At 42.3% G+C, this 60,049-nt stretch overlaps 1 protein-coding gene and 2 non-coding genes across 3 annotated transcripts; 2 read left to right on the forward strand and 1 right to left on the reverse strand.

Moving 5' to 3' along the window:
• Positions 1 to 2,076: 2,076 nt before the first annotated feature.
• On the reverse strand, positions 2,077 to 32,662 carry LOC109870503 (serine/threonine-protein kinase BRSK2-like). The gene is made up of 19 exons (XM_031805199.1): positions 31,394 to 32,662; positions 30,231 to 30,325; positions 29,787 to 29,872; positions 29,064 to 29,204; positions 28,396 to 28,512; positions 28,264 to 28,297; positions 27,949 to 28,017; positions 27,448 to 27,594; positions 26,920 to 26,951; positions 26,592 to 26,756; positions 24,138 to 24,235; positions 18,836 to 18,989; positions 18,549 to 18,609; positions 17,041 to 17,308; positions 14,312 to 14,360; positions 14,036 to 14,159; positions 8,447 to 8,657; positions 8,116 to 8,199; positions 2,077 to 5,573 (listed from the first exon to the last, which is right to left on the reverse strand). The coding sequence occupies exons 1-19, from the start codon at positions 31,476 to 31,478 to the stop codon at positions 5,362 to 5,364; spliced, it is 2,232 nt and encodes a 743-aa protein (XP_031661059.1). The 5' UTR covers positions 31,479 to 32,662; the 3' UTR covers positions 2,077 to 5,361.
• A 10,337-nt stretch (positions 32,663 to 42,999) lies between these two features.
• LOC116357569 (U5 spliceosomal RNA) lies at positions 43,000 to 43,115 on the forward strand. Its single transcript, XR_004205570.1, has one exon. It is a non-coding gene; the product is annotated as a U5 spliceosomal RNA (small nuclear RNA).
• A 1,685-nt stretch (positions 43,116 to 44,800) lies between these two features.
• Positions 44,801 to 44,916, forward strand: LOC116357570 (U5 spliceosomal RNA). The gene has a single exon (XR_004205571.1). It is a non-coding gene; the product is annotated as a U5 spliceosomal RNA (small nuclear RNA).
• The last annotated feature ends 15,133 nt before the right edge of the window (positions 44,917 to 60,049 follow it).

Below are 60,049 nucleotides of genomic sequence, written 5' to 3' on the forward strand. Positions count from 1 at the left end.
GCCCTTGGCCTGTAGCCTGGTTACGCTAGTGTCCAATTGTTTTTATGTCAACTGACATTGGGGAGTGTTTGTGAGACAAGGGGGGGCCTTAACCTCTCTGGGATATATTCGGGACGGTAGCGTCCCACCCCGCCAACAGCCAGTGAAAGTGCAGGGCGCCAAATTCAAAACAACAAAAAACTCAGAATTAAAATTCCTCAAGCATACAAGTATTTTACACCATTTAAAGATACAATTCTCATTAATCCAGCCACAGTTTATTTATTTTATTTTACCTTTATTTAAACTAGGCAAGTCAGTTAAGAACAAATTCTTATTTTCAATGACGGCCTAGGAACAGTGGGTTAACTGCCTGTTCAGGGGCAGAACGACAGGTTTGTACCTTGTCAGCTCGGGGGTTTGAACAGTGTCTGATTTCAAAAAGGCTTTACAGCGAAAGCACCACAAACAATTATGTTAGGTCACCACCAAGTCACAAAAAAAGACAGACATTTTTCCAGCCAAAGAGAGGAGTCACAAAAAGCAGAAATATAAATAAAATGAATCACTAACCTTTGATGATCTTCATCAGATGACACTCATAGGACTTCATGTTACACAATACATGTATGTTTTGTTTGATAAAGTGCATATTTATATCAAAAAATCTCATTTTACATTGGCGTGTTATGTTCAGTAGTTCCAAAACATGCAGTGATTTTGCAGAGAGCCACATCAATTCACAGAAATACTCATAATAAACATTGATAAAAGATACAACTATTATACATGGAACTTCAGATAAACTTCTCCTAAATATAACCGCTGTGTCAGATTTTTTTTTTACTTTACGGAAAAATCACACCATGCAATAATCTGAGTACGGCGCTCAGAGACCAAAACAGCCAAAGAGATATCCACCATGTTGTGTCATCAACATTAGTCAGAACTAGCATTATAAATATTAACTTACCTTTGAAGATCTTCATCAGAATGCACTCCCAGGAATCCCAGTTCCATAGTAAATGTTTGATTTGTTTGATAATTTATTTGTTAGGGCGTTTGGACAAAAAGTCCAAAAAGTTCCGTTACAGTCGGTAGAAACATGTCAAACTAAGTATATAATCAATCTTTAGGTTGTTTTTAACATAAATCTTCAATAATGTTCCAACCGGAGAATTCCTTTGTCTGTAGAAAAGCAATGGAACGCGAGCTACGAGCTCAAAGCATTCTGCCAGACCTCTGACTCATTCCCCTCTCATTCGGCCCCACTTCACAGTAGAAGCATCAAACTAGGTTCTAACGACTGTTGACATCTAGTGAAAGCCTTAGGAAGTGCAACATTACCAATATCCCACTGTATCTACAATAGGGAATGAGTTGAAAAATGACCAACCTCAGATTTCCCACTTCCTGGTTGGATTTTTTCTCAGGTTTTCTCCTGCAATATGAGTTCTGTTATAGTCACATACATCATTCAAACAGTTTTAGAAAAGTCAGAGTGTTTTCTATCCAAATCGACTAATAATATGCATATATTAGCAACTGGGACTGAGTAGCAGGCAGTTTACTCTGGGCACCTTATTCATCCAAGCTACTCAATACTGCCCCCCAGTCACCAAGAAGTTAAAGGTCGAGGGGCTTCAACCTGCTGCAGCCTGGACGAAGGTGCGGCGAGGCACTGGGCTGTGTCTTCCTGGTCAGACCATTTTTTTCCTCACACCGTTTCTGCATCATCTCGACGGTGGGACCGTAAAGGCTTTTAGGGTCTACTGGAGCATCCAGGATCTTCAGCTTCTCACTATCAGACACCGTGGATAAGTTGAGCCATCGAGCCCTCTCCTGAGATATCATGAGCCCCATCGCTCTTCCTGCCCTCCTCTCTGCTCGCATCCAAGTACCTTTACTTCTGGGCTGCTGTGTAGACTGCGATGATATATATGTTAAAATGCAATTGGTTCGCTGTCAACTGTACTGTAGCCTCAGGACAGGCTTCAATAGGGAAAATGCCCCATTTCCCAATGGTTCAATGATGAGGATTTTGTAAATGATTTATGCTTTTCAATTTGGAACTACAAGAAACTCAAAGGACGCACACACCATTTGAGAGTTTATTATTATAATCATAACAAGGTGGATGTCTCTATTTTGACCATCAATTCAACCATAATTGTTACTTTTTTTTATCACAGGCAATAGTTATCATAGTGCACTTTGATATTGAAATTATGATAGACATTTCATTTTTAAAACACCTTATTCTACTGACCCTTAGGAATGGAGAATAGTTTACAATCTTAGCTAGATTAAGGATGATGAATATGATGATCGTGGTGATGAAGATGACAGTGAACAATCATAGGGTAAATACCGACAGTGACACCGACTTGTACAGCGGTATCAAGTGATCTGCACAATGTGATTGCTAGAAGTGGTGATGACTGACAGAGAGCAAATGGAGTCTGTCCGATCCATAGGTCAGGAATGCACTTTTTATTGAGTCACGGACAAACAGTGGTCCAATCCATGTAACTGGTTGCACATGTCTTTTAAAATATATTTTCATATTTCTCATCAAATCAAAAGTACTTTTCTTCAGAGCAAAAGGTTTCCATCGAATAAATCTTGGTTACATTGTATTTGACTCTGAGAAAAAAGAAAATACAAAAATATTCCCAAAGCACATCAATGGCAACTTCGTTCTGACCTTTTAAATTCCCATCGGCTTGGGTTCCACATTCAGATGCTGGAGCAGATACTGTATGTCCATCAATGGCAACTTCGTTCTGACCTTTTAAATTCCCATCGGCTTGGGTTCCACATTCAGATGCTGGAGCAGATACTGTATGTCCATCAATGGCAACTTCGTTCTGACCTTTTAAATTCCCATCGGCTTGGGTTCCACATTCAGATGCTGGAGCAGATACTGTATGTCCATCAATGGCAACTTCGTTCTGACCTTTTAAATTCCCATCGGCTTGGGTTCCACATTCAGATGCTGGAGCAGATACTGTATGTCCATCAATGGCAACTTCGTTCTGACCTTTTAAATTCCCATCGGCTTGGGTTCCACATTCAGATGCTGGAGCAGATACTGTATGTCCATCAATGGCAACTTCGTTCTGACCTTTTAAATTCCCATCGGCTTGGGTTCCACATTCAGATGCTGGAGCAGATACTGTATGTCCATCAATGGCAACTTCGTTCTGACCTTTTAAATTCCCATCGGCTTGGGTTCCACATTCAGATGCTGGAGCAGATACTGTATGTCCAAGATGTCAATTCTTCCCATTCTTCTCTCCTATATCTTCGCTGAGTGTCGACATCCCTGAAATCAATATATAAATCATCTTAACTAAACCTAAATAAAAAAATATCTTCACATTCAACTTAGCTTAATTTGTATTTCTTGACAACAGAAGACAAAGTTTACATACATTTTTTTCGAGGACATAATTTCTCACTTTTAAAGCAGGATCTTCAGGTGTTGTCAAACTCATTCACTGAATTGGCAGCAGGTTCTATCTTTTGGAATGGGTGGTCTGTGATAATAAGCAAGAGGGTTCTACATGTCTCCATCGTCTTTCATTGTCTTTTGAGTAAATGTATGTTCAATGTTGGGCACATCAAGGTATTCATCAGGTTTCCTTTGCTGCTGAGCGGTAAAGGTACAGGGGAGGGGGGAGTTCTGTATTTTTTGAGAACCATCACAAGATTATTCAAGGCGTTCTTATCTTTTGGCTTGAGTTATTGGTTTGGTCCTTTGTAGCTCAGTTGGTATAGTATGGCGTTTGTAACGCCAGGATAGTGGGTTCGATTTCCAGGACCATCCATGGTACGCTAGCAGATCTTATCATCTATATTGAAGTTGCACTATGCAGATATCACTCTGCCATTTCCTGGTTGCTAAAACACTAACAGTTTGCCAAATTTCAGTTTGTGACAAAATAAGTTAGTATCGTGTAGAGAATAATGTTACCATCTAAACAGCTGCTTGAAGCTGGTGTACAGTAAAGAAAACTAAAGTAAAATACACAAAAACAAAAAACTAAACTTAAGAACAGGAAGCATAGAAATTGCACACAGAACAGATCTACTGCTTCTTAGACTTGCTTCCAAGTAGAATGATAGATCCATTTCTATGTGAATTTGGTCAGGTCGTGCTAAAAGTTACATATTGCCACTTTTAAACATATTTTTGCACAATGACTTGCTAACTGCCATGCAAACTAGAGCTTCTGCAAAGTTCCTAGTTTGACCTTTGATGTGTCTAGCTCATCCATGAATCCCTTTTGACATTTAAAAAAAAGTTTTATTACTGGTCTGGATTGGATCCCTGCTTGATTCAGTGAATGAATGTAAATTTCAACACAGAAAAAATGACAGCTTGTGTTCAGGCTTAAAGCAACTTGTTGACACATCTTATGGGGGCAGAAGGGGAGATATATCATGGTTTGTGAGGGTGTGAGGTTTTGTTTGACAATTTGTCTGCTTTTTTCCCCCAATGGCGTTTGGACACCTGCTACCCGACTGGTCTCTCTCTCTCTCTCAGGGTTGGGAGTGTGTTCCGTTGGAGGACAGTAGCTGGGTCCTCTCCTTCCCAGAGCCTCTGCGTTGTAGGACCCCCTCACTGCCTCTCTCAAGGTTGGGAGTGTGTTCCGTTGGAGGACAGTAGCTGGGTCCTCTCCTTCCCAGAGCCTCTGCGTTGTAGGACCCCCCCACTGCCTCTCTCAGGGTTGGGACTGTGTTCCGTTGGAGGACAGTAGCTGGGTCCTCTCCTTACCAGAGCCTCTGCGTTGTAGGACCCCCCCACTGCCTCTCTCAGGGTTGGGACTGTGTTCCGTTGGAGGACAGTAGCTGGGTCCTCTCCTTTCCAGAGCCTCTGCGTTGTAGGACCCCCCCACTGCCTCTCTCAGGGTTGGGACTGTGTTCCGTTGGAGGACAGTAGCTGGGTCCTCTCCTTCCCAGAGCCTCTGCGTTGTAGGACCCCCCCCTGCCTCTCTCAGGGTTGGGAGTGTGTTCCGTTGGAGGGCAGTAGCTGGGTCCTCTCCTTACCAGAGCCTCTGCGTTGTAGGACCCCCCCACTGCCTCTCTCAGGGTTGGGACTGTGTTCCGTTGGAGGACAGTAGCTGGGTCCTCTCCTTTCCAGAGCCTCTGCGTTGTAGGACCCCCCCACTGCCTCTCTCAGGGTTGGGACTGTGTTCCGTTGGAGGACAGTAGCTGGGTCCTCTCCATTCCAGAGCCTCTGCGTTGTAGGACCCCCCCCCCCCCCCCCCCCCCCACTGACTCTCTCAGGGTTGGGAGTGTGTTCCGTTGGAGGACAGTAGCTGGGTCCTCTCCTTCCCAGAGCCTCTGCGTTGTAGGACCCCCCCACTGCCTCTCTCAAGGTTGGGACTGTGTTCCGTTGGAGGACAGTAGCTGGGTCCTCTCCTTCCCAGAGCCTCTGCGTTGTAGGACCCCCCCACTGCCTCCGATGCCTCCTCCGTCGCCTCTCTCGCCCCACTCACACCGATCACCTCCGCCCTCGGAGCGGCGGGAGTTCTGGCGAGTGGGGGTCCCGTGGGGCCGATTGTTCTTCTCGTCTGGGAAGGGGTCTGGAGAGAGAGAGAGAGAGAGAGAGAGAGAGAGAGTAGGGGGTCAAATAGATTCAGCCACCTGACAAAAGAATATATTGAGAGGATGGTCGGCATGCCGGAATATAATTAAAAATAATTTGTAGACTGCAAATTGACCGCAAGAAAGCCCAATATGACTAAAACATCATAATTTCAAACCTTGCTTACATTTGTATACGATCACGTTTCTCTCTATTATGAGCCAGAATACTTGGGAACAAATGTCTATAATTAAAATCTATATCACACACTACCATTCAAAAGTTTGGGGTCACTTACAAATGTCCTTGTTTTTAAAAGAAATTATTTTTTTGTCCATTCAAATAACATGAAATTGATCAGAAATACAGTGTAGACATTGTTAATGTTGTAAATTACTTTTGTAGCCGGAAATGGCATATTGTTCATGAAATATCTACGTAGGCATACAGAGGCCCATTATCAGCAACAATCACACCTGTGTTCCAATGGCACGTTGTGTTAGCTAATCCAAGTTTATCATTTTAAAAGGCTAATTGATCATTAGAAAACCCTTTTGCAATTATGTTAGCACATTTAAAAATAGCTGTCCTGATTAAAGGAGCAATAAAACTGGCCTTTAGACTAGTTGAGTATCTGGAGCATCAGCATTTGTAGGTTTGATTACTGGCTCAAAATGGCCAGAAACAAAGCACTTCTTCTGAAACTTGTCAGCCTATTCTTGTTCTGAGAAATGAAGGCTATTCCATGCGAGAAATTGACAAGAAACTGAAGATCTCGTACATCACTGTGCACTACTCCCTTCACAGAACAGCGCAAACTGTCTCTAACCAGAATAGAAAGAGGAGTGGGAGGCCCTGGTGCACATCTGAGCAAGAGGACAAGTACATTAGTGTCTAGTTTGACAGTTTCATTAAATAGTACCCGCAAAACACCAGTCTCAACCTCAACAGTGAAGAGGCGACTCCGGGATTGTCATGACTTCTACCGAAGGTAACTCCTTTCCCTGTTCAAGCGGCGCTCGGCGTTCGGCGTCGCCGGTTTACTAGCCTCCACGATCCCTTTTTCCTTTTCTGGTTGTTTTGTCTGTGTTCCTTTTCACACCTGGTTTCATTTGCATTTATTTCTGTGTGTATATAGGGCGCCTGTTGCCTGCCTTAGTTCGTGCGGGATTAAGCTTGTGTGTATTTGCGCTCGATTATCTTTGATGTTTATTGTTTTCACTATTTAGGCAAGTGTTTGTAAGTGTCGGAACTGTGGTTGTTCCTCCGTGTGTTGGCACGAGTTTCTGTATTGTTTTCACTATTTAGGCAAGTGTTTGTAAGTGTCGGAACTGTGGTTGTTCCTCCGTGTGTTGGCACGAGTTTCTGTATTGTTTTCACTATTTAGGCAAGTGTTTGTAAGTGTCGGAACTGTGGTTGTTCCTCCGTGTGTTGGCACGAGTTTCTGTATTGTTTTCACTATTTAGGCAAGTGTTTGTAAGTGTCGGAACTGTGGTTGTTCCTCCGTGTGTTGGCACGAGTTTCTGATCCTTCGAGAGCGTAGTTTTGGATTTTCGTCTGTGCCATTTTTGTATGTGGACTATATAAAGGTGGACTATATAAATATTAAACACGCTTCTCAGAAATCCCTGTTCTCCTGCACCTGACTCCTACACCTCTCACCGAGACGCGCCTTATCACAGGGATGCTGGCCTTCTAGGCAGAGTTGCAAAGAAAAAGCCATATCTCAGACTGGCCAATAAAAAATGTAATATCAAGATGGGCCATTTTGAGCCTGTAATAAAACCCACAATTGCTGATGCTCCAGATACTCAACTAGCCTAAAGAAGGCCAGTTTTATTGCTTCTTTAATCAGAACAACAGTTTTCAGCAGTGCTAACATAATTACAAAATTATGATCAATTCGCCTGTTAAAATGATAAACTTGGATTAGTTAACATAATGTGCCACTGGAACACAGGAGTGATGGTTGCTGATAATGTGCCTCTGTACACCTATGCAGATGTTCCGTTAAAATGATCTGCCGTTTCCAGCTACAATGGCCATTTACAACATTAACAATGTCTACACTGTATTTCTCATCAATTTGATGTTATTTTAAAGGACATTTCTAAGTGTCCCCAAACCTTTGAACAATAGTGTACATTTTTTTGTGCATTTTTTTTGTATATAGGCATTTTTCTGCTCAGAAAACTTGAGGTGTCAAATAAACCCCCCGTGGACCAAATTCAGTCCACAGGCCACCAGTTGGGGAACCCTGGAGGAAAGTGACTCCATTCATGTAGGTGAAACCAGTGTGATGTAAGAATGTGGAGAAATAATAATACATCATTTTCATGAATAATGAATACGTTATCAATACATAGTGTGCATACTATTCATAAATTAGCATTTCATTATTTGTAAACATATACAAACATTTATAACAATTACAATAATTTATAAAGCAAATGATAGATTATTAATTTCAGTTATTAGAAAGTGTAAACAAATGTGAGGAGGTTGGTGTGTGTGAGTAGAAGAGAATGTGTATGACTCACCAGAGACCCCCACGGGCTGATCATGGGAGCTGTGAAGCTGGGCCTGAATGGTCTCCACCACTCGTTTGAACCTGCGACTAGGACCTGCGAAAACACACACACACAAAGGGATTGAGAAGATGCAAGCTTTTTTTTTACCAGCACATGAGACACACACCTGCACCGCTCGCGTGCACACACACACACACCCTTCCACCATAACAAACCTGCCCTAATTTCTTTCATTAATTCGTGGAACTGTACCAATTCAAGCCATAACTAGATATTGTAAAATCACCAACGAACAGCACTAGAATGAACAGTTATACTTTCTATTCCAAGTTCCACTTGCCTGATATGAGGGTGAATGTCACACTGTAGATGCCTGTCTCTCTCTTGACATCCCTCTCGGTTTTCTCCCTATCCGGCTCTCTCTCTCCCTCGGAGAAGGCAATGTCCACCTGGAACTTAACAGGCTTCTGGAAGACGGAGGGGCCACAGGAAGTCTTGTACTCGGCCCTGAAGCTGGTCTGGCAGATGACGCTGTGGCTGAGGGAGGGGATCTGATGTGGGGGGTAGGGGGAGAGAGAGGATGCGTAGGGTAATGGAAAGAAAGAAAAGGAGAGACGGGTAGAGAAAGTAAGAGACCAAGGGGAAGATTGTGTGAGGGGGAGAGACAGAAACAGAGTCCGTGTGAGATGGGGTAGTAGAGAGCAAGAAATGCTTGTCATTAAAACGGATTGCAATGAAAATATAAAGGTTCACAAGAAAAATTCCTAGCACTTTAAAAACATATTACTAGGACTGAAGATGAATGACAGTGTGACATGGTGAGGTTGGACCCAGCTGCAGAGAAGAGACCAGACGAGGAATCAGTGGTTAAGGATAAACATAAACACTTTACTGATAAACAGTAGCCACAGGATCACAGTACACTGGAAAAAACAACAAGCCTCAAACTCACTCAGGAAACAAACTTACACACACGGTAAACAATTCAAACTTCTGCAAAGGACAACAGAAAACACACCTCTAACAGGGAAATCAAAATGAGTAAATTGGACACACCTGAGTGTCGTTAATGTCTCTAGGATGGTCTCTGCCGTACACCCCCTTCTAGGAGCGTCTCCAGCCGCAGAGCCATGACAACTCCCACGTAGTTGGTTGAAAGCCCGAACAAGTCCCGGATCAAGGATGTCCCGGGCAGGCACCCATGCCCGCTCCTCAGGGCCATAGCCCTCGCAGTCCACCAGGTAGTGCAGGATGCCTTGGACCCAACAAGCCTCCAACAGACGCCAGACAGTTTAGGCTGGGCGACCATCAACAAGTCGAGGGGGTGAAAGGGCAGGTGTGGGGGGAGTGAAGGGACTGGTCCTTAAATACTTGAGACGGGAGACATGGAAGGATGGACAGACCTTCATAGACCTGGGAAGCTGGAGACAATAGGATAATGCGACTCGCGATCTCGAATGGTTCTATGCAGCGTGGAGCAAGCTTCTGCCAGTCCACCTTTAAGGGAAGATCACGGGTGGACAGCCACAACCGTTGACCCTGTCAGAGGAGCCCGAAGAGGCCTTCAGTGCCGGTTTGCCTGGTGTTGGTGTCAGGCAGAGGAGCGGAGCAAGGAGGATCGTGCTCTGATCCAGGTGCGACGAAATCGTCGAATGAACGCCTCGGCTGATGGCACCCCCGCTTCGGCCTGTTGTTCAGAAAACGGGGGAATGACGACATTCCAGTGGACGATTTCGGCAGTGTGTTATGAGCACACCCTGCCCAGACAAGGAACTTGCTCAGGTTGCTGACCTGGGTGGAGAAGAAACAGCAGAGGAGCTTCTCCAGCTCCTAGTTGGCCCGATCCATTTGCCCATTCAACTGTGGGTGGATTCCCAAGGAGAGACTCACAGACACGCCCAACAGGGAGCAGAAGGCTTTCCAATTCCGTGCGACGAACTGGGGCCCACGATCCGAGACATGTCCTGTGGAAGTCCTTGTAGTCGAAAGACATCATGAGATGTAATCATGAGATCAGCGTCTCCTTCAATGAGGGCAACTTGAGTAAGGCAATGAAATGGGCTGCCTTGGAGAACCAATCAATGACCACCAGGATAGTGGTAAGCCCTTGGGATGGAGGTAACCCTGTGATAAAGTATACTGACAGGTTGGACCAGGGGAAGGGCATAGGTTGGAGCAACCCAGCCGGTCACTGTCATGAGGATTGCTTTGGGCATAGGTGGAACAGGCCGCAACAAAGGATCTCACATCCTCAATCATGTTAAGCCACCAGAATTTCCACAACAGGAACAGTGTCCGATTAACCCCTGGATGCCCAGTTAATTTAGAGGAGTGTCCTCATTGTAGTACTCGGGAATGGGCTGATAGCGGAAAATAAAGTCTGTTAGTGGGTCCCCCCCGGGGTCAGGTCCTCAGGACTGGGCTTGTCGGACCATGGTCTCAATACTCCATATCACAGGGGCCACAATCGAAACCTGTTAAAAAACAGAGCCCACCTAGCCTGGCAGGCGTTCAACCTCTTGGCTTCTTGAATGGAGACCAAGTTCTTATGGTCCGTCCAGATCACGAAAGGATGAGGTGCCCCCGTGGTTGCTCCCGGTTGCCTACATCATAGCTGTGTTCCGCTGGCTAGAACCGCTTGGAGAGGAAGGTACATGGGTGCAGTTTCTTGTCCTCCTCGTTCCGCTGTGAAAGGACCTCCCCTGCTCCTATGTCCGACGCGTCCACCTCTACCACAAAGGGACGAGTAGGATCAGGATGAACAAGGATTGGTCCAGAGATGAAATGTCTCTTGAGCTTCATGAATGCCCTTTCAGCCTCGGGAGTCCAGCATAAACAAGTCTGGAACTTGCGGGTTAGGACCGCGAGAGGCGCTGCCACCGCACAAAACTTGCGTATAAAATGGTTGTAAAATTTGGCAAACCCAAGGAACCGCTGGACCTGCTTGACTGAGGTGAGACGGGGCCAGTCGGTGACCGACACACCCTTTATGGGGTCAATTTGGATGCCTGCGGTAGAGATAATGTAACCCAGTAAGGAAACTTGGGATATGTGGGGGTCACACTTCTCCATCTTGACAAATAGTTGGCTCTGCAGGATGCGTCTCAGGACTTGGCGGACGTGCAGTATGTGTTCCAGAAGAGTTTTGAAGAAGATCGGGATGTCGTCAAGGTAAACAAAGATGAACCGATTCAGCATATCGCGAAGAGTGTCATTGACCAAAGGTTGAAAGACTGCCGGTGAGTTCGATAATAAGGGCATGACTAAATAGTCATAGTGACCACCATTCATCTCCCTCCCTGATTCTCACCAGATAGTGGTAAGCATTGCAGAAGTTCAGTTTGCTGAAGAATTGGGCCCCATGTGCCAACTCCAAGAAGGTGGACACAGCCCTCTGTAATCTATGCAGGGACACAGACCTCCGTCTTCTTTCCCGCGAAGAAGAAGCCTGCACCAGCTGGGGATGTAGAGGAGCGAATGAAAGCTGCCTCCAGCGACTCCCGGATGTAGTTGTCCATGACTGCTGCTTCAGGGGTCGAGACCCAGGGGAGGGGTGGAGCCAGGTAGGAGTTCTATGGCGCAGTCGTATGGATGATGAGGAGGGAGGGTGGCAGAGTGCCTCTTACTGAACGCTTCCCGGAGGTCGAAGTCCTCGGGAGGGAGAGTGTAAAAGTCTTGGTCTTCAATGGATGCCGGGGAACACGGTGAGGCTCTTGGTGGGGTCTTAGGCTTTTAGTCTGGCAGTTAATACCTCAGTCTAGTAGGTGTCCCGTAGACCAGGAAAATAGCGGGTTATGTAGCACTAGCCAGGGATACCCTAGGTGAGTGGGTGCTAGGGAGCAGTGTTCAAAAGAAAACGAAGAGTCTCTGAGTGGTTCACCCCAAACTGCAGTAGAATGGGCTGATATTCCACCTGGCCGGAGCCAATGGGGCATCCATAGAGGGCTTGAATCTGCAGAGGGATGGAATGTGGTGCTGAAGGTTGTCCCAGGAGAGGGTTGCGGGTAGTGTCAGATGGTGACCGGGTAGCTGGGGTGTAACTGCACAGATCGTCAGGGTCTCCCCTTGCCCTGGAGAGCCCATGTAGAACGGAGATGGCCGAGGCCTCCGCAGTAGAGGCAGCATACCCCGCGCAGGCGCCTGGCACATTCCTGTGGGCTCAGACGAGTGCATCCCAGCTGCCTGGGCTCCTCAATGCTGGGCTCGGGGGCTTGGGGTGCTCCGGAAACTGGGATGCGTTTCCAAAAAGGCGCTATCTTACACATTCTCAGATGCGGTTGTCAATCCTGATGGCCAGCGTTATCAGGGAATCGAGGTCCTCACCCAGTTCCCGAGCAACCAGTTCATCCTTGATGGAGTTTACCCACCCGAGGGCCTTGCCCGAGAGTAGAGAGATGATGTAGGTGATCATGGCCCGACCGGTGTGGAATGAGGAGGACTGTAGCTCGAACACCAGAGAGCACTGAGTGAGGAACCCCTTGCATCCTCCCGGATGGCTGTCATACCGCTCGAGGGCTGGGATCTTGGGTTCTGCAGGTTCCCTGGAAGAACTACAGCGACGCCTGTAGAACTGGGTGATGAGACTTGGGAATTGGCTCCGCCTGGGTTGGGGTTGGGCCATGGTTGGAGGGAATCGGTAAGTGCCCAGAGGGTCTCTGATATCCGAGAGAGTTGTTCTTCCTGCCGCCCCAGCAGTGCTCCTTGTTGGGTTATAGCATTCTGGATCTGGGTGAGATCTGCTGGGTCCATTTTGAGGTAAGAAGCTTGCTATGACGTGGTGAGATTGAACCCAGGTGCAGAGAAGATACCAGACGAGGAATCAGTGTTTAACTTCTTATGGGCAGGTGGGACAGTAGCTTCCCACCTGGCCAACATCCAGTGAAATTGCAGAGCGCGAAATTCGAACTACAGAATTATAAATATTTAACCTTCATAAAATCACAAGTGTAATACATCAAAATAAAGCTTAACTTCTTGTTAATCCAGCCATTGTAACAGATTTCAAAAAGGCTTTACGGCGAAAGCACACCATGCGATTTTCGGAGGACAGCGCCCGCATACAAAACCATGAAAAACATATTTCAACCAGGCAGGTGCGACACTATCAGAAATAGCGATATAATAAATGCCTTACCTTTGATGATCTTCTTCTGTTGGCACTCCAAAAGGTCCCAGTTACATTACAAATGGTCCTTTTGCTCGACAATGTCCTTCTTTATATCAATAAAAACTCAGTTTAGCTGGCGCGCTTCAGTCAATAATCCACCCAGCTTCCCTTCTTCAAAATGCATAAAAAAAATGAATTCCAAACGTTACTAATAAACTTTTCCAAACAAGTCAAACAATGTTTATAATCAAACCTTAGGTACCCTAATACGTAAATAAACGATCAAATCTAAGACGGAGATTCATTATTTTCTTTACCGGAGAAAAATACCAAAGAACGCGCTCTCACTCACGAGCTTGTAAACACTACAGCCAAAATGGGAGCCACCAAGAAAAACTACAAGACTGTTGACATCTAGTGGAAGCCCTAGGAACTGCAATCTGGGAGGACTTCGCCTTATAATAAAAGTGATAGCCATTGAAAATAGTGGAAGGCTGAATTTAAATCTTTTGGGGATGGTTTGTCTTCGGGGTTTCGCCTGCCATATCAGTTCTGTTATACTCACAGACGTTATTTTAGCAGTTTAGGAAACTAGTGTTCTTAGAGTGTTCTCTATCCAAATCTACCAATTATATGCATATCCTAGTATCTGGGCCTGAGTAACAGGCAGTTTACTTTGGGAATGCTTCTCATCCGGATGTGAAAATACTGCCCGCTACCCAAGAGAGGTTAACTGACTTGCATAGTTAAATAAAGGTTCAATAAAAAATCTATAAAAAACATGACTAATTGAAGATGTTCAAAGCGGAACCAGATACTTACAGAGAGGAAGGCGTGGACGATGTCTGCTTTCACAGAGCTCAGCGGCTTGTCTCTGATCACCACAAAGATCTGCTCCTCCTTCTCCAGGCTGACGAAGTTCCCAAACCACGACTTCTTAGCCAGCCTGATGGAGCATGACACACAGAGACAGAGAGACAGAGACAGAGAGAGACAGAGAGACACACACAAACTCATAGTTATAGCGAGGTAAAATTAGTCAGTCCTCGGCCTAGGGCATCTAAGAGGCATGTTCATAAGTGTGTGTCTGTGACTTACTCAGGACTGGACTCAGGGGTCAGCCTGGACATATCCTCTGATGTGGGCACTGAAAAAAACAGGTCAATAGTTGATTTATGGGGTTGACAGGACGTGCATTTAGTAATGTATGCTAATTTGCTCAATTTCAATTTGATTAAATGTTAACTATTGCTATTAGTGCTGAGCGATTAGTGCTTTTTGTGGTCGGTTAGGCTTCTGTTCGGCTATTAAAAATCCTCACATTCAAAAAAATCTTTTAACATGAAATACATTATGAAATGATTTTAGAGCTTTTTAATGGAAATTCCAAAGCTCCAAATAGTGAACCTTCAATTTCCAAAACAATGACAACATTAATTGTCAGGTCCACAATGGGTAGACAATAGCAGCCAGCCAGCCAGACAACCATCTAACTTTATCTCTGTGCTCCCCATACTGTACTGTCTTTGTCATCCTATTTAGCTAGGCTAGTAGCTAGCTGGCTAGAAGCCTATGTATTCTGCAGAGATGTATGCAAAATCATTTTACTTGGTCTTCAAAGTAAATAGGCATATACATTCAAGACTGCTAATTACCAACTACTACAACTATCAATGGGGTAGTGCTACCTCACAAACTGTCTCTATCCCTCTTTGTTGTTGTATTGTGTACACACCTCTCTCATGTGTTCTGTGTAGGCTATCTGTCTCTGTCCAAGCTGGGAAGAACAGGCGCAGCGGATTAGGGTCACTGTAGTTAATTACCATTTTTCTGGGCTGAACTAGGTTGAATAATGAAAACTACAACTGCCTTCAGCCCAGTGTCTCACATCGTTCTTGACTTAATTGGGGCATTTCCATGATGATATGTTGCTGATGCCTGACAGATCTTACAACGCCTGGATAGATATTTTAGGTATCAGCTAATCACATCATATGTTATAACAATTTGTCAGTCGATGACACAGTCGATAATATTGCACACAACCATTCGTTTTTGCGTTGCTTTGCCTTAGCTGTGGAACGCGCCCAATTTCTCTCGTGAATGATTGGCGTGTTGAGCTCACAAAAAACTAAGTCAGATTTATTTCAGCTTTTATTTCTTTCATCACATTCCCAGTGGGTGAGAAGTTTACAAACACTCAATTTGTATTTGGTAGCGTTGCCTTTAAGTTGTTTAAATTGGGTCAAACGTTTTGGGTAGCCTTCCACAACCTTCCCTCAATAAAGTTGGGTGAATTTTGGCCCATTCCTCCTGACAGAGCTGGTGTAACTGAGTCAGATTTGTAGGCTTCCTTGCTCGCACATGCTTTCTCAGGTCTGCCTACAAATTTTCTATAGGATTGAGGTCAGGGCTTTGTGTTGGCCACTCCAATAACTTGACTTTGTTGTCCTTTAGCCATTTTGCCACAACTTTGGAAGTATGATTGGGGTCATTGTCCATTTGGAAGACCCATTTGCGACCAAGCTTTAACTTCCTGACTGAGATATTGCTTCAATATATCCACCTAATTTTCATCCTATTTTGTGAAGTGCACCAGTCCCTCCTACAGCAAAGCACCCCTACAACATGATGCTGCCACCCCCGTGCTTCACAGTTGGGATGGTGTTCTTCGGCTTGCAAGCCTCCCCCTTTTTCCTCCAAACATAACAATGGTCATTATGGCCAAACAGTTCTATTTTTGTTTCAGACCAGAGGACATTTCTCCAAAAAGTACGATCTTAGTCCCCATGTGCAGTTGCAAACCGCATTCTGATTTTTTTTATGGCGGTTTTGGAGCAGTGTCTTCCTCCTTGCTGAGCGGCGTTTCAGGCTATGTCAATATAGGACTCGTTTTACTGTGTATATAGATATTTTTGTACCTGTTTCCTCCAGCATCTTAACAAGGTCCTATGTTGTTGTTCTGGGATTGATTTGCACTTTTTGCACCAAAGTACATTCATCTCTAGGAGACAGAACACTTCTCCTTCCTGAGCGGTATGACATTGTTTGTACAGATGAACGTGGTAGCAGGTGTTTAGAAATTGCTCCCAAGGATGAACTAGACTTGTGGAGGTCTACCGTCTTGGCTGATTTCTTTTGAATTTCCCATGATGTCAAGCAAAGAGCCACTGAGTTTGAAGGTAGGCCTTGAAATACATCCGCAGGTACACCAATTGACTGAAATGATTAGCCTATCAGAAGCGTCTGAAGCCATGATATAATTTTCTGGAATTTCCCAAGCTGTTTAAAGGCACAGTCAATTTAGTGTATGTAAACTTCTGACCCACTGGAATTGTGATATCGTGAATTATAAGTGAAATAATCTGTCTGTAAACAACTGTTGGAAAAATGACTTGTGACATGCACAAAGTAGATGTCCTAACCGACTTGCCAAAGTATAGTTTGTTAACAAGAAAGTGGTTGAAAAATGAGTTTTAATGACACCAACCTATGTGTATGTAAACTTCCAACTTCAACAATATGCACGCACCCCTGTTCCGTTTATTTTTTGAATTTTTTTAAACAAGTTATTAAAAAAAAATGTCAGATTGGTTAGAGGGATAATAGAGCCCTGAGTACCAGTCCATTAGCGACCTGATGATTACTAGCGAGTTGGGTATTACTAATGCATGTCCAGAGTGCATAAGAGGAGATTTACCGTGACGTAGAATTTTACTGCGGCCATGACTCATGACTGCTGGTGTGCCGGTAATGCTGTCACCGCAACAGCCCTAACTGCAACTTCCTTTAGGGGAAGCACCTAAAGAAACCTTGTGACCTCTCACCCTGCATCTTGCGGCGGTGGAAGCGGGGCGAGCCCAGCAGGTTGTTCTTGAACGAGTTGAGGCGGGTCCTCCAGTGGGCGGAGCTGCTCGCTGCCATGCCGCCCCCTCCGGGGCTGGAGGGAGGAGTCAGGGACAGGGAGCCCACCCCTACGCCTCCCTCCACCCGCAAGGAGGAGGACGAGGAGGAGGAGTTTGAGGGAGGGTTGGAGGAGGGGTGGTGGACGGGGGTGCCCATGGGGGTTGGCAGCGGAGAGCCCTGGGGAGTAACCTGCGACACAGAGTGGGCAGAGTTGGGGTAAAAGCTCTTAGTGACCGATTTGAGCATGGAGGGCGAGGGGAAGAAGAAGCGGGGGATGGGCGAGAGGAGGGGCGAGGGCGAGCAGGAAGGTGAGTTGTGGATGGGGACGGACATGATGGGTTGGAGGTGGGGCTGGCCGCCCTTGGTGGGGGTGGGCAGGGTCTGGGTTTTAGGGTTCTGCGACGCTTTGGGTTTGTCGAGCGCTCGGGCCGGCCGAGAAGTGGTAGCCCTTCCTGGTTTGGATGGGTCCTTAGTGTGAGGGGTGGCGGAGGTGACGTCTGATTGGCTAAACGTGAAGACGGGGCTCTGATAGGACTAGGGGAGGGGTGGAGGATTGGAAAGAAACATTGAAAAATTGAAAAAGGATGGAAATGAGTGTTATGGGTTATGACAAAAGAGTGCTTCTTGTATGATGGTGAAGAAACTGCACTGACAGTGTGAGCTATTTGTATAACTAATTGAAAAATCATTAGTTCTGACTGTGAATTCAATCATTTATATTCCAACCTCACTTTTATTTAATAATTTTAAGCTAACATATTAGATAACCCAGTACACAAAAATCCCTCCATGTCAGAAACAGTATGGAAGACAAACACTACAAAATGGCATAAGCAATACATTATGACTCTGTTCTGTGAACTTCCTCTTTCAGTAGTGATGCTATGACTGTGGTAAAACAGGGGTTCTGCTTTTGCTGATCCAGAACAGAAACAATTTAACCAGTATGTTGACATTTTCACAACTTCTCTAATTGAACAAAAAGCTTAAACCAACAACGACTTCCAATGATGACCAACTAGAGGAAGGCCTAAATATATATTTTTTAAATTCTGCAAACCAAACATGTTACTTGATGCGCTACAAAATGTGCATCTATCAAGTTGGTGGAAATGGTAGAAGGTGTAGAGAAGCAGAAAAAGAAAACATGACAAAGAAAATCCCAATGAGTAAGAATTATTCCGATAAAGAGTGGTGTTATTACATGTAAAATGGCTCTGAATGATCAAGAAGCTTGAGTGAGATGGACAATCTCGGGAAGGAACGCTAAAGCAATGTTAATGCATTTTCAATCAGCCATAAAAACCGAATCTTTGAGCATTGCAAAACAATACACTGACATACATCTGAAAAGACAGTTCAGAGTCAGCTTTGTATACTTCATCACTTCAGAGTTGATGTTAAAAGTGTTGGCCAACAGGCCTCTTACCCTGGGACTGCTGAGAGGGCTGGAGGAAAGGCCGGTGGACGCCCCACTGACTGAGCGAGACCTGTAGAGGGGTCACGAGGTCATAAGGTTAAATGTCATCATCATAGAGGTGAAGAAAAGGTCATTATTCCACCATTAAGTAGGTCCACTGTTGGCTTATTTACTAGTATATGTATTATAATCTATACTCTGTGTATTCTATGTGGCTAGAAAAAAATTTGCTTGTAGAGTAAGCATGTTCAGTCTTTGTGTGTGTTTCTGGACTGTGTGTGTGAGACCCCCAGTACCTCTGGCTGTTTGCGGCCGTGCCCAGGGCCCTGCGTGGTGGGGTGGGAGACCCCTGCTCGGTCACACTGAACACCTCCAGGCTCTTCCTCTCCGGGTGGCAGCGGCTGTGACGTGTCAGCATGGGAGAGTCCACACGCTTACGAGGGGGGTCCGCTGAGGGACACCAGGGTGGAGTTAGCACAGCATGCAGTAACACCAACCCCAACTTCCCCTTAAATCGGATCATACCACGTGCAGTCAGGTCCAAATTTGACACCCTTGATAAAGATGAGCATAAGAATGTATAAAATAAATAATACCAATACTGCGCTATATTGTATGCTCCCCAAAAAATTGAAAAGTATATTATTTTATACTAATATAATTGCTCAAAGAAAGATTACCTGTTAAATAATGTTTTTTTCTCGAAAAAGATTGGGGTCAAAATTATTGTTTTCAATAGCTCACCTTGACAGGATAATGGCACTGAGCCTTTTCTAAAATGTTTTATGAGATTGGAGAACACATCGGGAGGGAACCTTGACCATTTCCTCCATACAGAATCCTTCCAGATCCTTGATATCCTTCATCTGCGCTTATGCATTGCCCTCTTCAATTCAAACCACAGGTTTTCAATGGCATTCAAGTCCGGAGAGATGGCCATTGCAATATGTTGATTTTGTGGTTAATTAAAAAAAATTAAGAAGTGTGGACTTTGATGTTGTGCTTGGGGTTATTGTCTTGCAGGAAGATCCACTTGCGGCCAAGTTTCAGCCTCCTGGCAGAGGCAACCAGGTTTTTGGCTAAAATGACCTGGTACTGGGTAAAGTTAATGACGTCGTTGACAAGGGCCCCAAAGATCCACCACCATATTTTACAGTAGGCATGTGTGGCTCCGTTGGTAGCGCATGGTGCTTGCCATGCCAGGATTGTGGGTTCGATTCCCATGAGAGACCAGTATGAAAATGTAACCACTCAGTACTGTAAGATGCTCTGGATAAGGGTGTGTGCTGTATTACTCAAATGGAATGTATGGGGTTATTATTACCCCATTTTCCAATTACATTCTTGTCTCATTGCTGCAACTCACCAACGGGCTCAGAAGAGGCCAAGGTTGAGTCATGCGTCCTCTGAAACAGGACCAGCTAAACCACGCTCCTTAACACCCGCCCACTTAACACAGAAGCCAGATGCATCAATGTGTTGGAGGAAACACTGTTCAACTGACAACAGCTTAAAGGGAGCCCGGCCTGACACAGGGGGTTGCTAGAGGGGCCTCACCCCCGGCCAAACCCTCCCCTAACAACGCTATGCCAATTGTGCGCCGCCCTATGGAACTACTGGTAACAGACGGTTGTGACACAGCCTGGGATTGAACCCGGGTCTGTAGTGACACCTAAAGCCAATTAGACCGCTACACCACTCGGGAGGTGCCTTTTTCTGCATCTTTCTATCGATACAAAATGAACCACTGGTGTGAATGGCCAAACAGCTCTATTTTCATGTCATCCAACAAATGTAAACAGCATTGGCATTTGGATTGGAACCGGTGCTATGGTCAAATGAGAGGAAAATAAAGCTCTTCGGCCACGCACACCAGGTAACGCCATAAAATAATACCTTCCCATTTTTTTTAAACATACAATATAGCTCAGTATTTGTATTATATATTTTATACCAGAGGTGGCACCACAGGTTCAAATGTGGTGTGGCAAAATTCGTACGTGTCTTTTCTGGGGCCTGGAGTTTTTTCTGATCTCATGACCTGGTCAGGTAAAACTCTGGGTCCTACTCATAGACTATGACAAAATATTATTATTATAGACAGCTTCCCTTTTCTTCTGTGCCATGACTATAGGGCTTGTGGTTTTCTTGTTAGGTCATTTTAATTCCTACGCTACGGTGGGTCAAACCCTTTCAAACTACCACAAACTTTGTTATTATTCATTCTGAATCTGATATCAAAAGAGCTAGAGACAACAACTTCAACAAACAACATAGTTTGGTGAACTATAGCAGGGCTGAGCATTATGCAAAGAATGGTTACAATGTCTTTAAATATGATTTTAACTCTATATACACACAACGTTAAGCAGTGGACTTTGAAAAATGTAAAAGATAGACAGGTTTCAATGTTGAAAAGTATTTTAATTGTATGTCATAAAACCTATTATTTGTTTGTCTGACTACAGCACTCGTCTGCAATTATTAATTATTTACACTTTATGTAAGAAGGCAGGTTTACATATACACAGTAGAGTTTATAACAAAACATGTTTTATGTGTAGCCTAAGTCATAAAACCACTAAACTTGTGTTGTTGTCCTGGTCTCCATCTGGCCCACCAGAGGTTGGTTCCCTGGCGCGCACTGTAGGAACTGATTTCCTGTCAAATCCATATATTCAATCTTAAATCAACTACTTTCAACATATTCATTAAATAATAACCCCCTTTTCATTAAGTAGATTTTATTGAACGTCATTCATTCTATTGCAATCTATTCTAACCAAACCTGCATTACCAGTTCATATCAGTAAGTGTCACTAATGCACTAGCTAGTCAAAAAAGACTGACACCATGATGGCTGCCTGTCTGTATTTGTGAAAGTTATGGTAGTAACCATCAATAAATTCTCTCTTTCTGCAATTCTGTTATGGTTGGAAAAATGTGTGCATATTGTCTGTGTTAGACTGCTCTTTGGCAGAATGTGTAGGTTTTTTACGTTTAAGACTGTGAAATTTGCACCACAAACACCAGAGGTGGAAATAAAATAAAAATTCCAACATTACTGGACTGACATCTCGCTGACTAACCTTTCAGAAACTTCAGTACGGCCTTGGATAGCAGCAGTAGGTAATTTAATCTTCTTTATCCTGCGCCAAACACATTTATTCAGTGAGTCTAAATTGTGAACGTTAGCTGCTGGCTACATTATTGCATTAACCTAGCTAAATACTGTTAGCTATCTAGCTAGGCTACTAAAGCTAACATTAGTAGTTTTGTTAGCTAGCTATATATTGGGTCATTCTAGCTAGTTTTAGAGAATGACTAAACTGATTTTATTAACACATACCTTGTTTCCCATGGAAATGTGTGTTCGCTCTCTCACAAGGCAGGCAACCAAGCAGGCAGGTGAGGAGCGTGAGCGAAGAAAGAAACCAAGTGCAGAGTCAAACAACAAGGTGCTGGTGCAACCAAACCTAGTTGTTGAGAGGCGGGGTTGATGAAGCTCTGTAGGCTGCAGCTAGTAGACCACTGTGACTGACAAGCTAATCCACTTGTAGCTGCGAGTTTGGAGGTTGCATGAAATCTCAGGAACAGGTTTGTACTCACTAGATAAAACAGAGGCAAACGGGATGAAATTGGGGGAGGCACCAGGTCAACTTGTCCAATAAGAAACGGCTGCTTTCTATCATGTTGCAAAACATTTTTCTAAATGTTTCTATGACGTGAACTAATGAATATGTCTGGTAAACACGTTTGGTGCTGCTGCTTTGAAAGTGGTGTGGCAGATTGAAAAGTACTGGGGCAAATGCTGTGTTGCCACACGTTTTCCAGCAGCTCTGTTTTATACAGTATTTTTGCTCATCTTTATCAACAGTGGCAAACATTTTTTACCTGTCTGTACATAGTAACTAGAGGTCGACAGATTAATCGGAATGGCCGATTAATTAGGGCTGATATCAAGTTTTCATAACAATCGGTAATCTGCATGTTTGGACACCAATTATGGCAGACTGACTACCTGTTATGAGAGTGCAGCAAGGAGCCAAGGTAAGGTGCTAGCTAGCATTAAACGTATCTTATAAAAAACAATAAATCTTAACATAACCACTAGTTAACTACACATGGTTGATGATATTACTAGTTTATCTAGCTTGTCCTGCGTTGCATATAATCGATGCGGTTAATTTATCATTGAATCACAGCCTACTTCTCCAAACGGGTGATTTAACAAGCTCATTCGCGAAAAAAAGCCCTTTTGGAGCACCAATGTGTACCTAACCATAAACATCAATGCCTTTCTTAAAATCAATACACAAGTATATATTTTCAAACCAGCATATTTAGTTAATATTGCCTGCTAACATTAATTTCTTTTAACTAGGGAAATTGTGTCACTTCTCTTGCGTTCTGTGCAAGCAGAGTCAGGGTATATGCAGCAGTTTGGGCCACCTTGCTCGTTGCGAACTGTGTGAAGACCATTTCTTCCCTAACAAAGACCGTAATTAATTTGCCAGAATTTGACATAATTATGACATAACATTGAAGGTTGTGCAATGTAACAGCAATATTTAGACTTATGGATGCCACCCGTTTGATAAAATATGGAAACGGTTCTGTATTTCACTGAAATAATAAACGTTTTGTTTTCGAAATGATCGTTTCCAGATTTGACCATATTAATGACCTAAGGCTCGTATTTCTGTGTGTTATTATATTATAATTAAGTCTATGATTTGATAGAGCAGTCTGACTGAGCGGTGGTAGGCAGCAGCAGGCTCGTAAGCATTCATTCAAACAGCACTTTTCTGCGTTTGCCAGCAGCTCTTCGCTGTGCTTCAAGCATTGCACTGTTTATGACTTCAAGCCTATCAACTCCCGAGATTAGGCTGGCAATACTATAGTATCTATTAGAACATCCAATAGTCAAAGGTATATGAAATACAAATGGTATACGAGAGAAATAGTCCTATAATAACTACAACCTAAAACTTCTTACCTGGGAATATTGAAGACTCGTGTTAAAAGGAACCACCAGCTTTCATATGTTCTCATGTTCTGAGCAAGGAACTTAAATGTTAGCTGCTTACATGGCACATATTGCGCATTTACTTTCTTCTCCAACACTGTGTTTTTGCATTATTTAAACCAAATTGAACATGTTTCATTATTTATTTTAGACTAAATAGATTTTATTGATGTATTATATTAAGTTAAAATAAGTGTTAATTCAGTATTGTTGTCATTGTCATTATTTCAAATGAAAAAATAAAAATGGTCCGATTAAATCGGTATCGGCGTTGAAAACTCACAATCGGTCGACCTCTAATAGTAACCCTCTCATAAATACAAAAAATATCCCTATACACACACAGACAGCCCATACATGCACCCCCCCCCACACTGTCAGACACCAAATTGAGCAGTTTAAAAAGTGGGTCCGGGTAGTGTGCATGGTGTGCACACATGTCAGTGGAGAAGCAGGAGAGCGGTACACGCCCAGACACAGAGACGGGGGCAGGAGGAAGACAGTAGACCAGACAGGGGTGGAGAGTGTCAGTGTGGTCAGTGGCTCGCTCCTGCCACCTAGGGACTCACCTACGTCATTTCGGGGCGGCAGATCTTCATCCTCGTAACTGGGGTAACGCTCCTTCCTGTCCAACAGGAGATAGTAGATCATCTTCTCCTGGTTGTCTCTGGGGGAGGGAGGGAGAGGGGGAGGGGATTTGGGAAGTGCTCAAAGAAAATGAAATCCTATCTTGAGATATGCAGTTGAATGTTCTCAAATCATACATTAAAGGCCCATTGCAGTCAACAAAGTGATTTTCCTATGTTTTATATACATTTCCACACTACGAAGTTGGAATAATACTGTGAATTTGTGAAAATGATAATGCCCTTTTAGTTTAAGCGCTGTTTGAAAAGAGCACCTGAAATTTCTGCCTGTTTTGGTGAGATAGAATTTGTTAAATGAGTTAATAGACCAATAAGAAAGAGTTCCAAACCGCTCTGCCAATAACAGATAGTTTTCCCTCCCCACTCAGACCACTCCCAGAAAGTCATAGCAAAAATCTTCGCTTGAGATATTGCGCTTCGCATAAGCTATTTTAGTTTATTTTTTAACCATTTTAATTCAAAGCAATCACAGTAAGGTACTTAATTGTTACCCAGAAATTAATTGATTTTAATACTGAGTCAAAGGAAGAATGTGTGTAGAAATTTGCACAGATTTCAATTCAGGAAATCTCCCGGGTGGCGCAGTGGTCTTGGGCACTGCATCGCAGTTCACGCCCAGGCTTTGTCGCAGCTGGCCGCGACCGGGAGGTCCGTGGGGCGACACACAATTGGCATAGCATCGTCCGGGTTAGGGAGGGTTTGGCCGGTAGGGATATCCTTGTCTCATCGCTTTAGTGACTCCTGTGGCGGGCCGGGTGCAGTGCACACAAACCAGGTCACCAGGTGCAAGGTGTTTCCTCCGACACATTGGTGCGGCTGGCTTCCGGGTTGGATGCGTGCTGTGTTAAGAAGCAGTGCGGCTTGGTTGGGTTGTGTTTCGGAGGACGCATGGCTTTCGACCTTTGTCTCTCCCGAGCCCGAACGGAAGTTGTAGCGATGAGACAAGATAGTAGCTACTAAAACAATTGGATACCACGAAATTGGGGAGAAAAAGGGGTGAAATTTAAATAAATATAAAGTCGAGTAAGGCAGCAAGACGCGAGACTGGTTACAAACAAGGAGAAATAAGACAAAAAAGGGAGTTCCACAAGAAACTAGAGCCTCTTTCAAGCACAATATATCTGATATTCAGCACCACGGATAGAAGTCAGCTCAAATCTGACATTCAGTGTCCCAGAGCAGCGGCCACAGCAGCTGTCTGGTGAAGTTGCAGGGAGCATCGCATCTTGTACAGTAAATATGCCTCAGGAGTGATACTCCTGGTGATACTAGTTTTTGATTTAAAAACCTCCAGTGAATAATTGAAATACCCCACACAGATACACAAGTGTTATAATGAAACAGGTTTGATTATAATCAATATTTATTTTAGTGCTTTAAGTGTTTGTTTCTTTACTTTACTAAATGAGAAACTTGCCCAGACAGGCCTAGTCTGCAAACTTTCAGCAACAGAAACTTGCCCAGACAGGCCTAGTCTGCAAACTTTCAGCAACAGAAACTTGCCCAGACAGGCCTAGTCTGCAAACTTTCAGCAACAGAAACTTGCCCAGACAGGCCTAGTCTGCAAACTTTCAGCAACAGAAACTTGCCCAGACAGGCCTAGTCTGCAAACTTTCAGCAACAGAAACTTGCCCAGACAGGCCTAGTCTGCAAACTTTCAGCAACAGAAACTTGCCCAGACAGGCCTAGTCTGCAAACTTTCAGCAACAGAAACTTGCCCAGACAGGCCTAGTCTGCAAACTTTCAGCAACAGAAACTTGCCCAGACAGGCCTAGTCTGCAAACTTTCAGCAACAGAAACTTGCCCAGACAGGCCTAGTCTGCAAACTTTCAGCAACAGAAACTTGCCCAGACAGGCCTAGTCTGCAAACTTTCAGCAACAGAAACTTGCCCAGACAGGCCTAGTCTGCAAACTTTCAGCAACAGAAACTTGCCCAGACAGGCCTAGTCTGCAAACTTTCAGCAACAGAAACTTGCCCAGACAGGCCTAGTCTGCAAACTTTCAGCAACAGAAACTTGCCCAGACAGGCCTAGTCTGCAAACTTTCAGCAACAGAAACTTGCTCATTCCGACCTAGTCTGCAAACTTTCAGCAACAGAAACTTAACATGGAACAGGCAGTTTTTTTTTATTTTTAAGATCAGGTTTTAACATGTATTCTCCTGTAGATTTTAATGTAGCCTATTTCAGATAGTCCCAATCTTTCCAAACCCATCTATTTCCGATTGAAAAATGTTACATATGTATTTGTTTTTTGGGGGGAATCTATAAATAGCCAGGGAGCCGCAGTTGCAGACCCCTAAGCAAGACAAAACAATGGAAAAACTAGAAATTAAAGAGAAGAACCTGGACACACAGATGAACAGACACACACTTACTCTTCACACTGCAGGTTGCACGTGAGTTTCCCGCTGTCTCTAAAGCAGCCCAGAGAGTGCATGCTGTCCAGCACGTCCGGGTCCAGCTCGGTCAAACACAGGATGCGCCCCATACACACATGCCTGGGAGGGGGCTGCTCGGGACATGGCTCGTTACGACCCGACCTGAGACAAACAAACACGCAGACAGACAAACAAACAGATACATGCGCACACACACAATACCCCCATGTTAGTGACCCAAAACCTGGGCACAATACACAACGTTTGACATCTACTTCAAATTCTCAATATAATTCAAAGGCAGACAGAACTGATCTATGCTTACTGATACCAGGAGTGCTTCTGGACGGCCTCTAGCTGGAAGGGCGAGAGGGCAGATGGAGCAATTAGGCCAGTCTGTTCACACACAGATGGCTGCTAGCACAAGGTGTAAACAATTCCTGCTTGGCCTGACTTTTGCAATTGGAAAATACATCCTCATCAGTTTTGCACACATTTTGGGCATCTAAATCTTATTTAGTGTGCCCCAAATGGCACCCTATTCATCCCCAAATGGCTCCCCCTAACCTACCCCGACCCGCCCTGTCTCTTATCTTGGGATGGCAGGTAGTCAATGGTTAGAGCGTTGGGCCAGTAACCGAAAAGTTGCAAGATTGAATCCCTGAGCTGACAAGGTAAAAATCTGTCTTTCTGCCCCTGAACAAGATAGTTAACCCACTGTTCCTAGGCTGTCATTGTAAATAAGAATGTGTTCTTAACTGACTTGCCTAGTTAAATAAAGGTAAAATAAATAAAACAATTGTCAGTGTTGACTGCTCCCTCCCCTCTGCCTCCCTATCCCCCTCTCTTGTACCTTAAGTCTCTTGTCGGGGTCAACCTCGATCATGCCTTTGAGCAGTGCCTGGCAGTCTGGTGGGATGAAGTGAGGCATGTGAAACACCCCGCTCTTCACCTTCTCAAGGAGCTGACGTAGGTTGTCATGGTCAAATGGTAGGGCGCCCTACAGAGAAGAGAATGTTACTGTTAAATAAGCCCTTTTACAAAGAATGGGAGGCAGGACTACACTTACGAACACGTAGGGCTGGTTTTCCGTACAGATTAAGCCTAGTCCTGGACTAAGAAGCAGCTTCAATGGCAAATCTCCATTGAACATGTCTAGGACTAGGCTTAATCTGTGTCAAGGAAAGCAGGAAAGCAAGCAGTAATGTTGGGTCACAAGGTTATAACCCAACTCCATGAATACTAAATTCCAAATTGACCCCTAGCACCTCCACCCAAGGCCCTCCTGTAGATCTGAAAGAATTGGGTAGGTGTTAGGGCATAAGGCAAAAAATATCAGAAGATACTTTCTCACCACCAGCAGAGCAAAAAGGATGACTCCACAGCTCCACACATCTGCCCTGCGACCATCATACTTTTCTCCCTAAGAGAGACAGATGGAGAGATCAGAGAGAGAGAAAGAGAAATCAAAATGTGAGATCAAAATGTCAACTATGCAACAACGGTTAACTATCCAACATGTATCTTTCCCTACTTACACATTGTTGGTAATAGCAAACTCAAATACTTACATTTCTTATGTCTTACCAATCATTACATTTCTATCTCACTTGGTTAAATGATCTTAGCCACTTAGAATTATGAAAAGGGAAGATGATCAGGAACCTACCCGGATCACTTCTGGACAGGCATAGTGTGGGGATCTGAAATGGGTAGAAATGAGGCATTGAGAAGATGTAAGCATTTAACCAGCACATAAGACCCACACACGCACACCCGCACGCACACACAGCATACTCACCCACAGCTGGTCTCCAGCAGGCTGTCCCCCACCTGTAGGGAGGCCATGCCGAAGTCTGCGATGCGGATGTTGTTCTTCTCATCCAGGAGCAGGTTCTCCGGCTTCAGGTCTCTGTGACTGTAGGATGGAGTGAATAAAGTAGATTAGAGAAGAGCAGGATAGAATACATTGGAATATCATTTATTAGTGAGATATTGAATGATCAACGGATGTAAGTACAACACTGAGACCGCGGATGTATAGAATATAATTACTTCATAATTAAGGAAGCATAAAGACATTTAGACCCCACCAGACCATTTGATTGAGCCTGCCTGTCGTGTTATATGGCCGGAGATTGCATTTCTGGACCATTCCAGTGGTCCCATTGCACCAGGCAAGCTCAATCAGGTGCCGCTAATTTACTTGAAAGAAGAAAAAACTGATACAAATTGTTCAAGTGGGCAATCCCAACTGTTTCAGGTTTGTTGTGCATTTATTGAAAAGATAGGATCGTAGAGGAAAGACAGGAAAGGAGGTAGGAGGTGGATGAGTCAAAGAGCAGTTGGCCGGATTCGAAACCATGCCAACTCTGGCATAATGTGTGCCAGGGTCAGCAGCTCTAACCACTCAACCACGCAGGCTCCTCACAGACTGACAATGATTTTTACATGAATGTAGTCGTTTACCAGATAGAATGACTGTGACAGAAGTCCAGGGCCGATATGATTTGTCGGAAGAATTTCCTGGCCTCTTTAGGTGTCAGCCTACCTTTCTTCACCAGATAGTCAAATAACTCCCCACCTGACACATGCTCTAACACCAGGTACCTACACACACACAGAGAGAGAGAGAGAGAGAGAGAGAGAGAGAGAGAGAGAGAGAGAGAGAGAGAGAGAGAGAGAGAGAGAGAGAGAGACGGGAGAAAGAGAGAGAGAGAGAGGGACAGAGAGAGAGAGAGAGTAGAGTAGAGTAGAGTAGAGTAGAGTAGAGTAGAGTAGAGTAGAGAGAGAGAGAGAGAGAGAGAGAGAGAGAGAGAGACAGAGAGGGACAGACAGAAAGAGAGAGATAGAGGGTGATGGGTGGTATAGATGGGGAGAGAGAGGGGTGAGCGGAAGAAATTACAATGAAAGGGGTGAAGGTTGGGGAGAGAGAGAGGAATTGAGCAAGCATTTCAAGTGGGTTGAATCCTAACCTGAGGATAGGCCTGTGTAATCAGGATTTTTGAATAGAACATACATTGAAGTCAATAGGAGATTTGATAACAGAAATCTACACAGACTTCAAGAGACAGACAGAGCGGATTAATACAGTCCTTTGAGTAATATTTACACATCACACCCACGGGTCTAGAACTATAGGGTACAGGCAGAACAGAGGGTCGCTCCTGAACGTACAATGAATGAACTCACAGGTATTTGTTATTCTCGTAAACGTCATGCAGCTTCAACACATGCGGATGCTCAATCAGCTTCAGGATGGCAATCTCCCTCTCCACCTAGACAGAGCGGGAGAAAGAGAGGGGTAGAGGGAGAGAGAGAAGAGATGGGGATAGAAAGAGAGGGGAATATAAATAGAGAGGGGGAAGAGAAAGATATACAAATTGTAATTTGAGAGGAATTTACATTCCAGTGTTCACTCTTAGGGCATACTTGATGAAACGTGTCTTGTTACAGAGTGAGAAAGCCAATGTATGCATATCATTTCATTACAATTGGAAATTGTGTTTACTATGTACATCGCCTATTGTAACTATTGCAAAGAGACAGTTAATCATGAAATTGTCAGTCTAGAAAAGTAGGCATCATACTGGGATATCCTTATTTTCATCATGATTATTATCATCAACGTCTTACCTTCATCAGAACAGACTCTGACAGCTTCTCCCTGTTGACTATTTTGATGGCCACCTTCTGTCCTGTAATGCAGTGAACTCCAAGCTTCACCAAGCCTGAGAGAGTCACATGTTCACCCTTTTAATATAAGTATTATGCATTCATAACACAGTCACAAAATATATACAGTCACCGGCCAGATTATTAGATACACCACCCCATTCACGAAAATGGATCGTACCTACCGACAGTAAGTTACGTGGCAGTGGCTTGCTATACAAAGCAGGCAGACAGGAATCGAGGAATTCAGTTACTGTTCGATTAGAATGAGTTAGAATGAGAAAAACAAGTGACCTAAGTGACTGAGTGCGGTATGATCGTTGGTGCTAGGCTTGCCGGGTCCAGTATCTCAGAAACGGCCGCCCTCCTGGGCTTTTCACGCATGACAGTGCCTAGGGTTTACAGAGAATGTCGAAGAAGAAAAAAATACATCCAGTCAGCGGCAGTCCTGCGGGTAAAAACAACTTGTTGATGAGAGGTGTCAAAGGAGAATTACAAGAATCGTGCAAGTTAACAGGCTTGCCACAAACAGACAAATAATGTCTCAGAACAACAGTGGTGTGCAGAACGGCATCTCTGAATGCACAACTCGTCAATCCGGAAGGGCTATTGCAGCAGACGACCACCCCGGGTTCCACTCCTATCAGCTAAAAACAAGAAGAAACAGCTCCAATGGGCACGCCATCACCAACACTGGACAATTGAGGAGGAATCCCAGTATATGTTGCGTCATGCTGAGGGCAGAGTCAGGATTTTGATGTAAGTAGCATGAGTCCATGGACCCATCTTGCCTGGTGTCAACGGTACAGGCTGGTGGCGGTGGTGTACCGCGGTCCAATCTGCAGCAACTGTGTGATGCCATCGCGTCAGCACGGACCAACTTCCCTGTGGAACATTTCCGACTTGTATAATCCATTCCCAGAAGAATTCAGGCTGTTCTGGGGGCAAAGGGGGTCCAACTCTGTACTAGATGGGTGTACCTAATAAACGGGCCGGTGAGTGTATATTACATCCATCTATTCACCCACCCACCTGTCATCCAGCCCTCCATCCCATGATAAACCCACACAAACACATTATTATTTACAAGTGAGCCACTTTGAGCCGAACAATTCAGAACTCACCTGTCTGGCCCTTTCCCAGTGTTTTTTCCATTCGATATGGCCCAACATATTGAGCTGTCTGACTTAGTGACAGTTCCTTACTCATACTGCTCTAACTATTGACTACAACTTATAGTGACCAATGTTGATAACTAGCTCTATATCTTGGTGAATTTCACGAATTATTGTCCCCAAATAAAAAAGGAAGTCTGTATAACAATGGCAAGTAATGGTTAGGAAAAGATTGATATGCTACTTTGAGATGTAGACCTATAACTCCAGTCTGAGTTAAAGGCAGGATAAATCCTGAATTAAGAATTGTGGGATATATTTCACCTTCCCAGACAAAACCTACTACCTCCACTGATTTGTGAGGTTTTACTTCTTAGTGAATATAGACCGTTTTATATTGAAACTGAACAATCAACAGCTGAGTAAATGGATTGCCGACACAAATATCATGTTATGCACTAGCCTAAACTCAAAATAGCGACACCTATCATGATAACAAGTATGACAAGATTGATTACATGGTTGGCCTATATGTCAGTTTTCAGGTTTTAACTAGCTTCGTTTATGATACATTGGTCAATCCACATAGCATAACAAGTACTAATAGCTATTTCAGTTTGACAGCAACAATCATTTATAGATATTTATCAACGTTCGTGTTGACTGCACCATTTCTTGTCTATATTCAACCTGCTACATCCATTCATCCAAACAATGTATTGCAACATAAAACGTCCTTATAGTTCAATGCAGACTGATGTAAATGGTATTCACTCTCAGGCCGGTTATCACAAGTGGAGCAGCATGTTTTCTTCCCGAGTTAGCCGCACAAGTGCTGCCATACACTGTGGTTAGCCTGTATCTATCCACGTCTGTCAAAATCGGATCATTTTGAAGTTTCTTTGTAAAGTGAAAATATATGTTACGTCCAACAGCTACATTGTAGCGATTTGTTTTGAAGAAAGATGCACCCCTTGCAAAACAACCATCTTTACCGTATCACCCCCTCCCTCCCTCCCTCTCGCTCTATCACTGCCAGTAGGCGTATCACAGCATCTTCTCTCTCTCCTTTGGCGTGTCTCCCTTGCCGGTTCCAATTTCAATGATTCAACGATTTGCTAGTGAAAAATAACTACATATGTATTGACATTTTACTAGATATACTCATTTTTATATAATTGCACACGTTGCGTGAGAGGGCCTCCCCGTGTATAGTCCTTTTGCTTTTCTTGCCGTAAATCGATATATTCTCTCTCCTCTTCCTTTGCCTTATTTGCATCAGCATCCGGGTCCCACTCCCTCCGCCCTTCCCTCTCATCTTCGTCAAATACGCGTCTTTCTCTCAATTCAATGGGCTCTCTCTCTCTCTACATTCAACACATACACCGTATGCGCGACTGCCTTTTTCAAGCACATTTTCACGGAATAAATTCTTACCAGGATTATAAAAATAATCTTTCTTTGCACCATATTTCTCCTTACTGACCTAATGAACAACATACCTATTGTATTGGACAATTACACTGTTTTGTTGCATGTCGGTGGGTTTGTTATTATTTGTTAACAGTCTAACTTTAGTCCGTTCCCTACCCGGGCTCGAACCAGGGACCTTTGCACACATAGACAACTAACACCCCATCGCGCCACAAAAGCCGCGGTCCTTGCAGTGCGAGGGGAACCAGTACTTCAAGGTCTCAGAGCAGGTGACGTGACCGATTGAAACGCTATTGGTGCGCACCACCACTAACTAGCTAGCCATTTCACATCGGTTACACAGATTGCCCCTTTAAGTTTACTGAAGTACACATGTTCTATCTAAAGTGTTGTATCAACAACTGAATATTTGCAGAATTTTTGTTTTCTGATTTTTGATGTATCTTTGCTACTTTCAGAGGATTGATGAGGGGTATCCTACGCACTGCCGTGTATTCATGGCTGCCAAGGGAAACCAGGCTGTCCCCAATTTCTTTAACGAAAAAAATAACATTATTAATCTTTCGTCTCACTGTGTTTCATAATTGTCTTTCAATTCGCAAGAGGATGGCTATATTACCGGAGGAAGAATCCTAGTGAGCGAAACAGATGGCCTACACATACTAAGGGGTGCTATCTGATGCTGTCATGTTAAAAAGAGTGACATTGTTGCCACCCATAGCATTGAATGCAAGGAAAGACAGAGAGCATGTGCCTTCCCTTGAATTTAAAAAATATATATATACAGTGGGGCAAAAAATTATTTAGTCAGCCACCAATTGTGCAAGATCTCCCACTAAAAAAGATGAGATAATTTTCATCATAGGTACACTTCAACTATGGCAGACGAAATGAGAAAAATCCAGAAAATCACATTGTAGGATTTTTTATTAATTTATTTGCAAATTATTGTGGAAAATAAGTATTTGGTCAATAACAAAAGTTTATCTCCATACTTTGTTATATACCCTTTGCTGATGGAAGGAGGTTTTCACTCAAAATCTCACGATACATGGCCCCATTCATTCTTTCCTTTACCCGGATCAGTAGTCCTGGTCCCTTTGCAGAAAAACAGCCCCAAAGCATGATGTTTCCACCCCCATGCTTCACAGTAGGTATGGTGTAATTAATGTATTTGCAAATTATGGTGGAAAATAAGTATTTGGTCAGTAACAAAAGTTTATCTCCATACTTTGTTATATACCCTTTGTTGGCAATGACAGAGGTCAAACATTTCTGTAAGTCTTCACAAGGTTTTCACACACTGTTGCTGGTATTTTGGCCCATTCCTCCATGCAGATCTCCTCTAGAGCAGTGATGTTTTGGGGCTGTTGCTGGGCAACACAGACTTTCAACTCCCTCCAAAGATTTTCTATGCGGTTGAAATCTGGAGACTGGCTAGGCCACTCCAGGACCTTGAAATGCTTCTTACGAAGCCACTACTTCATTGCCCGGGCGGTGTATTTGGGATCATTGTCATGCTGAAAGACCCAGGCACGTTTCATCTTCAAGGCCCTTGCTGATGTAAGGAGGTTTTCACTCAAAATCTCACGATACATGGCCCCATTCATTCTTTCCTTTACACGGATCAGTAGTCCTGGTCCCTTTGCAGAAAAACAGCCCCAAAGCATGATGTTTCCACCCCCATGCTTCACAGTAGGTATGGTGTTCTTTGGATGCAACTCAGCATTCTTTGTCCTCCAAACATGACGAGTTGATTTTTTACCAAAAAGTTATATTTTGGTTTCATCTGACCATATGACATTCTCCCAATCTTCTTCTGAATCATCCAAATGCTCTCTAGCAAACTTCAGATAGGCCTGGACATGTACTGGCTTAAGCAGGGGGACACGTCTGGCACTGCAGGATTTGAGTCCCTGGCGGCGTAGTGTGTTACTGATGGTAGGCTTTGTTACTTTGGTCCCAGCTCTCTGCAGGTCATTCACTAGGTCCCCCCGTGTGGTTCTGGGATTTTTGCTCACCGTTCTTGTGATCATTTTGATCCCACGGGGTGAGATCTTGCGTGGAGCACCAGATCGAGGGAGATTATCAGTGGTCTTGTATGTCTTCCATTTCCTGATAATTGCTCCCACAGTTGATTTCTTCAAACCAAGCTGCTTACCTATTGCAGATTCAGTCTTCCCAGCCTGGTGCAGGTCTACAATTTTGTTTCTGGTGTCCTTTGACAGCTCTTTGGTCTTGGCCATAGTGGAGTTTGGAGTGTGACTGTTTGAGGTTGTGGACAGGTGTCTTTTATACTGATAACAAGTTCAAACAGGTGCCATTAATACAGGTAACGAGTGGAGGACAGAGGAGCCTCTTAATTAAGAAGTTACAGGTCTGTGAGAGCCAGAAATATTGCTTGTTTGTAGGTGACCAAATACTTATTTTCCACCATAATTTGCAAATAAATTCATAAAAAATCCTACAATGTGATTTTCTGGATTTTTTTTCTCATTTTGTCTGTCATAGTTGAAGTGTACCTATGATGAATATTACAGGCCTCTTTTTAAGTGGGAGAACTTGCACAATTGGTGGCTGACTAAATACTTTTTTGCCCCACTGTATATATCAAAACTATGAAATAACACATATGGAATCATGTGGTAACGAAAAAAAGTGTTAAACAAATCAAAAATAGTTTAGATTCTTCAAAGTAGCAACCTTTGCCTTGATGAAAGCTTTGCACACTACTGGCATTCTCTCAACCAGCTTCACCTGGAGTGCTTTTCCAACAGTCTTGAAGGACTTCTCACATATGCTGAGCACTTGTTGGCTGCTTTTCCTTTGGGTTGAGGTCGGGTGATTGTGGAGGCCAGGTCATCTGATGCAGCACTCCATCACTGTCCTTCTTGGTAAACTAGCCCTTACACAGTCTGGAGGTGTGTTGGGTCATTGTCCTGTTGAATAACAAATGATAGTCACACTAAGCGCAAACCAGATGGGATGGCGTGTCACTGCAGAATGCTGTGGTAGCCATGCTGGTTAAGTGTACCTTGAATTCTAATTAAATCACAGACATTGTCACCAGCAAAGCACCACAACACCATCACACCTCCTCCTCCATGCTTCATGGTGGGAACCACACATGCGGAGATCATCCATTCACCTACTCCGCTTCTCACAAAGACACAGTGGATGGAACCAAAAATCTTCCATTTGGACTCATCAGACCAAAGGACTTGGTATTTCTTGGCCCAAGCAATTCTCTTATTTTTATTGGTGTCCTTTAGTAGTGGTTTCTTTGCAGAAAATCGACCATGAAGGCCAGATTCACACAATCTCCTCTGAACAGTTGTTTTTGAGATGTGTCTGTTACTTCAAATCTGTGAAGCATTTGTTTGGGCTGCAATTTTAGATGCTGGTAACTCTAATGAACTTATCCTCTGCAGCAGAGGTAACTCTGGGTCTTCCTTTCCTGTGGCGGTCCTCATGAGAGCCAGTTTCATCACAGTGCTTGATGGTTTTTGCGACTGCACTTGAAGAAACATTAAAAGTTAATGAAATTTTCCGCATTGACTGACCTTCAAATCTTAAAGTAGTGATAAGACTGTCATTTCCCTTTGCTTATTTGAGCTGTTCTTTCCATAATATGGACTTGATCTTTCCAAAATAGGGCTATCTTCTGTATACCACCTCTACCTTGTCACAACACAACTGATTAGCTAAAACGCATTAAGGAGGAAATAAAATCCATAGATGAACTTTTAAGAAGTTACACCTGTTAATTGAAATGCATTCCAGGTGACTACCTCATGAAGCTGGTTTAGAGAATGCCCTGGAATGAATAGATGTATCCAAACTTTTGACTGGTACTGTATATATAGCCAACTGTGACTTGTGCTAACGCACCAAAAACAATGTGTCAAGGGAAGTCAGTTTGGATTTGGCTTCACACCAATCACAAGCCAAATGTAATTTACAGAAAAAAACTGAATTGTTTTATCTCATTATGTCGTTGTCCTCTGGTGGCTAGCTAGCTAGCTAGAATTGTCCATTTCCTAAGTTAGCCATGAATGGAGATAAGGATTTGGCTGTGGTTTTACTTAATTCTCCATACTGGCCAATGCTTATAATTGCGATTCTGATCTAACCATGAATTCATACATTGTGCCCCTGGCCTAAGTTCAATATGCAGCTAGATCTAGCTGGCCTGGCACATCGTTGTCCATGAAAGGAAGTTAGACTTGCGAGCAAGCAATTTAGCCAGGTAGACAACACAAACTAAAAGCATGTACTGTATGACAGAGTCAAGAAAGAGAGGAGGGCATTGGCGTTTCTGGGTGAGTCAACATGTTCTTTCTACTTGCACACACACACACACAGAATGAAGTACCATGGACATCCATATCATATTTAGCTTATGTTGATTGGAAAAAGTTTAGGGTATTTTAGTTGTTAGACTAAGCATAGGTGAAATTGATGTTGAAATATTGAAGTTGAAATGGTGCTGGTGTAACAGGGTTATATTGGTGATTCCCCTTGCCACTTTATTGTTAAGCCAATGGGTTTTTGGTTTGAGTTTGTCTTGCCTTCACCTACTCAACATGGCATCTTATTGGCTGGTTTGCGTAGCTTGCTTACGAGGGGGGATGTTCCAGTTAGAATCGTCCCAGTGAACAAGCACCAAACCAGCGGTAAGTTGTTGGTTGCAAAGCACTGTACATCAAAAGTGATTTTTATACTCTCAAGTGATGATTTAAATGTACAATTTATATCAAATTGTTTGTAAATGTTATTCGAACATCACACATAAGATGCAGTGGTTTTTGGAGAATATTTGTTGTGCATTTTGTTGTAGAGAATTCCCGCCAGTACTAGCTAGCAACTTACCGTGTCTGGTGGGGGGGTTTCATATATTTTGTACAGTGCGTGAGTGCAGAGTTGGATGGTGAGACGTGCATTGCATGACGTGCAATTTTGTGTCGTTCTTATCAGGTACATTGTTAACGATATTATATTGTAATTGTATTATTTTGGTAACTGCCCAGTGAACAAGCACCAAACCAGCGTGCGTGAGTGCAGAGTTGGATGGTGAGACGTGCATTGCATGACATGCAATTTTGTGTCGTTCTTATCAGAATAAAGCTACATGACTGGTGCTACATGTTGGAGTTCCGTGTTGATGACTGATTGTACACAACGCAAGACGAGTACTGTTACACTGGAATAGTGGAGGCAGCTCCGGTTTTCTTCATGACTTCCGGTAACTCTCAGTAGTTCTAAATCAAGTAGTTGTTTATGTAGTCAGAAAATGTCAGAAACATTAACTTGCTTGACCATGCTGTAGTAGGTCAGTAACTGGACTTCAGCTGACAGATGTTGCTTTCCGGCTTTGTGATGAAACAAAAGTGTAGTCAAATTTATTCTGCTACTGTGTCTTCTTATTGTCTCGGCCTTAGGCCTATATATCACGTGGCAAGGGATATAACAGGTTATAAAGCAAACAAAATATTTATCACAACACGTAGGTTGTAATATGACTATTTTTCCTGGCTTAGCTTCCTCCGTGATTTTACCCACGCACCGCTACTGACCCTAAAAAGCAGGTTTGAGGAGTTAGCGCAGTAACTTTGGTCAACTTTGAGTAATCTGTCATATGAAAGTGTCTCACCTTTCAGCCAGGTACATTTCTAAGGCAATGAATCCTACAGAACTAACCTGCTTCGGGGCAGGCCAAGTCACGGTTAACTTCACTTACCCTGAATGAAGTGACTGAGCTGTGAGTTGAGCGCGCAAATGAACGTTTGTTGTACCCAGGTCACGTGCACCCTAGTTTATTACACATCTACCCTTGTTACTGTTGACCAGCGCATCAAGGCCCTGATTGGTGAACCACTGATCCATTCACACAACCTGGTCTCAAAGCATTTCATATTATTCTATACCTAAATCGGAGACATTCCACTTAAACTGAACATAAATATAAACGCAACATGTAAAGTGTTGGTCCCATTTTTCATGAGCTGAAATAAAAGATCCCAGAGATGTTCCACGCGCACAAAAAGCTTATTCCTCTCAAATTTTGTGCACAAATTTGGTTACATCCCTGTTAGTGAGCATTTCTTCTTTGCCAAGATAATCCATCCACTTGACAGGTCCGGCATATCAAGAAGCTGATTAAACAGCATGATCATTACACAGGTGCACCCTGTGCTGGGGACAATAAATGGCCACTCTAACATGTGCAGTTTTGTCACACAATACAATGACACAGATTTCTCAAGTTTTGAGAGAGTGTGCAATTGGCATTCTGACTGCAGGAATGTCGAACAGAGCTGTTGCCAGAGAATTTAATGTTCATTTCTCGACCATAAGCCACCTCCAAAGTAAATTTAGAGAATTTGTCAGTACATTCAACCGGCCTTCGCAGACCATGTGTAACCACGCCAGCCCAGGACCTCAACCTTCTTCACCTGCGGGATTGTCTGAGGATAAAACCCTTTTGTTGGGGAAAACTAATTCTGGCTCCAAGTGGGAGGGCCTACGCCCTCCCAGCTGCACCCCTTCCCAGTCATGTGAAATCCATAGATGGAATTGATTTCAATTGACTGATTTCCTTCTGTGAACTGTAACTCAGTCAGATCTTTGAAATTGTTGCATGATGCATTTATATTGTTGTCAGTATATTATAGTATAGTATATGTTATGTTTCATATGGTATTTCTCAGAATGTCAGTGGGATAACGTCACATCAAAACCCTTAAGGGACCTAATGGGAAGCTTGCTGAATGTTCTCAGGACGTCCAGTTTGCTGGGTTAACTTTGGCACGTTGTAGAATTTTGGTTTAAAGTTTGGTAATGTGTTTAGGTTGACTTTCTATGTCTTCTTCCACTTCAATAAAACTTTAACACATGATGTGTGTAGAAAAAGTCTGGATGTTATTTTACAATTTTCCGCCAAAGGTCTACCCAAGTCCCCACCAAAATATTCCCCAACACACCAGAAAAACCTGTGCCACTGCTATCAAGAAGCAAAAGACTAAAACGCAGTACAAGCCACCAAGTAATGATGGTGAGGATGACTCTTTACAACATAAGCCAACTCCTTATTCTTGATCATTGTATTTGAGAAAGGTCATACAATTTTTAAAACAATTAGCATGATGTTGTCCAATCTTTTATTGCAGAGAATAATATTGGTCTCTCCCATGGCTTAACCCTGGAGCATGAGGGCTCGGAGTCTCCTTCTGCCTTCTTAATTGAGGGGTCCCCCTCACCAAATCACTGCAAATGATCAAATCAAGCTTTATTTATAGCAAAGCAAGCAAAGCTAAAAAGGTGTGTTGTAAGATGTATTTTAAATATGTCCACAGTTTCCACCCTCCTCAGGTCCTCTGGCAGGCTATTCCAGAGACTGGGGGCATAGTAACTAAAGACTACCTCTCCATGTCTCTTGGTCCTAGGCTTTGGGATAGTTTAAAAGGTCAGTGCCAGAGCACCTGAGGGACCTAATGGGTACATAACTCAAAAGCATGTCTGGTGACACAGAAACCAATAGAAGAATCTTAAAAGGATCTAAAACTCACAGGCAGCCAGTGCAGAGACTTTCACACCGATGTAATGTGTGCTCTCTGTCTGGTCTTGGTCAGCACCCGTGCTGCAGCATTCTGTATGTTTTGCAGTTGACCAACAGCTTTCTTGGGTAGACCAGACAGGAGAGCATTACAGTAGTCAAGCCTGCTTGTAATAAAAGCATGGATGAGTCTCTCTGTGTCAGCCTGAGATAGAAATGGTGGCATCTTGACAATGTTCCTCAGGTGGTAAAAATGTATTTTGGTCACAATCCTAATGTGTGATTCGAAATTGAGTTCGGAGTCTAAAATGACACCTAGGTTTTTTAACTGGTGTTTTATCTTTATTGCCCATGATTTACAATGTGTGGACAGATTATCTCTCTGTGCTTTGGCTCCAATAATAAGTACCTTTGTCTTATCTTGATGTAGCTGGAGGAAGCAGCCATCCAAGTATTTAAATAACTAATACAGCCTTATCAGAAGGGGTACCATATATAATCTGAACACTGCCGCACCCCAAATCTAACCTTGTGGAACGCCACATGTGATATCTAGTTTTTCTGAGTTATGTTCACCAAGGGCGACAAAATCTCTGGACCGGTTAAAAAGGTCCTAAACCAATTTAGAACTGGACCGGAGAGGCCAACCCCTCCAGTCTGTCCAGAGTGCAGCACTTAAATCCAATAGTAGGACAGAGAACTGTTTGGCATCTGTGTTGGCTCTAAGACAATGTTCCACTTTAACCAAGGCTGTCTCTGTGCTTGGGTGGGCACGCAAACCAGATTGGTATTGTTTTTTTTAAATACAGTACAAAAATGCAGCTATTTGAAAACAATTTCTCAGGAATTTTGCTTAGGAATGGAAGGTTGGAGATTGGCCGTAAATTGCTTAGAGTTTAAGAATCTAGGTTACTTCTCTTCAGAAGGGGTTTCACCACAGCAGACACAAGTAATTTTTCCAACAATTGTTTACAGAAAGATAATTTCACTTATAATTCACTGTATCACAATTCCAGTGGGTCAGAAGTTTACATGCACTAAGGTGACTGTGCCTTTAAACAGCTTGGGAAATTCCAGAAAAGGATGTCATGGCTTTAGAGGCTTCTGAAAGGCAAATTGACATCATTTCAGTCAATTGGTGTACCTGTGGATGTATTTTAAGGCCTACCTTCAAACTCAGTGGCTCTTTGCTTGACATTATGGGAAAATCAAAAGAAATCAAAAAATTGTAGACCTCCACAAGTCTGGTTCATCCTTGGGAGCAATTTCCAAACACCTGAAGGTACCACATTCATCTGTACACAAGTATAAACACCTTGGGACCACGCAGCCATCATAACGCTCAGGAAGGAGATGCGTTCTGTCTCCTAGAGATGAATGTACTTTGGTGCGAAAAGTGCAAATCAATCCCAGAACATCAGCAAAGGACCTTGTGAAGATGCTGGAGGAAACAGGTACGAAAGTATCTATATCCACAGTAAAACGAGTCCTATTTCAACATAACCTGAAAGGCTGCTCGGCAAGGAAGAAGCCACTGCTCCAAAACTGCCATAAAAAAGCCAGACTACGGTTTGCAACTGCACATGGGGACTAAGATCATACTTTTTGGAGAAATGTCCTTTGGTCTGATGAAACAAAAATAGAACTGTTTAGCCATAATGACCATTGTTATGTTTGGAGGAAAAAGGGGGAGGCTTGCAAGTCGAAGAACACCCAACCGTGAAGCACGTGAAGCACGGGGGTGGCAGCATCATGTTGTGGGGGTGCTTTGCTGCAGGAGGGACTGGTGCACTTCACAAAAAAAGCCAGACATGAAAAAGCCAGACATCAGTCAGGAAGTGAAAGCTTGGTCGCAAATGGATCTTCCAAATGGACAACGACCCCAATCATACTTCCAAAGTTGTGGCAAAATGGCTTAAGGACAACAGAGTCAAGGTATTGGAGTGGCCATCACAAAGCCCTGACCTCAATCCTATAGAAAAGGTGTGTGCAGAAACTGAAAAAGCATGTGCGAGCAAGGAGGCCTACAAACTTGACTTAGTTACACCAGCTCTGTCAGGAGGAATGCGCCAAAATTCACCCAATTTATTGTGGGAAGCTTGTGGTTGGCTACCTGAAACATTGGCCCAATTTAAACAATTTAAAGGCAATGCTACCAAATACAAATTGAGTGTTTGTAAACTTCTGACCCACTGGGAATGTGATGAAAGAAATAAAAGCTGAAATAAATAATTATCTTCTATTATTCTGACATTTCACATTCTTAAAATAAAGTGGTGATCCTAACTGATTTAAAACAGGGATTTCTTTCACGCTCTAATGTAATCCAAGGCGAAATCAGCACAAGAGTGCCACCTTCTGACAAGATTCACTAGTGCAAATTCAACTGCGCATGCGTACGACGTTACCCATCATGCACCTGATGTGAAATAATGTTATTTCTTTACTATGATATTTTAAAACAGAAATATATTTATACCATCCTAATACTCTGCAATACATGGTTATGACTGCACACGTTGAACAGGGCACGAGATTTGGTTCGGGGTGCCGATATTAATATTATCGCTATAGGGAATGTCATGTCCGTGAATCCCTGTCCAGATTGACTTTTTCGAAAGGTAGTACACTCTGGTTTCTCTTCAGATCGCATAAATCTTTCGCCTTTTACTAAAGATTTCCGTGGGGAGGAACATTATGAGTATTAACTAATTTTTTGATGCCCCCTTTTATGGCGGGGCTTCCTTTCATTGTGGAAAAAAACTATTGACGTTCTAGGTGGTGTCGTTTCCAGATTGTCTAGATGATTTAGCCTCAATTTGGATCCCAAGTAGTGATGGGTATTCCGGCTTTTTTCATTGAACCTTTTTGTTCAGCTCAGCTCACCACAAAGAGCCGGCTCTTTTGGCTCCCAAACGGCTCTTTTGAAAAATATATGTTTTGTATTTTTTCAAGTCAAACAGTTTTCGATAGTTTGACTATTATTGGTGTTAAAACTCTAAGTATTATTGCAATACCTCTCTGACTTTTAAAAATGTTTTCTAGCGTGTATTTTAAAATTATATTTTCATCTAATTTCACTGCACAACTTTCAGACAACCCTCTCTCCAAGGTTCTTCTGAACCTCCTCTCATGGCTGTCTGCCTGTGTAGACTATGCCATCAATGGCATAGGGGACTCTTGCACCACATAGCCAGAAGATCTTTATGTCATATTTGGCAGGCTTGCTGGGCATGTACTGTGTGAACCTGCTTCTGCCCCGGAACGGCACATCCTGCTCATCCACTGTGCCGCAGTCGCTAGGGATGAACCTTCCACTACAGTTTGCTAGGAAAAGTTCCCACACATACCTGAAGGCTGACAGGGGGTCTGTTGCCTTTCTGAACCCTCTGGTCCTTTTGTTATCAAGCCTCGGGTAGTGACAGATATCCTCATACAGTTGAATTCGGAAGTTTACATACACCTTAGCCAAATACATTTAAACTCAGTTTTTCCCACTTCCTGACATTGAATCCTAATAGAAATTCCCTGTCTTAGGTCAGTTAGGATCACCACTTTATTTTAAGAAGGTGAAATGTCAGAATAATAGCAGAGAGAATGATTTATTTCAGTTTTGATTTAATTCATCACATTCCCAGTGGGTCAGAAGTTTATATACACTCAATTCGTATTTGGTAGCATTGCCTTTAAATTGTTTAACATGGTTCAAACATTTGGTGTAGCCGTCCACAAGCTTCCCACAATAAGTTGGGTGAATTTTGGCCCTCCTGACAGTGCTGGTGTAACCGAGTCAGCTTTGTAGACCTCCCTGTTCGCACACGCTTTTTCAGTTCTGCCCACACATTTTCTATAGGATTGAGGTCAGGGCTTTGTGATGGCCACTCCAACCAGACTTTCTTGTCCTTAAACCTGTATTTGAAGTTTTGTTATAGAATACTGTTGTACCCTTGCTCATTGTAGCATCTTGCATTTTTATTCTCATGGGAATAATTATTCTTTGTATGAGATGAGAAGAAACTTGTTTATTTCTGTAATTTTGTACATTGCCATTTTTGTCTTTGGAACTGAAGCTGTCTTTTAATTATTATTCATGGTTGATTCCAGAACCTCTGACACGCTCTAATGTAATGTAAGGCGAAATCAGCACAAGAGGGCCACCTACCGACAAGATTCGCTAGTGCAATTATTCTGCGCGTGCGTATGAAGTTACCCATCATGCACCACACGTAAATAATGTTATTTCTTTACTATCATATGTTAAAACAGGAATATATTTATACTATCCTTATACTCTGCAAATCATGGTTATGACTGGACACGTTGAACAGGGCACGATATTTGGTTCGGGGTGCCGATATTAACATTATCGCTATAGGGAATGTCATGTCCGTGAATCCCTGTCCAGTTTGACTTTTTCTAAAGGTAGTACACTCTGGTTTCTCTTCAGATCGCATAAATCTTTCGCCTTTTACTAAAGATTTCCGTGGGGAGGAACATTATGAGTATCAACTAATTTTTTGATGCCCTGCTTTACTGCGGGGCTTCCTTTCATTGTGAAAGAAAGCTATTGACGTTATATTTATTCCACGTGGTGTCATTTCCAAAATGTCTGGGTCCCAAGTAGTGATGGGTATTCCTGCTCTTCTCAGTGAACCGTTTTTTTCGGCTCAGCTCATCAAACGGGTCTTTAAAAAAATATGTTTTGTATTTTTTGAAGTCAAACAGTTTTCGATAGTTTGACTATTATTGGTGTTAAAACAATTCTAATTAAATTATTAGGTGAAATCATACTCTAACTTAACCACAATGTATTTAGAAATGCATTGGTTTGTTATGAAAAAGAATACTATTAAACATTTGCATTTAAAGCATAACTTTTTAATGTATAGAGACAAAGTGCATATAAATCTAACCATTCAAAAGGGATTACAATCTGAACAACAAAATAGAATATTGCACCATATCAAAGAAAAATAAATAACAATTTGCAAATCTGCAGCATCCCACAAATTGAAATAAACGTAAAAAAGAAGGATTCTATTACACATGTGAAATTAAAGTATAACTTTGTAATGTATATAAACAAAGTGCATATAAATGTAACAATTCAAAATGAATATAATCTGAACAACATAATTGTAGAATATTGCTCCATACTTTTTAAACCTGGGGTCAAGTGCCGAGGTTTCTGATAGCACGTGATTATATTCCATTCTGTGGAACTTTCTGTTCATTGATGAACATAGGGTGTCCATCAACTCTGTCACATGTCCTGTGGTTACATTTGCTTCTCTCTGGTGGCTAGCTGTGATTCGCTGCAGACTCTTACACGGGATTATAATACTGGATTAAATAATGTAGTAAGAACTGCTTACTGTACCTCTCTCCACTGATCTCCACAGTGACCTGCTCAAAGGGTTCCAGGACTCTGCACATCTCCTCCACCACCTCCCATTCCTCTAGGGTCAGAGCATCAACAGGTGCATTGACAATGGCCAGGGTAGAAATGATGGCATCGTTTGACTCAAGAAACCGCTTCAACATATAAAATGTTGAATTCCACCTTGTAGTGCAGTCTTGTTTGGGCCTCAGCTCAGGCATCCCCATCTGGCGTTGTGTAGACTTTAGTCTTTAGTTTTTCAGCAACTTCCTCTGCCAAGTTCTCTGAGGTGTGTCTGTCGCTGAACTCAAAGCAGTCCAGAAGACAGCTAGACATCAGAAAATCTTCAATGAAGTGACATGTAACTGACCTGTAAGAAGTGGTTACCCTTGATGTCCAGCAGTCAGTGGTAAGGCAAGCTACAGTAGCTTTCTGGACTCTTTCCCGCACTGAAGCCTGTGTGCTCTCGTACAGTTGTGGAATAAGTTATTTTGAAAGGGTTTTCCTGTTTGGAATTGTGTACATTGGATTTAGACTATTTGCTATAATTTCTAAAACCTCTGTCCTCCACGATCGAAAATGGCTGGAAATCAGTGGCAATCATTTTAGCAGATGCAATATCAATTTGGCCTTGTTTTGCTACAGACAGTTTACAGGCATAAACTGGTCCATAGAAGACTGCGTTGTTGTGGGTCACGGAGTAGGCCTACTTGACTGAGTGGATACATCTCTACGTGTGGAGGTGCTGGCTCCACCACTATCACTAGCAGGCCTACTTGACTGAGTGGATACATCTCCACGTGTGGAGGTGCTGGCTCCACCACTATCACTAGCAGGCCTACTTGACTGAGTGGATACATCTCCCCGTGTGGAGGTGCTGGCTCCACCACTATCACTAGTAGGCCTACTTGATGATAAGATGCTATTCAGTATATTATATTTGTCCTCTTTTCTGTTATAACATATGAAAAGTTATTATTATTTCTGTGCTTGCAGCATGCAGAGCACACTGTCGTTATTGATAACAGTTATTATTATTTCTGTGCTTGCAGCAGGCAGAGCACACTGTCGTTATTGATAACAGTTATTATTATTTCTGTGGTTGCAGCAGGAGGAGCACACTGTCGTTATTGATAAAAGTTATTATTATTTCTGTGCTTGCAGCAGGCGGAGCACACTGTCGTTATTGATAACAGTTATTATTATTTCTGTGCTTGCAGCAGGCAGAGCACACTGTCGTTATTGATAACAGTTATTATTATTTCTGTGCTTGCAGCATGCAGAGCACACTGTCGTTATTGATAACAGTTATTATTATTTCTGTGCTTGCAGCAGGCAGAGCACACTGTCGTTATTGATAACAGTTATTATTATTTCTGTGCTTGCAGCAGGCAGAGCACACTGTCGTTATTGGTAACAGTTATTATTATTTCTGTGCTTGCAGCAGGCAGAGCACACTGTCGTTATTGATAACAGTTATTATTATTTCTGTGCTTGCAGCATGCAGAGCACACTGTCGTTATTGATAACAGTTATTATTATTTCTGTGCTTGCAGCAGGCAGAGCACACTGTCGTTATTGATAACAGTTATTATTATTTCTGTGCTTGCAGCAGGCAGAGCACACTGTAGTTATTGATAACAGTTATTATTATTTCTGTGCTTGCAGCAGGCGGAGCACACTGTCGTTATTGATAACAGTTATTATTATTTCTGTGCTTGCAGCAGGCAGAGCACACTGTCGTTATTGATAAAAGTTATTATTATTTCTGTGCTTGCAGCAGGCAGAGCACACTGTCGTTATTGATAACAGTTATTATTATTTCTGTGCTTGCAGCATGCAGAGCACACTATCGTAATTATTTCTGTGCTTGCAGCAGGCGGAGCACACTGTCGTTATTGATAACAGTTATTATTATTTCTGTGCTTGCAGCAGGCAGAGCACACTGTCGTTATTGATAACAGTTATTATTATTTCTGTGCTTGCAGCAGGCAGAGCACACTGTCGTTATTGATAACAGTTATTATTATTTCTGTGCTTGCAGCAGGCAGAGCACACTGTCGTTATTGATAACAGTTATTATTATTTCTGTGCTTGCAGCAGGCAGAGCACACTGTCGTTATTGATAACAGTTATTATTATTTCTGTGCTTGCAGCATGCAGAGCACACTGTAGTTATTGATAACAGTTATTATTATTTCTGTGCTTGCAGCAGGCGGAGCACACTGTCGTTATTGATAACAGTTATTATTATTTCTGTGCTTGCAGCAGGCAGAGCACACTGTCGTTATTGATAAAAGTTATTATTATTTCTGTGCTTGCAGCAGGCAGAGCACACTGTCGTTATTGATAACAGTTATTATTATTTCTGTGCTTGCAGCATGCAGAGCACACTATCGTAATTATTTCTGTGCTTGCAGCAGGCGGAGCACACTGTCGTTATTGATAACAGTTATTATTATTTCTGTGCTTGCAGCAGGCAGAGCACACTGTCGTTATTGATAACAGTTATTATTATTTCTGTGCTTGCAGCATGCAGAGCACACTGTCGTTATTGATAACAGTTATTATTATTTCTGTGCTTGCAGCAGGCAGAGCACACTGTCGTTATTGATAACAGTTATTATTATTTCTGTGCTTGCAGCAGGCAGAGCACACTGTAGTTATTGATAACAGTTATTATTATTTCTGTGCTTGCAGCAGGCGGAGCACACTGTCGTTATTGATAACAGTTATTATTATTTCTGTGCTTGCAGCAGGCAGAGCACACTGTCGTTATTGATAAAAGTTATTATTATTTCTGTGCTTGCAGCAGGCAGAGCACACTGTCGTTATTGATAACAGTTATTATTATTTCTGTGCTTGCAGCATGCAGAGCACACTATCGTAATTATTTCTGTGCTTGCAGCAGGCGGAGCACACTGTCGTTATTGATAACAGTTATTATTATTTCTGTGCTTGCAGCAGGCAGAGCACACTGTCGTTATTGATAACAGTTATTATTATTTCTGTGCTTGCAGCAGGCAGAGCACACTGTCGTTATTGATAACAGTTATTATTATTTCTGTGCTTGCAGCAGGCAGAGCACACTGTCGTTATTGATAACAGTTATTATTATTTCTGTGCTTGCAGCAGGCAGAGCACACTGTCGTTATTGATAACAGTTATTATTATTTCTGTGCTTGCAGCATGCAGAGCACACTGTAGTTATTGATAACAGTGATTATTATTTCTGTGCTTGCAGCAGGCGGAGCACACTGTCGTTATTGATAACAGTTATTATTATTTCTGTGCTTGCAGCAGGCAGAGCACACTGTCGTTATTGATAAAAGTTATTATTATTTCTGTGCTTGCAGCAGGCAGAGCACACTGTCGTTATTGATAACAGTTATTATTATTTCTGTGCTTGCAGCATGCAGAGCACACTATCGTAATTATTTCTGTGCTTGCAGCAGGCGGAGCACACTGTCGTTATTGATAACAGTTATTATTATTTCTGTGCTTGCAGCAGGCAGAGCACACTGTCGTTATTGATAACAGTTATTATTATTTCTGTGCTTGCAGCAGGCAGAGCACACTGTCGTTATTGATAACAGTTATTATTATTTCTGTGCTTGCAGCAGGCAGAGCACACTGTCGTTATTGATAACAGTTATTATTATTTCTGTGCTTGCAGCAGGCAGAGCACACTGTCGTTATTGATAACAGTTATTATTATTTCTGTGCTTGCAGCATGCAGAGCACACTGTAGTTATTGATAACAGTTATTATTATTTCTGTGCTTGCAGCAGGCGGAGCACACTGTCGTTATTGATAACAGTTATTATTATTTCTGTGCTTGCAGCAGGCAGAGCACACTGTCGTTATTGATAAAAGTTATTATTATTTCTGTGCTTGCAGCAGGCAGAGCACACTGTCGTTATTGATAACAGTTATTATTATTTCTGTGCTTGCAGCATGCAGAGCACACTATCGTAATTATTTCTGTGCTTGCAGCAGGCGGAGCACACTGTCGTTATTGATAACAGTTATTATTATTTCTGTGCTTGCAGCAGGCAGAGCACACTGTCGTTATTGATAACAGTTATTATTATTTCTGTGCTTGCAGCAGGCAGAGCACACTGTCGTTATTGATAACAGTTATTATTATTTCTGTGCTTGCAGCAGGCAGAGCACACTGTCGTTATTGATAACAGTTATTATTATTTCTGTGGTGGCAGCATGCAGAGCACACTGTCGTTATTGATAACAGTTATTATTATTTCTGTGCTTGCAGCATGCAGAGCACACTATCGTAATTATTTCTGTGCTTGCAGCATGCAGAGCACACTGTCGTTATTGATAAACGTTATTATTTCTGTGCTTGCAGCAGGCGGAGCACACTGTCGTTATTGATAACAGTTATTATTATTTCTGTGCTTGCAGCATGCAGAGCACACTGTCGTTATTGATAACAGTTATTATTATTTCTGTGCTTGCAGCAGGCAGAGCACACTGTCGTTATTGATAAACGTTATTATTATTTCTGTGCTTGCAGCATGCAGAGCACACTGTCGTTATTGATAAACGTTATTATTATTTCTGTGCTTGCAGCAGGCAGAGCACACTGTCGTTATTGATAACAGTTATTATTATTTCTGTGCTTGCAGCAGGCAGAGCACACTGTAGTTATTGATAACAGTTATTATTATTTCTGTGCTTGCAGCAGGCGGAGCACACTGTCGTTATTGATAACAGTTATTATTATTTCTGTGCTTGCAGCAGGCAGAGCACACTGTCGTTATTGATAAAAGTTATTATTATTTCTGTGCTTGCAGCAGGCAGAGCACACTGTCGTTATTGATAACAGTTATTATTATTTCTGTGCTTGCAGCATGCAGAGCACACTATCGTAATTATTTCTGTGCTTGCAGCAGGCGGAGCACACTGTCGTTATTGATAACAGTTATTATTATTTCTGTGCTTGCAGCAGGCAGAGCACACTGTCGTTATTGATAACAGTTATTATTATTTCTGTGCTTGCAGCAGGCAGAGCACACTGTCGTTATTGATAACAGTTATTATTATTTCTGTGCTTGCAGCAGGCAGAGCACACTGTCGTTATTGATAACAGTTATTATTATTTCTGTGCTTGCAGCAGGCAGAGCACACTGTCGTTATTGATAACAGTTATTATTATTTCTGTGCTTGCAGCATGCAGAGCACACTGTAGTTATTGATAACAGTTATTATTATTTCTGTGCTTGCAGCAGGCGGAGCACACTGTCGTTATTGATAACAGTTATTATTATTTCTGTGCTTGCAGCAGGCAGAGCACACTGTCGTTATTGATAAAAGTTATTATTATTTCTGTGCTTGCAGCAGGCAGAGCACACTGTCGTTATTGATAACAGTTATTATTATTTCTGTGCTTGCAGCATGCAGAGCACACTAACGTAATTATTTCTGTGCTTGCAGCAGGCGGAGCACACTGTCGTTATTGATAACAGTTATTATTATTTCTGTGCTTGCAGCAGGCAGAGCACACTGTCGTTATTGATAACAGTTATTATTATTTCTGTGCTTGCAGCATGCAGAGCACACTGTCGTTATTGATAACAGTTATTATTATTTCTGTGCTTGCAGCAGGCAGAGCACACTGTCGTTATTGATAACAGTTATTATTATTTCTGTGCTTGCAGCAGGCAGAGCACACTGTAGTTATTGATAACAGTTATTATTATTTCTGTGCTTGCAGCAGGCGGAGCACACTGTCGTTATTGATAACAGTTATTATTATTTCTGTGCTTGCAGCAGGCAGAGCACACTGTCGTTATTGATAAAAGTTATTATTATTTCTGTGCTTGCAGCAGGCAGAGCACACTGTCGTTATTGATAACAGTTATTATTATTTCTGTGCTTGCAGCATGCAGAGCACACTATCGTAATTATTTCTGTGCTTGCAGCAGGCGGAGCACACTGTCGTTATTGATAACAGTTATTATTATTTCTGTGCTTGCAGCAGGCAGAGCACACTGTCGTTATTGATAACAGTTATTATTATTTCTGTGCTTGCAGCAGGCAGAGCACACTGTCGTTATTGATAACAGTTATTATTATTTCTGTGCTTGCAGCAGGCAGAGCACACTGTCGTTATTGATAACAGTTATTATTATTTCTGTGCTTGCAGCAGGCAGAGCACACTGTCGTTATTGATAACAGTTATTATTATTTCTGTGCTTGCAGCATGCAGAGCACACTGTAGTTATTGATAACAGTGATTATTATTTCTGTGCTTGCAGCAGGCGGAGCACACTGTCGTTATTGATAACAGTTATTATTATTTCTGTGCTTGCAGCAGGCAGAGCACACTGTCGTTATTGATAAAAGTTATTATTATTTCTGTGCTTGCAGCAGGCAGAGCACACTGTCGTTATTGATAACAGTTATTATTATTTCTGTGCTTGCAGCATGCAGAGCACACTATCGTAATTATTTCTGTGCTTGCAGCAGGCGGAGCACACTGTCGTTATTGATAACAGTTATTATTATTTCTGTGCTTGCAGCAGGCAGAGCACACTGTCGTTATTGATAACAGTTATTATTATTTCTGTGCTTGCAGCAGGCAGAGCACACTGTCGTTATTGATAACAGTTATTATTATTTCTGTGCTTGCAGCAGGCAGAGCACACTGTCGTTATTGATAACAGTTATTATTATTTCTGTGCTTGCAGCAGGCAGAGCACACTGTCGTTATTGATAACAGTTATTATTATTTCTGTGCTTGCAGCATGCAGAGCACACTGTAGTTATTGATAACAGTTATTATTATTTCTGTGCTTGCAGCAGGCGGAGCACACTGTCGTTATTGATAACAGTTATTATTATTTCTGTGCTTGCAGCAGGCAGAGCACACTGTCGTTATTGATAAAAGTTATTATTATTTCTGTGCTTGCAGCAGGCAGAGCACACTGTCGTTATTGATAACAGTTATTATTATTTCTGTGCTTGCAGCATGCAGAGCACACTATCGTAATTATTTCTGTGCTTGCAGCAGGCGGAGCACACTGTCGTTATTGATAACAGTTATTATTATTTCTGTGCTTGCAGCAGGCAGAGCACACTGTCGTTATTGATAACAGTTATTATTATTTCTGTGCTTGCAGCAGGCAGAGCACACTGTCGTTATTGATAACAGTTATTATTATTTCTGTGCTTGCAGCAGGCAGAGCACACTGTCGTTATTGATAACAGTTATTATTATTTCTGTGGTGGCAGCATGCAGAGCACACTGTCGTTATTGATAACAGTTATTATTATTTCTGTGCTTGCAGCATGCAGAGCACACTATCGTAATTATTTCTGTGCTTGCAGCATGCAGAGCACACTGTCGTTATTGATAAACGTTATTATTTCTGTGCTTGCAGCAGGCGGAGCACACTGTCGTTATTGATAACAGTTATTATTATTTCTGTGCTTGCAGCATGCAGAGCACACTGTCGTTATTGATAACAGTGATTATTATTTCTGTGCTTGCAGCAGGCGGAGCACACTGTCGTTATTGATAACAGTTATTATTATTTCTGTGCTTGCAGCAGGCAGAGCACACTGTCGTTATTGATAAAAGTTATTATTATTTCTGTGCTTGCAGCAGGCAGAGCACACTGTCGTTATTGATAACAGTTATTATTATTTCTGTGCTTGCAGCATGCAGAGCACACTATCGTAATTATTTCTGTGCTTGCAGCAGGCGGAGCACACTGTCGTTATTGATAACAGTTATTATTATTTCTGTGCTTGCAGCAGGCAGAGCACACTGTCGTTATTGATAACAGTTATTATTATTTCTGTGCTTGCAGCAGGCAGAGCACACTGTCGTTATTGATAACAGTTATTATTATTTCTGTGCTTGCAGCAGGCAGAGCACACTGTCGTTATTGATAACAGTTATTATTATTTCTGTGCTTGCAGCAGGCAGAGCACACTGTCGTTATTGATAACAGTTATTATTATTTCTGTGCTTGCAGCATGCAGAGCACACTGTAGTTATTGATAACAGTTATTATTATTTCTGTGCTTGCAGCAGGCGGAGCACACTGTCGTTATTGATAACAGTTATTATTATTTCTGTGCTTGCAGCAGGCAGAGCACACTGTCGTTATTGATAAAAGTTATTATTATTTCTGTGCTTGCAGCAGGCAGAGCACACTGTCGTTATTGATAACAGTTATTATTATTTCTGTGCTTGCAGCATGCAGAGCACACTATCGTAATTATTTCTGTGCTTGCAGCAGGCGGAGCACACTGTCGTTATTGATAACAGTTATTATTATTTCTGTGCTTGCAGCAGGCAGAGCACACTGTCGTTATTGATAACAGTTATTATTATTTCTGTGCTTGCAGCAGGCAGAGCACACTGTCGTTATTGATAACAGTTATTATTATTTCTGTGCTTGCAGCAGGCAGAGCACACTGTCGTTATTGATAACAGTTATTATTATTTCTGTGGTGGCAGCATGCAGAGCACACTGTCGTTATTGATAACAGTTATTATTATTTCTGTGCTTGCAGCATGCAGAGCACACTATCGTAATTATTTCTGTGCTTGCAGCATGCAGAGCACACTGTCGTTATTGATAAACGTTATTATTTCTGTGCTTGCAGCAGGCGGAGCACACTGTCGTTATTGATAACAGTTATTATTATTTCTGTGCTTGCAGCATGCAGAGCACACTGTCGTTATTGATAACAGTTATTATTATTTCTGTGCTTGCAGCAGGCAGAGCACACTGTCGTTATTGATAAACGTTATTATTATTTCTGTGCTTGCAGCATGCAGAGCACACTGTCGTTATTGATAAACGTTATTATTATTTCTGTGCTTGCAGCAGGCAGAGCACACTGTCGTTATTGATAACAGTTATTATTTCTGTGCTTGCAGCAGGCAGAGCGCACTGTCGTTATTGATAACAGTTATTATTTCTGTGCTTGCAGCAGGCAGAGCACACTGTCGTTATTGATAAAAGTTATTATTATTTCTGTGCTTGCAGCAGGCAGAGCACACTGTCGTTATTGATAACAGTTATTATTATTTCTGTGCTTGCAGCAGGCAGAGCACACTGTCGTTATTGATAAAAGTTATTATTATTTCTGTGCTTGCAGCAGGCGGAGCACACTGTCGTTATTATTTCTGTGCTTGCAGCAGGCAGAGCACACTGTCGTTATTGATAAACGTTATTATTATTTCTGTGCTTGCAGCAGGCGGAGCACACTGTCGTTATTATTTCTGTGCTTGCAGCAGGCAGAGCACACTGTCGTTATTATTTCTGTGCTTGCAGCAGGCGGAGCACACTGTCGTTATTGATAACAGTTATTATTATTTCTGTGCTTGCAGCATGCAGAGCACACTGTCGTTATTGATAAACGTTATTATTATTTCTGTGCTTGCAGCAGGCAGAGCACACTGTAGTTATTGATAACAGTTATTATTATTTCTGTGGTTGCAGCATGCAGAGCACACTGTCGTTATTAATAACAGTTATTATTATTTCTGTGCTTGCAGCATGCAGAGCACACTGTCGTTATTGATAACAGTTATTATTATTTCTGTGCTTGCAGCAGGCAGAGCACACTGTAGTTATTGATAACAGTTATTATTATTTCTTAGGATTATTATTAGGAAGGGAGGGGATGTCTCCTACATCCTGAAATATATTCCTGGGGAGGGGGTATAATTATTATTATTATTATGATTTACTATTATCATTATTGTTATCATAACTATCAAACTTAACAACCTACTATTTCTTAACTTACAGTACGCTCTGTACATTGCAATGGAAGCACAGTGTGATTTCACTGAGGTATGTATAAATTATGAAATTCTCATCACTAGTGGATATAATGTTTTTTTGGATACCCATCCGATTGTGTGATTTTATTTTTCAAAGGAAATCATGCAGCAAATTAGGTGATGGTGGTACCTAGTTCTCCTGCAGAACTTTCCCATGCAGTAAGTCTTGAACATCATAAAAACTTTTCATTCGCATCCTTAAAATCATTTGTTTCACTGTAGCCAGACTCACCTGAATATTTTTTTCATATTGAATGTATATCATTCATTCACTAAGGTCTGAAGAATAGAGGTTGAAATATCAAAAAAGGAAGCAAAAACAAAACATACTACAGGTTGGAGGTGTCATATGGTGAGTGGTATAGTCTTAAACCAATGTTTAAAGACATAACCCCCCCGCTCCAATATATTTCAGGATGATGTAGAAGATGCCCCCCCCCCCCCCCCCCCCCCCCCCCCCCCCCCCAAGAAGTCACAGCAGGTCACATCAGCATCCAGCTCTGCAGGATCAAGTACTGTATAGGCTATTAGCTAAAAATGCATTCCTGTACACACATCCCTAGAGGTTCCTTTACATTACTTAATGACCACAATCTGTTTTCTTTCTAGACGATACTGAAAACAAAATGTACGTTAGTCATACATTCTTATTCCACTCCCTATGCCTTATAGTAGCACCCTCTTGTACTATAAATATATTTGCATAAACATCTAATTTGCTTATCACGTCTGTGTGTGTTATCTTGCCAAGTTTTTAAAGCAGTAAATTGCCGTGTGCTGCATAGGCCCCCCATTGTGACTCGCTTGTGGGCGTGCTGGCAGCATATTAAGGCAGCATGTTCGAAATTGCATCAAGAATTCAGCATAGCCCGTTTGTATGAAGGTCTGGTTATTAAATGGGTAAATAGTTTAATAGTAATATGCTTTAAAACGCTCTGTTGACAGACAAACTTTGCTGCCCTGTTTCCAATTGTCCACATGGCTGGGAGAACCTATTCAAGTAAGTCAATACACTTAGAAAATGATTTTTTTTAAACAATGTATTATTAGCTAACTAGCTACAGTGCAGGCTAACTAGGCTAGCTAGCTATCTAACCAACTTGACATACTGTATATAGCTAGCTAAGTGAATGTATTATTAGCTAACTAGCTACAGTGCAGGCTAACTAAAATGAGCTGCTACATTTTCTAATTTAGCTAACTTTAGTTGGCTAGCTTGCTATCTAACCAACTTGACATACTGTATATATAGCTAGCTAAGTGAATGTATTATTAGCTAACTAGCTACAGTGCAGGCTAACTAAAATGAGCTGCTACATTTTCTAATTTAGCTAACTTTAGTTGGCTAGCTTGCTATCTAACCAACTTGACATACTGTATATATAGCTAGCTAAGTGAATGTATTATTAGCTAACTAGCTACAGTGCAGGCTAACTAAAATGAGCTGCTACATTTTCTAATTTAGCTAACTTTAGTTGGCTAGCTTGCTATCTAACCAACTTGACATACTGTATATATAGCTAGCTAAGTGAATGTATTATTAGCTAACTAGCTACAGTGCAGGCTAACTAAAATGAGCTGCTACATTTTCTAATTTAGCTAACTTTAGTTGGCTAGCTTGCTATCTAACCAACTTGACATACTGTATATATAGCTAGCTAAGTGAATGTATTATTAGCTAACTAGCTACAGTGCAGGCTAACTAAAATGAGCTGCTACATTTTCTAATTTAGCTAACTTTAGTTGGCTAGCTTGCTATCTAACCAACTTGACATACTGTATATATAGCTAGCTAAGTGAATGTATTATTAGCTAACTAGCTACAGTGCAGGCTAACTAAAATGAGCTGCTACATTTTCTAATTTAGCTAACTTTAGTTGGCTAGCTTGCTATCTAACCAACTTGACATACTGTATATATAGCTAGCTAAGTGAATGTATTATTAGCTAACTAGCTACAGTGCAGGCTAACTAAAATGAGCTGCTACATTTTCTAATTTAGCTAACTTTAGTTGGCTAGCTTGCTATCTAACCAACTTGACATACTGTATATATAGCTAGCTAAGTGAATGAAATATCACCAGCTGCCTAACTTCATATTAGCTAGCTATCTTGATATATTTATCACTGTAAAAAACAAACTCCAAATGCATTTGTAGGTATCTAGCTAACAGCCATGGAGGAGGGTGAAAAGATAATGTTAGCAGCCCCAACTTTCAAAGTGAGAGAGTAGGCTATTCTGGATAGGGCAGGTACTTTTGTGTAGTTCCTGTCCCTAGAAGTGAGGATGGAGATAATAGTAACATATTATTCAGTGTGGTGTAATTTGATTATAATGAAGTCTGTTTCTTGTGAGGTTTCCTGCCCTCAGATAAAGAGAGCTATGAAAGCCTGTCTACAGATGAAGAGGTTCCAATGAAGAGCAGTGGTTCTCAGTCCTGGTCCTGGGGACTTAGAGGTTCACATTTTTGTTTTTAGTTTTTTCACATTTTTAATTTTGCACGGCCAATTTTTCAGTTTTTGATTTGTTAAAAAAGTTTTAAATATCCAATAAATGTCTTTCCTCTTCATGATTGTGTCCCACTTGTTGTTGATTCTTCACAAAAAAAATACAGTTTTATATCTTTATGTTTGAAGCCTGAAATGTGGCAAAAGGTCGCAAAGTTCAAGGGAGCCGAATACTTTCGCAAGGCACTGTAACTGTGGCTCCTTACACCTTCAAAGAATAGGCAAGAGGTCCAACCATTGAGAATAGTAAGACACTTCATTTTTTCTATAACTACGCTATATTGTTTTTCCTTGTGTCTGTTCATGTTTTTCAGCATAATGTACTCTGCAGCCACTTAGTGTGGTGTGGACACCAGGTGAGGCCACACACAGATTCCTGTTGAACACTTTAAACTACCTTATTTTCTCAATAACAGTCTCTCTCCTTCACTTTATCCCTCTCCTCTTCTCCCTAAATCCTCTAGGTTATATCAGCTGTGTCGGTGAACCCCTCCAGCATCTGAACTGGCTACATATAGGGCACAGCATGATCAGAGGTGAGAGGTCACTTGGTCGGGTCAACAGGAAGTATTATTAAAGAGATGCTTTACATTGAAATAGAGATGCAGTAGTCCCAGAGTTAATGATCCAAGGCCAGTTTTGCATTTCACATCCTGATTATTATGATGAGTAACAATGTTAGAATAAAAAATAAAACCACAAGGCTTAAACATGCAATCTCTCTCTCCATCTGTCTCTCGTCTGCAGACATGTTTTGATGTGAGAGAGGATGCCAGTCCCATCATCGCCACATCACCCGCTTTTAAGATAAGTGTCTCTAGTCGGCCTTAAGGTTATGTATTTTTGATGAACTGAGATAATATTTGGGTAGGGCTGATTCATTAATCATATCCCTGCTCCTATGTTCTTACCTCTGTCTTTCACACCTCTCTCGCCACCTCTTTCTTCCTCTGTTTTTATAATGCACAACAGATGTGCATTGAAGTACAGATTGAACTTCTATTCATAATATTACAATTATAATATTAATGCATGTATTTATAACACTTGGATAATGATCTTCTTTCAATAAAGTGTTTCACATTCTCTACTGGTTGAAATTGTCTCTCATTTGATGAAATACTACACCTATCATGTGTTTATCAGATCAATGCAGATGAAGGGCATTAGATATTGCGATGAACCGGTTTTAGAGTATTTACATGATGCATAGGAAGTGTACTATTTTTTTGTTTGTTACTATTTCTGTATTTGGAACCAAGATGGCGTAGCAGTCGGACGTGTGTTTGTCTTGTCCCCTGTAACTATAGTAAGTCTGTTTAATTGTTTTAACAAATATATATTTTAATGTCACTTTCCATCTACGAACTAAATATACTTCCTGCAACCCACCTCACCCAATGTGGTACGGATCTGCTATTTTTATAGGTTATAGCTGGCTAGCTCCTGTTGGAGGTTCCAGTTAACTAGCTACTAGTCACTGCTAGCTGTCTTCACCTTTTAGCTCAGACACCATCTAGCTTTAGCTCGGTCAATACCTGCCAGTCTGCACAGCGCGCTATAAAGCATATCGGACTGCTTTTCTCTACCACCTCACCAGATTCCTGCCGCATGCTCTGGACCATTACACTGGATCATTGCAGCTAGCTAGCTGCAACCGAGTGGCTATTGTTGGCTAATGCCTCTGTCCTGAAGCAAGCACCAGTTAGCCTTGAGCTAGCCTCGAGCTAGGCCCATCTCCCAGCTAATTCCTGGGCTACAACACCTCTTTTACCAATTGGCCTGGACCCTTTATTGTCAACACAGAGCACCGCCATCACGAATCATCACGACTGGTCTGCCGACGTAGTCGTCCAATGTGGTTTCAATAGGCTTTTCCGTTGCTTGCCTCGGCCCGCTAGCTTTCGAACGCCATGTCTCCCGCTCGCCTAGCGTAGTAGCGACTACCAAGCGGCTC

Source organism: Oncorhynchus kisutch, linkage group LG25 (assembly GCF_002021735.2).
Source record: "Oncorhynchus kisutch isolate 150728-3 linkage group LG25, Okis_V2, whole genome shotgun sequence".
Taxonomy (NCBI): Eukaryota; Metazoa; Chordata; class Actinopteri; order Salmoniformes; family Salmonidae; genus Oncorhynchus; species Oncorhynchus kisutch.

Bases quoted from the DNA above. Each gene is read 5' to 3' on its own strand.
- LOC109870503 (XM_031805199.1), bottom strand. From the start codon at position 31,478: ATGAGTAAGGAACTGTCACTAAGTCAGACAGCTCAATATGTTGGGCCA. The intron at 28,513-29,063 runs GTAAACGACTAC...TCCATCCTACAG, and splicing joins TGTCACAGTCATTCTATCTG to TCACAGAGACCTGAAGCCGG. The intron at 14,361-17,040 runs GTGAGAGGTCAC...TGTTTTTTTCAG, and splicing joins CCACCGCCGCAAGATGCAGG to TGCCCACATCAGAGGATATG.